Raw genomic sequence first — 72,089 nt, forward strand, 5'->3', positions numbered from 1 at the left:
CAAGACAACTGCAGCAAAAGAGTTTAAGAATTGATCCGAGAATTTAAAACCAGCCTGGGCTGCATGAGTTCTACCAAGAAGGAGGAAGAGGAGAAGGAAAAGGATGAGAAGGAAGAGGTAAAGAGAGGAGGAGGGAAAAGGGGAAAGATAAGAGCACCAGGCCAACCAAAGTGACACAGTCACTTCAAGAAAAGAGAGAGGGAGGGTAGAGGGGATGGGGTGGCTATGTGCTGGGGTATTGTTTTGTTTCCATATTAAAATCTAATCCAAGAAGAAGGAACCTAGCCATGAATAGATCCATCTAACTCATTCCCAGTGCCTCAGTCTAGAGATACAGTCCATGGATATACCGCTTTGCTTGCCTAACATGTACAAAAGGTACACAGTGTCCCACCAGGAAAAAAAAAAGCCTGTTATGTGTGATTCCAGCACTTGGGAGACTGAAGTGGCAGCAGTCGTGAGTTCAACACTAACGTGGGCTACAGAGTGAGACAGAGACTCTTATACAAACAATCAAAGCAGTTGTTTTATATCTATGATCAGATGGCAGAGGCACGGTCTGACCCCTTGGGATTTCTTTCAACTCTGCCGAACTTGGCATTTCCCCCTGTGCATTGATTGAACAAATATTTGCAAAGTGCTGCCAGCCCGAAGAGCTGTGTGCTAAGATGTTCGTGGACACCGAGTCGCCAGAGGCACGCCTGTGTCCTTCAATAAAGGGGCCTTACCATTGCACTTGCATGCTGGTTAGTTTGTGTAAATTCTTTCCCACATAAATAGTACCAAAACAATTCCATTCTGTTTCTTTAGGCTATGTATTTCGAGGAATCCTTGAATCTGCTTAATTTCTCTCTCTCTCTCTCTCTCTCTCTCTCTCTCTCTCTCTCTCTCTCTCTCTCTCTCTTTCTCTGTATGTGTGTGTGTGTGTGTGTGTCTGTGTGTGTGTGTGTGTGTGTGTTTAAAGAAATAATCCTTACAGAGTTACTTTGGATAATTCTAATTGATGAATCCTGTGTACAAAATTGAGTCCCCACTGTTCTTCCTGGGGATGCTAGGGAAGGAACCTACAGGCAACTTTCTGAAGAGCAAGCTTAATCTGCATGGATAATACAATGTGGTTTGTTGATAGCAGGCAATAACTTATTCAAGTCATGGATGAAGGGTTAAGTGCATCTATTAAGGATCCCACAGCCACTGACTATGGGTTTCTTATCTATATTAGATGTCCCTTAACCAGCAGAACATTTTTGTTCCTTCTGTTTCTCCACTCAGTGACCCCTCTTCACGATATTACCACTCCTCTGTTCAGGCTCCCTTAGCATTAGTTGTTCCCTGGTGTTGCTGGTAACAGTCTAATTTCCTTCTAAGACCAGCAGAGGCTATTAACTTTCTGTTCCAGAAACTCCTCCAGTGTGCAATGCTTCAAGGCAAAGAGAAGTATATTTGCAGAGGATGAGAGGAAGAGCAGCTTGGCCAGCCTCCCCCAAACCCAGCCAGGAGAATTATCATGGCCTCCAGAAAATATAAACCAGCTCCCATAATCTCAGTCCAGATGTCTTTACATCCATTTTTTGATTGGATACTTTAAGTAGACTCGGCCTTATCATCATGACAGATTTTCAGAGTCTCAGAAGAGCAAGGTCTATGCCTGGAAGACAGAGAAATCCCATGGTGGAGGATGCAAAAACTAGAAGCTGATTCCATAAAAGGGACTGTACAAAATGTTCACATTCTCTCTTCCCTGAAAACAGAGAACTCCTTTTAAACATAAGAATTACCATGAGTGTCAAAAAACACACCACAGACACAGATTGACCATTGAAACTAGGAGTAAAGCATGGCCATGGAGAAGTGTGAGTAGAAAACCAGGTTTTAAACAATCATGTCCAAAGAGCAGCAGCTCAGTGTAGTGCAACAGAAGCCAGGAACGGCTAGCTTCCTGATGTAAGGACTTTGAAGGTGGGAACCGGGGAAAACCGAAAGGGAAGGAGGGCATGGTTATTGTTGTCTAAAGTAATTCTTAACCTCCTCCCCCAGATCATAAACTAAAGGTAAATATCGTTTGGCAGCTGGATAACTGGGTGTGACAGCACAATGCCTATAATCTCAGCACGTGGGAGTAGAGGCAAGGAGATGAGGGATAGAAAGCCAACCTTTTCTACAAAGGGACTTTAAGAGTAGCTTGGACTGCAGGAGAGCCTATCTTAAAACAAACACACACACATATACATATACACACACACACACATACACACATACACATACACACATAACACGTACACATACATACATACACACATACACACATGCATACACATACACACACAACACACATACACACATATACACACACATACACATACATATACACACACATACACACACATACACACATGCATACACATACACACACATATACACAAATACACATACACACATACACACATAATACCCACACACACACACTCCCACATATACACACACATATACACATACATACACACACATACACATACACACACATATACACATACACACACATATACACACATACCCATATAAAACCCACAGTACACACAAACACATATAACACACACATACACACACATATACACAGACACACAGACACACACATACATACACACACACACATACACACACAGCTTACCCACAATAAACAAACAAAAACCTTTGACATATAGTAATAACCGCACAGGTTATTTTTCAGATTCAGAGAGTTCCAACCCCTCAGTATTGAGGTACTCAGTGAGCTACTTTATTTTTTGTCTTAAGTGGAAAAGTACTCCTTGCAAACCAATCTTTAACATGGGATTCTATGGACCGTCTACTGTTTCAACCAATGCTGCTTCAGGAAGAGCTAGAGGCTCATCACAACTGCCTAGAAGGAGACAAGATTAAGGCCTTTCCAGGCTAAGCACAGGTCAGCCCTGCCACTGACTTTGCTACTTCGTCATGTAGCAGTGACCACTCTGTGACACCTGCTGGCCCAGACAAATTGGTGTCACTAGAGTTGAGGATAGTGGATGTTTCTTGGATACAAATGTTTGTCTCTGAAGTCTGAAGTCAAACTCTGGAAGAAGCTGAAGCTGTGTGGTTTAGGTTAAGATGTTAGCAGACTGCAGGTGCCAGTGGTTGGTATTTGTGGAGATGGGCTGGAGTTGGGCAATTTGGGCAATAGATATAATCCATCTCCAACACGAACATCCAGAAATCCAGTTTCAAAGCTGTTTGCCAGAGGGACTAAAGTCTGGAATGGAGTTTTGAGTCCCACTCTCATGTGTAACCTCCAGGCAGAGGTTACCATTTGGGAGAACATAAGAAACCAGGGTTCCCTCCGGCATTCCTGGCAAGAGAACCAAGGGCATTTCTGCAAGTATTGCTTTTGCAGCCCTGTCCTTCAACTGCCTAGTCAGTTGCTATTTCCTGGCATCACAGAATCACTGTGGAATCCTGTCAGATCTTACCATCTGTGGAAGCTGAAGTCTGAGTGTAAGGTACACAACCATGAAACGTTGTTTTGTTTTGTAGAGATAGGGTCTTAGGTACCCCCAAGATGACCGTAAACTCCCTATGTAGTCTTGATCTTCCTGCCACCACCTCAGAAGCGCTAGGATTATAGGCATACAATGAATAGCATGTGTCTTAGTTAGGGTTTCTATGTCTGATAAAATCCCATGACCAAAAGCAACCTGAGAAAAAAGGGGTTTATTTGGCTTACACGTCCAGGTAACCGTCCATCACTGAAGGAAGTCAGGGCAGGAACTCAAACAGGGCAGGAACCTGGAGGCCAGAACTGATGCAGAGGCCATGGAGGAGTGCTGCTTAGTCGCTTGCTTCCCAGGACTTTCTCAGCTTGCTTTTTATACACCACAGGGGCACCTGCCACCCACAATGCACTAGCCAGGCCCACAAAGACCTAGCCCAATCACTAATTAGAAAATGCATAACTGTCTTGCCTACAGGCAAATCCTGTGGATGATGCATTTTCTCAATTAAGAGTCCCTCTTCCCAAATGACTGTATCTTGTCTCAAATTGACACAAAACTATCTGGAACAGCATGCTACCTCCATGTTGGCTCATGAAAACAAGAGATAGTCAAAATGTAGATAGAGCTCTGGACCATTTTTCCGTTCAAGCACTAAGCTCATGCAAATCCAGAAGACTCTGGCCAGCAGTAAGAGCTTAATTAAGTTTGGTTGGGGAAATGAATGAATGAGTGAATGATTGAATAATTTCCCTAACTTGTCCCAATACATTAGGGGGCTATAGTCACCTTCTGCAGCTCCTGACGTGTCCAAATCAATTAGGGTAAAGTTAGTGCAGATCATGTCCCAAAGATGGTAATATCTTCACCTAAGTACCCTCAGATTCATATTTTTTTTTAATTTTTACCATCTGAGAAAATCCTTCAATAAGAAGTATCATGAACGTGTTCCCCATTTTGTATCTTTTTATAAATCAACTTAATTTTTGCTCACTTATTTTTTGAGACAGGCTCTTACTCTATAGCCCCGTTTAGCCTGGACCTGTCTTCTTTGCCCACACTGGCCTCTAACATTGGCAATTCTGTCTTAGCCTTCCAAGTGCTGTGATCATAGGCATGTACCATCATGCCTGGGACAAGTGAATTTTCTGAAGTCAGTTTCAGTTTGTATCAAGACTTAGCAAAACACACGACTTCCGCACATCCCCTATCCTTGTGCACAGCTGGCCCACTGTCAAAGCCCTGCACTAGAGCGGTCTGCTTGTCAGCAGTCAATGATCTTTCTTATTGCTGAGCATCAAGTGTTATTTCTAGACTTTGGATGACTTCCTTAATCTTCCCAAGGCACGTCTTCTGTAAATACTTTCTCCTAGTCTGTGGCTTGTCTTCTCCTTCCCTGGTCTCTGACAGGATCATCACATGTGAGCCAAAGACAGAAAGTGTTCAGTCTAAGAAGGGATCCCAACCCTCCACATCACTGAGTCACTGAGCTGGAAAATCCCTCTTTTTAGAAAAATAGGCCTCTGCATTATGAAGAATGCATGGTCCTATTGCATTTGAAAGAATCCTAATCCTAAACCCATCAAATGCCAACCATAGCAGAGAAAAATATTGTCATATGGTAGCAACCATCCTCTAGCCACAAATTATGCCTGACTGAGAATTTTTAATTCAGAGGAATTAATCAGTGATGATGAGATTTAAGCAGCAGTGAGGAAAAAGAGGTGTCAAAAATATGTTTACTTCAAAGACCTCCCCAGAGGCCCAGAAGTCACAACAGTGTTTTTTATTTAGTTCATTCTGCTATGTGTACTGATCCTGCATGCAAATGTATCCAGGATCTATTTTTACCACTTATCACAATTAAATGTACTCTTTCCTTCTTAACCATATCCCTGTCCTGGGCTTGGGCGTATGTCATGGCAGAAGGGTACTTGCCTAGCATGCCTAAGATTGTGCAAAAACAAAAGCAAAACGTAACATGTTCACACGATAAATGAAAAGTCCATGGCGCTGTGGAATCCCAGTCTGGCCTTTACTTGGTGGCCCTCTGGCCTGGGAAGCCTGTAGTAGTAACTTCTGGGTACCTGGCCATTCCTCTATTTCACACTCAAGTGCGTGTGCAAAAGGAAACATGGACTCAGGAACTCCCGAGGCAGCTTCAGCCATAATGATGTATGTTGTAGCATGAGACAGGAATAAAAGGTCGATGGCAGTCTATGTGCATGCCTGACATGGGGAATGCTCAGCAGTGCCAGTGTGTGCCCCGACTGCACACTCCCACAGTGTGTTTCTACGCAGTGTGAATGGCCCGCTGCAGTGTGATTTTAACAGCTGCTTCTGTAGCAGGACTCTGCGTTATCCTCTGACTTGTTATCAGATAGACCCGAAACAGGTCAGAGTCAAGCAGAAAAACAAGAGTCTCAAAAGGACCCCAGCCCCGCCCCACAACACACATTTTTCTTCTTTTTTTTAGGTTTTTCAAGACAGGGTTTCTCTGTGTAGCCCTGGCTGTCATGGAACTCCCTTTGTAGACCAGGCTGACCTCAAACTCACAGAGTTCTGCCTAACTCTATCTCCTAAGTGCTGGGATTAAAGGTGTGTGCCGTCAGGCCAAAAGGACACTATCAGTCCTAGCACCTTCTCGCTAGCCCCATTTTGGAACTAGTTATCACAGAATAACACATCTTAAAAACACTTAAAGTTAACTTTCTGAATCTGTAAATGAGAGTTGTTCCTTAGATGCTGCTACTCAACTGAACATACGAATTGACAAAGCAGTAAAGCAAATGATAAAATAAATATTAAAATCCAGTGGTCAAACATGGCGACTGTGTCTATCACTCAGGAGGCTGAGGTAGAAAAACAGTAAGTCTGTGGCTAGCCTGAGCCACATAGCAAGTTCCTGTCTCACAAAACCTGAAAACCAAACAGATAGCTAGCAATTCATCTGCTATTCCACATTTCAAGTTAAAGCAAAAGCAGAGGTCTGGTTTTCTCAGACTTTTAAGCAATCTACAAACTTAACAAAAGCAGGTTTTTTTCCTATTTTTTTCTCTTTTTTGTTTTTTTTTAATTTAATTTAACACTGTTTTTCATTTGAGGCAATCTGGACTGGCCAACTAATTTGTGTATGTCAGATTGGTCTCCAACTTACAGCAATCCTCCAGCCTCTGCTTCTGGAGAGCTGAGATTCCAGGCATGAGCTACTGTTGCCCAACTTAAAAGTATATTTCCTATTAGGGACATTGAAAGACAAAGATCATATCACGAAAGCTTGTTTTACAATTATCACATAATGTGCTGCTCTGGGTAAGCGCCCCAGGCTAACTGACTGCAGCACAGAGGCTTTAATAGTTTCTTCTTACGTGGCCATTTAACATTGCCCAGAACACACTCGATGGCCTGATCCTCACAGCTTAAGGCACTGAGCAGTGGCTGTGTTTGAGCGGCGCCACGTGTTCTCCCTGTTTCAAATCAGTATTTATGGCTAGCTTAGCAGATAGAGACATTTACACACAAGGAGACGGCCCCAGAGCCCACATCTCAGCACTGTTTGACCAAGGTCAGCCACTGAAGCGACCTATGGAATCTGGAGTCCCAAGGTGAGACTTTCAGGTGAGGGTCAAAGCAAAAGGAATTGTTAGCATACATCTTTGATTTAGGACTGGGGCGCAGTGGGGGGGGGCAGTTCTAACACATAAAGCTCTTCTGCAAGACTGGGCATTAGTTGGCAATTCAGGCCTAACCTGTGATTCACCCATCTTTCATGTGTAATTGGATTTTCTATCTAGAATCAGAAAACATCAGTTCTGACTTAGGAAACTGAAATCTAGAGGCTTGTGAAAAGACGTACGTGTATCAAGATTTGAGCTGGAATGCAAATGGATGCAAGTCCAGATCTTGTCAAATGGTCTCAAACTCACCCAGCTGACCACCTTTATTTTAGTTTTCCCTTAGCTAGCCCCAGACTGGGTCTGATCTGCCTGTTTCAAAAGGGAAGGTCCACAAGGAGGTCCCAAATTTGATGGAGAGGCATCCTCCAGCCTCAGCCTCCCAAGTATTGAAATTACAGGTTTGAGCCACTACAGTTGTAAAATTGCACCAGGTTTTAAAAAAAAGAAAGAAAAAGGAAAAAAAAAAAAGTCTTGTTAGACTTGAAAGATAGAGAATCCCCAAAAGGGCAGGACGATCTTGTACCTGATATTTTCAGTGTTAAAATATTACATTCTTTTCTCTATGCCCACTTTGATTAAATGACATTCTGCAGATTACTTTCATGTTTGCAAAATTGAATTCAACATGTTGTTTGGCCAAGGTCTTCATTAACCTTCTTCTGAGATCAGCTCCGTTTCTGAGGTAATTTCTGCAGGGGAGTTTCCTGAGTTTAATATCCAGTTTGATTGAAAAAAAGACTCTAGCCTGGAAATTGGAGGGCTACAGAAACCTTATTACCCCAAATGCTTGAATGGCGATAAACTTTTCAAGGCCAACCTTCTCCTTCTGGTAACTAGCACAATCCCTGAGGCTTTGGGCAGTTTTAAAGGTGGTATGAATGGGTTGCAAATGCTCATTTGTCATTATTATGTCCAAATAATTAAGGACAAGATCATCCCAGGGGCTGGGGACACAAAAATCAAATTCCTAATCATGATGAGCCAAGAAAGCAATGGATGAGATCATTGATGACTGAGTCTCGCCTGTTTTCAAAGGAAGGTTTTTTGTCTCGAAGTTATTTCCCCAAAAAGTGTGGACTTTTAGCTCACACACAATATATTATTCTTCTTTTCCTGGGTGTTTATTACAACTACCCCATGCTTGGGACTTTTTATAAACTTTGTAAAAGATATGGGTTAAATGCTCATTTGTCACAATCCCAGAAAATCAAACTTGATGAGAGAACAATTCTCTTATTTTTTCCCACTTGATTTCAAAAGTGTTTTCTCTCACACAATATATTATCTTTTCTGGGTGTCCCAACTCTCCCTCTTGTCTCAATCAGAACCAATTCTCCCTCCCTCTCCTCTCTTCTCTCCCTCTCTCCTCTCCCTCTCCCTCTCCCTCTCCCTCTCTCCCTCCCTCCCTCTCTCCCTCTCTCCCTCCTTCCTCCTTCCTCCTTCCCTTTCCTCCTCTGTTTCCATTCATTATTATGGAGCTAGGGTATGTATGCGTGTATTTGTGTGTGTGTGTGTGTGTGTGTGTGTGTGTGTGTGTGTACATGTGTCAAACTGCACATGTAGAAGTGAGGACAACTCTGTGGTGTCTGCTCTCTCCTATGTGTACATGGGCTCAGAGATTGAATCCGGGTCACAAGACTGTGTTGTAAGTTTCTTTACCAGCTGAACACCATCTTTGATGCTCTACACTCTGGAGCCAAAACCTTCACCCTCACCCTCACCCCTGTCTTGCCGGCTCACAAGTCCATAGCACAGTTTCTTTTTCCCCCAAGCTTTGTTTTGCTTGTGTTCTGCGAGACTGAGTCTCACACAGCACAGAGACTGACTTCCACCTCCGTGTACTGTTGACAATGACCTTGGACTTCTCTTCTGCTTCGTAGCCCCAAGGGCTAGGATTACAGGTGTATGCCACCAGCTTTTGAGTTATGCTTCTCTCGCTTAGCGTTAAGTATGAAAGTCACAATGTTGGGTATCCAATAATGCTTTCTTATCTACTGATGAATAAAATTCCATTGTGTGACTAGACCGTGGTTTCTTTCATCTGTCCACCCTCAAAAGGAGATTTTTGGAAGATTCTAGTCTGTTGACATAGAGCAGACGCAAATATTTAGAAGCAGGTATAGCTAAGAGGCCGGTGAGCCCTACAAAATTGTTCCTGTTTTTCCACAGTGACTCTAGCTACGTTCTTACCAGGAATAAGTGGAAGTCCACTTGCTCTGGATACTTGTCTGCACTTGCAAACATCTGTTTGTTTTCTTTAGTCATTCCAACAAATGTAATTTCCTGTAGCTTTACTGGGTTGTTTATGTTAAATTACTTTACTTGTTGTTTCAGGCAGGGTCTCACTATGAGCCCAGGCTGGCTTAGAACTTGATATGTAGTCCACACTGACTTCAACCCTAAACAGACCTCTTACTTAACCCAGCCACCTAAGTGCTGGGATTATAGGCCTGAGCCATCACACCCCACAAGGATTGCCTTTTTATTCTCTCCAGAGTGCTTTCTACCTGTGGGAGAAAGCCAATATATCTACTTTTCTGTGACTCCTGCTTTTGACATTTTATGTAAGAAGTCCTTGCCTAGCTCAAGGTCATGAAGAAAACCTTCATATTCTTAATATTCTTCTAAAAGTTACATAGTTTTATTTCACTTTTGTTTAAAAAAAGATATTAATCTGTGACTCATTTTCTATTATAACATTCTTAGGACTTTAAAGAGAGGTTACTCATTAATTAAATCAACGTGTCCATTTAGTCCCTGGTATATAAGCTTAGCACTATTAGATATTTTTTATCAGAGGTATATCCAGTATTTCATATTCCTTAATCAGTCAACAAATATTGATTAATGTGGTATTTCACTTTCATTAGAGCTTTGTGAGCATTTTAGAGAGTCTGCATTGAATATCCTGCATCCCAGGTCACATTCATCGTCATACCAGTTTGCCCATGAACAGTTTTCATTAGCAGCCTACTGACAGACAGACAAACCATCAAGGAGTCTAGAGTCCAAAAGAATAACTATTTTGTATTTGCTTTCATAAGAATTCCAGTTTTTCCCCTTCCCAAAAAATATTTTTACGCTAGTACGATGGCCCATGCCTGCCTCCCCAGCACACAGGAGGCTGAGGCAGAAGGATTTCTGGGAGGTAGAGACCAGCCTGGACTACATCATAAGTTCCAGACCAGCCTAAGCTACATGGTGAAACCCTATCTCAAAAAACATTTTTTCCCACTGACAAGCAAAGTAAGGAATGAGGTGGAAATGAAGTATCAGATCTTCAAAGCTTACAGAGCTCTGTTCAGCATCCCAGCGTGGTCTTCAGAGATGTTAGATCCTGTAGAGGACTACAAAGACTTTAGAGGTCACCTTGCTTTTATCCAATCACTTAATCAAGTCAACATGTACTAGTACTCAACACTTCCTATGAGCCAAGGACTTAGTGCATGTCAATGAGAAAAATGAACATACAGCCAAGGGAAGGCTCCCGGTCTTAGGCTATTCCTGGGCAGGGGCTGAAACCAGGGTCTCAGGTTTCCATCTCCTTTAGGTTTCCCCACGTCCTGCAAGATCCTAAAATCTTGGTCTTCCCTCCAAGCAGTGCTGGCTCTCATGAACATCAGAACTGTCTTTGATTTCGAGAAATAGACTGAAGCTCAAGGGAGTGGACACAGGAGAGACACTGTTAGGAAGTGTTGCAGTAAACATTAAAAACTATGGTGGGACCTTTTTATCCCACATTGCGCCACATGGCACTGAGGGGTACTTTTATCTCAATGACAACACGCTGCCCCCAAGTAGTCTCAGACACAGGCAGTCCACAAGCCGTTCCAGTGTGGCGCCTTGCCACGCTTGTCCCTAGAGTTAGTTCCAGCACCGATGGGGCCACATGGAACTAACTATAATTTGTCTCTGGTTAGTATCTCTCCCGATCGCTCTCAACTAGCCTCGAACTCTCTGGTTCCAGCTAACCAGTACAATCAAGACTCAACAAACTGCAACCCAGCAATCAGATTTATATGTTAAATTCTCAATCCACAATACATCCACACAATAAACTCAGTATATAAACCGCCCACCTAAATAAGATACACTGACCTATAGGAATCCATCCCTTAAGAAATATTCATAACAACCCGTATCTATGTAAAGATGCATGGCAAGAATTGTTTATGTCTGCCTCCATGTTGCTTCTCTCTCTCTCTCCTGCTTCTCCCTCTCTTTCTAAAACCTCTGTTCCCACCTCCCTTCCTTCTCATCCAATGACAGGCCTCGTGCTATCTTGCCTGCCTTCACCTACATAATGACCTCAACCTACAGGGAAGTGAGTTTAGAGAATAGCTTTGAATAGCAGGTTTGGGGAAGAGAATTTTAAGAAGATAGACTATTCAGGTATGGTGGTTCACACTTGGATCTCTATACTCGGGAGATAGATGCAAGGGTTGCCATGAGTTCAAGGGCAAACTAAGCCACATTGCAGTGGCTTCCAGGCTAGTCTAGACTCAAGTTTAAGACTTTGAAACACAGCAGAGAGGCTATTACCAGTGGAGTTTTGAGAGAAGAGCCTACAGTATTGAGAAGAGTATAGAGTGAAGAAGATACATTTAAAAAAACCAAACATAAAAGAAAAAAATTACAGTTTCAACTATTATATATTAAACAACCACTTTTAAACAACCACTCTGGATGCTTCCTTGTTTTAAAAAACAGCTTACGCAACTTTCCAGTTGACTGATGATGATTGAAATTTTCCCCAGAGGTTGAGACCACCTCCTCGATTGTGGCAGGATGGAAATCCATCCTCCACCCCTTCCTTTCAAAACAGTCGAGGACAGCATAGCAGTACGCCCACGGTATTGACATAGTCCTGTAAAGCAACCAGCAGCTCTCATGACATGCGCTGTGTAAGCCTTATTTCAGAGACTCCGAAGAGGTAACACCTGTTCCTGGAGTAAGAGGGTATGAGGTTGGGACTCGGAAATGGATCTACTCCAGATCCTGTAGATGGAGCAAGATGGTCTTTAAAAGCTTCTCTGGATTCCCGAGGATGGAACTGAAGAGGTGGCACAGCGAGACATCTGAGTTCTTTGGTAGAGATGGAAATATTTGGAACTTCAAGCATTTATCGGGTACTCCTATATATTAATTTAATATGAGCAGCTGGAAGCAGACAAGATAACAGATTCCAGCATACAGGAAGTAGGATTGTCACAAATTCTAGGCTAGTCTCCAATAGTAGGACCAGGTCTCAAGTAACAAAATTAAAAAAGACAAGTGGTTGTTTAAAAATAATTTAATGTTCATAACACTATGGCAAAAAAAACCCTGAAATGTCCATCAAATGATAAATACATCAACAGAATATGCTGTGTATATACACATGATTCTGATCCCAAGAAGCTGCAATATATACTTCAACATGAATGAACCTCGGAAACATGCTAAACTATGTAGACACAAAAGGCTGTATATTGTGCAATTCCATTCACACAAAGTCTAAAATATCCTGGTGAGCACTTTTGCTCACAAATACACTCCCCAGTCATCACGCCCTACTTCCTCACAGGCACAGAAACCACAGACCCCAGTGAACATTTGACTCTTCTGAAACCAGGAGCCAAGATAAGCCCTTTCTCCTTCAAGTGGATCTTTTCGGGCATTTTGTCACAATGACGACAAAGATGCATTTCTCAGATGCACTCCTGTATTCTGTATACACTGTGCATCTACACCTATAAATGGCTACCCTCGCTTTACCACCAAAGCCACTTGAAAGCTACAGGACACTCTCCCACGTTCACCAGTCTTGGTTTATAAGAATATTTTATCTCCCAACTCTTACTCTTTCTATCCTCACAGAGGACAGTGTTGGTTCTCAGCAACAGTACTCCTCTCCCTACATCCAATGCCACCTGCCTAGTGGACCACACGAAACTCCTATTGATGCCCAACTTCCTCAGTTCATCCTGGGAGTAGTACAGTCTATTTCATTCCATTCTTTGAGCACCAGCATCAGCATGATGTCAATCAGGTTACTATGGCCCCATGCACACACCTCACATTGCATTCCCCACTACTGCAACCAGCATGCCTACAGATGAGAAAGGGATCAGGGCTTGTAGGAGGAACGGCAGGTCTGAGTCTGGAGACAGACAGAGGCTACAACCACATCGGTATTCTGTGAACAAGAACATTTTGCCAGCACAATTTACTTACTCTCATTTGCCAGCTCCAACTTGGATTTAAAAGCTAAACAAAGGGTATATAAATTATTTAATCCCAATTACAAAGTTTGAATTTGCATTTCTCTCATTAAGACAAATTATCAAAAATTCAATCAGATGTTGAGACTATTCTATGTTGCACTGCTGTAGTCGATATGTCTATACATTGATCATACCATGACATATTTAAATTAGAACTTTTGTGTATATTAAATTTTCTTCTGAGGAGGGAAATCTCTAAGACGTATAAGGTAGTCTGAAAAATAGATAATTTTTATTATAAAAAACAAGATGATCATATCATTCAAGGTGTATTTACTTATTTATGCTTTGTGTATTTGGAGACAGGGTCTCGCTCCTGACTGCCCTGGAACTCACTAAGTAAGCTTGGCTGGTCTCGAACTTCCAAGCACTGGGATTGCAAGTGTGTGCCAACCATGATCAGCACTGTATGTGCTTTAAAAGGTAAAATACTTATCTAGAGCTTATTATACCTCAGTAGTAGTAGCCACTCAACAGGTTCAGTTTAAATAAACAATAAAATGAAGAAGGAATGTCCTATATCCCCGCCATTTCAAAATAGATGTGGTGGATTTCATGATATTTAACTTGTAGAATTTTTCCCGTGTATATTTGAAGCACACTGATGTTTTATAAGCTGCTATGTTCACTTCCCAGGGTGTCATCAAGAACACTTTCCAGGTCACTAGCTAGCTGCAGGATCCCCTCTCCTCAGCTGGCTCAGATTTAACTGTATCTCAAATGCTGACCCCTGGGATCTTAGAGTCGGGAGGAGGAGGAGGAAGCATTTCAAATGGAACTGTTATTACACTATATTAACATTTTTTGTTCCTCGCCAGAATGGTAAGCTGAAGGAGGTGAATCCTAGTCTCAGCCTAGGGATGACTGCTATCAGGCTGCAGGCACAGGGCAGAGCAGAAGTCCACCTGTTCAGGGACTTGATCCCCTTCCCTAGACGTTTCTTTAAAGCTCTGGCTATGAGTTGAGCTGGTGGCCACTTGATTGGACTTCTGCCAACTACCAGGAACGAAAAGCTCAACTCACACTGTTTATCTCTGAGGCTCAGCCAGAGATTCTGATTTCCTTCCTTAGGAGGCAGCAAGGGCTACATACTTACAATTTTGACTGAACTCTAAGAGAAAGCAGCTCTTTCTTGGGAACACTAAAGCTTTTTTGGTTTTGGTTTCGGTTTGTTTTGTTTTATTTTATACAGTTGAGGATACAAGCAAAAATAAAGTAAAATAAAAATCAAGGGATGGGCACACAATAATGAAACAGTAGAAGAAAAGTTTTAAGATACCCTTAGGAATTACTATAATACATTCTTAAACCCAGGGAAATCCTCCGAACCTTATTATACTAAATGTTTCTATTGTAACTACAGGCTGGCTATTTTATCTATGAAGATAAGCTATTTCTAGTTGTTAAAAGGTATCTTTGAGTTACAACTCCACCATTCATACTGTGTCTCATTCAACTATAAACTTAAGAAAGACTGAACCAGAAGGCTCCTTAGTGTAATGTAGTGGTGAAGCCTTTCAGAAAAGGCTAAATATGAACTAGTCCCTTTTGCTAATCTATTACTCACAATTGGTTTGTTCCAATAAGTTAAATTAGATTAAAGAATAGCATTAATAGGTAGCTGCTACAGTTTGTCAAGTGGCATGACTGGATGCTTTACACCTATACCACACCACAGAATATGTTACCATTGTCACCATTTTATGAATGAAGAAAACAAAGCTAACATGCTATGGTTTTAATATGAAATATTCCTCAGACAAGATGTGTCTCAGGATTGGTCCCAGTTTGAAGTGCTACCGGAAGGATCATGAGGCAATAAATTCTTCTGTGGAGGACTGATGCTGCTGAGTCATATTGAATGTGTTATTAGGAGATGGGTGAAGCAGTTCGTGGAGGGGTGTGTTTGTCGAGGGTTTATCTTGTTTCTGACCCCTTCCTATTGCTGCCTTGGCTCCCTGGCTACCGTAAAGTGAACAGTTTTCCTCTGCTTCATATAGGCCTTGAAATCATAGCACTAACAGCCCATGGGCTAAATCCTCTGCAAGCAAGTACTAAATAAGTCTTTCCACCTTTAAGCTGTTGTCTTGGGTATTTTGCTGCTGTAATGAGAAACTGAGTAGCACACTGTGTATGTCCACAAGAAGTCTGACGTAGGGGCGGGGGTCTGACTCTCTCCATAGTATGTGATCTCCAATGACTGCTATGTAGTTGGGAGACCATCCCTTTATCGGTTACACTTTTTAAAAATATTCCCCCAATGAATTATAGTGTGGGGTGTGTGTGTTATTGCATTTTTATGGGCAGAATACATTAATATCCTAATTGGTTTGGTTTTGTGATTTCTTGTATTGCTTCGGAGTTTCAGCTGGTGTTTCAGCTCCAGAGAGCTGAGAAATATCCAAATGTATTTTCCCCTGTGTGTACATGCATGGGTAAGTTGTATGAATAGATATATGTGAATATACACATGCATTTATACAAAAACATGCATGTGTAGAATACTCTTTAATCCATGTGACCAATCTCTTGGTGTACAGTTCAATGTATCTAGGGCAACTTCTGTGAGTCACCGAGATACTGAGACACCAGAATTCAAATCTTTGACTTACATTTGTGCCAAGTGATATGATTAAGCCAAGACGATTTAACCCAAGCCCCAGTGAGTCATTCCAAACCCTTGAATCATACTGGCTGACCTGACAAAAGTTTCTGCTGAATTATTGCCTTGAGGATTCTTTGCATGACTGGTTGAATACTAGATGTCTTCAAGCCTTGTGATTTATAGCCCTTCATCACCTAAGTGCATGTCTGACCCAATGGGCACACCCAGTGCATTTCCACTGAGAAGAAATATGCTTGGCATTATCTATTGCTAGGTCCAAATTGGTTCTAAAGTTTAGGTAATTAGAGGAGAGTATATAGTATACTACAATCATTGTGTGTAGGAGGCCATGAGAGTGTGTGTGTGTGTGTGTGTGTGTGTGTGTGTGTGTGTGTGTGCGCGCGCGCGTGCGCGCGCACGCGCATGTATATACATTTTAGGTTTCCTCTATGGAGATATAGAAAAGCATAGGAACATAATATAGCATACTTGCATAGGAAGGTAAGATATAGCTAAGAATTTTCCCTTCATATCTTCTAGCATCTGAATTTTGTTTAATGGTCCTGAATTATCTTTTCATAATTATCTTTTTGGTAACATTGCATATTGTACAAAATGTATTTATTTGTTCTCTCATATGGAGGCTAGTTGCCATTTGTAAGTTTTATAATAAAACTTACAAATTCCTACTTTTATTTGTGTACTTTTGGATTAGTTTGTTAATGTTTTGTTAGCATGTACCAGTTATCTGTAGTAATAGGTTTCATTGTGGCACTTTCATACATGTATACAATGTATTCATGCATGTGCACATACCTTTGCCTTTTCTTGACCCTCTCCTACTAATCCCATTTCTCTTCCCAACTTGCCTCAGTTCCGTTTCGATGTCTTCTTAAGTGTGTGACCCAATGAGTTTCTTTAGAGTTGTTTATAGAAACATGGGCAGCTACCAGTGACTATACCAATGAAAAGGACTTTTTCCCCATACCCCTGGTCCACCAATCAATCATTATCTGTATGTAAATCCTAAGAGAGGGAGGGAGCCCATGAGCCCGTCCTTACTGAATGGCCCTGTTGATGGAATCACTTTTGTCTAGGCAGTCACAGCTGCTCCGAGTCATGTCACGCCTGGAAATGCGCATTCCACACGCTACCCCACCACCCTTCTGCTCCTACGTTCTCCCTGCATCGTCTGCCGGGTCCCCTGAGTCTCATTTATGTCTGACTGCTCGGCAGCCATTGACTCTAATTCTCTGGCCAGCTATGAGTCTGTGCAGCCATTGCCTACCATTCCAGTGTAAAGCTTCTCTGACCGAAGCAGACAGCAGCACTAATCTGTGCTCAGAGCTAACTGCAGGTAGTTAGAAGGCAATTTGACAGCCACCTCATTCCCATCCAGCAAAACAAGAACAACAGCTTCCACACTGAGACCTAAGACCGCACGGTCACTAAAATAATGAAACTCACATCCACAGATCTCACTGATGGTACAGCAGGATTTTCTTGCTATTTATTTATTTATTTACTTATTTATTTACAGACAGCACTATGCAGCCCTTGATTAACCTGGAACCCAGTATGTAGATCTGACTGGCCTCAAACTCATAGAGATCTGTCTGCCTCTGACTCCCTGGTGCTGGGAGTAAAGGCATGTGCCACTGTGCCCCATTTGATGACATAGCAATATTTTCTAGTTACCTTATGAAAATAATCCAATGTCTATTATAGAAAAAGTGGTTAGTTCTAAGGTGATTTGGTAACATTGCATATTGTACAAAATGTATTTATTTGTTCTCTCATATGGAGGCTAGTTGCCATGTATTTACTCAAGTCAGGACCCTACTTATTTGCCGAGAACTACATTTCCCAGGTGGCTTTGACTTCTGGAAACCAGCTAGATGCAGCCGAAGGAATGCACTCACAGTAGAATAAAAAGTAGAGGGCAGGAAGAAGTAGAAGGCATGTTTTCCACCCCTGTGGATCTGCTCTGATTGGAAAGGCTCCTGTGTGGTGTTAACTCCTACTGGGGGAGCCTGGTCCCAGGCTCTCTACTGGGGGAACCTGGTCCCGGACTCTGATAGTGCAACTTGTCTGCTGAGAAGGCTCCTGTAGTTGCTCATCTCTCGGGAATGTGGTTGGCCTCTCAGTCCTTCCATTTTAACAGAACCAAGTCTTTCTAACAAATTTTCTGTCAGAAAACTTGGAGTGGCTTCTGTTTTTCTGGACTGAGAGAATGACTGAGAAACATTTTCTGTTTCTTCTTCCAAATCCTCTTCCTTATCCATGAGTAAGAAAGATGTTTCTGGACCTTCAAGCAGCATGTGACCTTAGACTCAGATTACAGGATTCCTGACACAATAGCATTTGGTTAGCTTTTTGTATTCTAAACCCCTATTACTACTTCTTCTTCTTCTTCTTCTTCTTCTTCTTCTTCTTCTTCTTCTTCTTCTTCTTCTTCTTCTTCTTCTTCTTCTTCTTCTTCTTCTTCTTCTTCTTCTTCTTCTTCTTCTTCTTTTTGAGATAAAGCCTCATCTGTAGCCTATACTAGCCTTCAATTCCCTCCATATTCCAGGCTGGCCTTGAACTTGTGACAACATTGCTGCTTCAGCATCTCAAGTGCTGCTATTACGAGTGTGTTCTAGCATGAACATACTTTTTTAACATTATCCAGTGCTTTAGATGGCTGTGTGTGTGTGTGTGTGTGTGTGTGTGTGTGTGTGTGTGTGTGTGTGGAGATAGAGAGACAGACAGACAGAGACAGACAGACAGAAAGATAGAGACGGACAGAGAGACAGAGAAAAACTTTCTAAGAACCCCAGCTGGCCTCAAACTCAGAGAGATCTGCCTGTATTTGTCTTTCAAGTATTGAGATTAAAAGTTTAAACCATCATACCTAAGTGTAAACGTCTTTTTAATTGATGCTCTTTTTAACTAAAAACACTTAATGAGAACATTCAGAATGTCGATAGGACAGCTGCAGGTTTTTTTGTACAACTACAGAGTAATATTCAGATGGCAGAATGCCAGGGATGGTATACAAGCTGCACTGGACACAACTAACAAGAACTCACACTTTAGCAGGCAAGATTGATGGCTACTGATAAGACAGAGCTGTCTAAAGCCATAGTGGATGGTGGTAAAGACGCCTTTGTTGGTGGGCTCAGGTTTCTATGGGGATTAGCTAAACCTGCCTCCTTGTTTATATGTATAGCCCCCACCTCCTTGTTCAGCTATATGAAAAATACCCCCTCTCTGTTCAACTGTATATAATCAAACAGGCTGAGCTTTCAGGGTGCTGTAGCTTCTCCACCCCATCCCATCTTTTCTGTGTGTTTCCGACCTCTCTTCATTCCCTCGATGTCAGTTCAAATTCATGGGAGCTGTGCAAGGATCTCGCACCTGACGACCCCCTTTTTGCTGCACAAGCTTTGTCTTTAGCTCTGTAGACTGAAATTCCTGTTTGTCATCTGCAGCAGTGAGGTTCCACATCTCTCCCAGCTTCTTTGCAACATCACCAACAGATAAACCAGGATGTTCTCCTTGAATTTGGGGTGATACTCAGAAAAGAGACAAAGCAAGGTTGATGGGAACTCTGGATCATTCTTTTTTGACCCCTTTGAGAGGGATCTAGGTTCTCATTTCTTTTTCATAACAAGCCTTGTCTGTCCCCTTTTCTTTAGCAGACGTGCTCTTTCACCTCTCTGAGCACAACTTAGGAAAACCCTGAAGTTGGCTGAAGCAGCCGACTATTTCTTCTTATCCCCCTCACCAAGTTTCCACAAAGAATGCGTACTCTGACATGTTGCCTGTCAGCTTTGGAGGTTTTCCAGGGCTGGGGAATAGGGTTTTGTCAGCAAGTCACAGAGTCACCCAGTGTGCATTCAGCACTCACTCGCCCTGGTGCTATCCCTTTGGAATGCACTATGATGCCCATGAGAGCAGAGCCAGATGCCAAGGACATTACATTTTTGCAACTTTGGCATCCCTTTCAGAACCAGAACAGTTAGACTATTGCCTAGGAAACTCTCTGGTCAGACCTCTCAAAGACTGGGCACACATGTGCGAGGCTGGTATTCAGAGCCTCTCCTGGCCGACTGCAAGGGGTAGAATCCACACGTTAATGGATTCGTTTGGCATCCCAATACAGATTCAATACCTCCCAGCTAGCATTGTTTCAAGTTACTCTAGTGTGAGAAGTCCAAGTCCCATTTACTGATGTGTCAGGAAAGATAATTATTTCCCACCAAGCTACTGGGTGTACACTGATGTTTAGACTAAGCCTAAGGCCTGCCTATTATGTGTTCCCCTGGGGTTTGTTAGCCTTCTGTTTTAATTCATCACGCTCTGGCCTGGCTGTGCTATTATTCTCCATAAGTATAGGTTGCATCTCATGAGTGGCTTCTGACATAGCCATGACCCTCACTCTACTCACGCTCTCTGCTCGTGCTGTCCTTCTGGACTAACTGGAACACCACTGTTTCTTACACGCCTACATCTGCTTCAGGTGAGGATGTATCCCTTTCTTCCTTCGCAGTCCTCTATCCTATTGCTGACTACATTTTTTCTCTCTCTCCCTAATGACAGTAAATGTGTAGCTAACATGAACTCCACCCTACTTCAGCTCTAAATTTAATCCCCATTCTCATCCCCCTGTGTCAGCCTTTGAACAAACCCCACACATTCTTTCACAGATTCTAATCATATACATGGTCCCAACTGCCACTCCAGAAGCTAGCTCTGTGATCCAAACCACCTGCCATTAACCCTGACCAGATGATGCTATCCTCGGTACAGGAACAACCAACCCAGCTGGAAACTGTCCCATTCCCCTACCTTGGCTATATTAGGATCACAGTGTTTACCCTCCATGCTCCCTAATTGCTCCCAGCTATTTTTCATTTCCTGGTTCAAATCTCCTATCCATCAGTCATGACCTTTGGCAGGACACTGCTGTAGAGGCAGGCTTAGTAGCCTGCTAGTAAACCTTGGCTGTCAGGCATCCTGACACCACAGCTCCTTTTCAATGTCTCATGCCTTATTTTGTATTTATGATTGTGAATTCATCTTACAGAGGGTTCCTCACACAACACAGTCATAGGCCTCCACCAGACCTGGACCTAGTCTTATTTAGGTGACGGGTCTTCCAATTATCTTTAGTTTATGGGCATGTTCTCATTGCTAGGGAAAACATTCGCTGCAATTCCAGAGTGAACTCTGGCTGTCCTCAGCCTCACAGACATTGTTTTACCTACTTTATAAATTAAATGGATTTTTGCTATTTGGCCTTAAAAACCAAACACTTAACAAGTAATTTGTAGACAAATGTTTGGACTGTAAGCCATTTCTTTTTTTTTTTTTTTTTTCCTCCATCTTTATTAAATTGGGTATTTCTTATTTACATTTCAAATGTTATTCCCTTTCCCGGTTTCCAGGCCAACATCCCCCTAGCCCCTCCCCCTCCCCTTCTATATGGGTGTTCCCCTCCCCATCCTCCCCCCATTACCATCCTCCCCACAACAATCATGTTCACCGGAGGTCCAGCCTTGGCAGGACCAAGGGCTTCCCCTTCCACTGGTGCTCTTACTAGGCTATTCATTGCTACCTATGAGGTTGGAGCCCAGGGTCAGTCCATGTATAGTCTTTGGGTAGCGTCTAAGCCATTTCTAAACTGTAGTCTTCAGGGACTTAGCTTGGAGAAAAACCATAAACCACAGCCATGAACACTATTTTATACCTGCGTAGAAACCTTTCTTATGTATAAGTACTGACATTTTGCAACAAGGAAGTCTTCAATTAAATCCAATCTCAAAAGCCATAGGTACAGTAAGATTCAAGTAGCCTTGCTTTATAATTACCACGATCAGATAATCTAGATTTTTCTGAGTCAGTTTCCATTTTAAGTATGGATTATCTATGATCTCCATGTGTGATTCTGTTACCTCATTGTCCTAAGTCAGGGACAGTTGAGTGCCTAATGCATAGTAGCCATTCAAGCAATGCATGTAAAATAAATGTCCGACTGGTAGACTATGTATTTTGCTTTTAGTTTTAATACTGTGGTCAGTGACTATATTTATAATGGCCACCTATAAAGAGTATACATTGTATTTATTTATTTTTGAGGTGGGGTATTTTATAGCTTAGGGTAATCCTCCCACCTCCACTCCTTACCCCCACTTCTGTGGCCCTACCCCATTTCCGGAATTATGGGCATGTTTCTACACACTCTGTTTATGTGGTGCAGGACATCAAGCCTAGGGCTTGATACATATCAGGCAAGTACTCTGCCATGTGGGATTCCTCCCTAGCCTCTTCTATTTTTTTTCCCAGTGAGATTGGCAATTATGAAAATTTGTATAGATTTCCAATCTTGGTTGCAAAATAAAATGTCTTGGACTTCAGTGGAAGGTACGGTATGGTCATTGATGTCTCTATCCTTGGCAAAACAATTATTTACCAAGTAAGATTGTAGAATCTTTTCCAGAATTGTATTTGTTTAATTGCTTACTAAGCAAAGAAGTGCTTCTGTATCCACTTTGACATCTAAATTGTTTTCCTTTTAAATAACCAATATAGTTATAGCTCTCTATGTCCCACTGACTTCTGCACTATGCTACAAATATGCACGTTCCTATTTCCTATAAACTCATTAACTTGCTCTCCCTACGGCCTGGGGTCTACGGCCTCCCTCCAGCAAGTAGATTAACGATGTGGTTTTGATGATGAAAAAAGCCTATATAATAGAAATGGTCTTAATACTTCTGAAGCTCCAAAGGGATTACATATCGCAGGGAAGTCTGATCCCTGGGTTCTGGACTGCCCCAGAACTCCTCACTGGTTGTAACTTCTTTAACTAACCCTTTTCCCTCCCCTCAGCCATCATCCTCCACTAGAATAGTCAGCTCCTCATAGCAATAGATAGCAGTCAGCATTTAGGGACAAAAAGAAAAGTTTTTCTAATGTTAGATTGGCAATTAGTTCTTGATTAATGTGAGCTTTGGCATCAGTTTCTGTGTCAGGACCAAGATGTGCTCTCACTACGTTTCTTCCAACTCAACTCAGACACGCCAGAAAACCTTTTCCCCGCTTCTGCTTCCTCACCACCACACACCAGAACATCTCTTGATAGTGAGCTGCTAGATACACCCATTTCTCTCCCCAACTTTTATACATCATCCTTAACCAACACCTAACAACTATGGCCAGCTCCTTTCTCCCCAGAGCATGCACAACAGGCACACTGCTACAGACTGTGATTTTGTAAATGTGTGAGCTGTTTACATAGCATAGGAAAGTGGTTAGAAACCTAGAGGCCTTTCCTGAATACCTGAAAGCCAGATTTCACTTTCTTTCTTTCTCTCTCCCTTTCTTTCTTTCTTTCTTTCTTTCTTTCTTTCTTCTTTCTTCCTTCCTTCCTTCCTTCCTTCCTTTATTTATTTATTTATTTTTCAAATTTTTTATTCATTTCTACACTCCAGATTTTATTCCCTTTCGGGTCCATTCTCCAGTTGTTCTACATCCCATATCTCCTTCCTGTCCTCCCCCACACCCTGTCTCCATGAGGATGTCCCCACCCCACCCATCCCACCAAACCTCTAAACTCCCTGGGGCCTCCAGTCTCTTGAGGCTTAGGTGCATCTTCTCTGACTGAACCCAGATCCAGGAGTCCTCTGCTGTATATGTGATGGAGGCCTCATCTCAGCTGGTGTATGCTGCCTGGTTCGTGATCCAGTGTCTGAGAGATCTCAGGGTTCCAGGTTAATAGAGACTGCTGATCCTCCTACAGGGTCACCCTCCTCTTCAGCTTCCTCCAGTTTTTCCCTAATTCAACCAGAGGGGTCAGCAGCTTCTGTTCATTGGTTGGGTGGACATATCTGTATGTGACTCTTTCAACTGCTTGTTGGGTCTTTCGGAGGGCAGACATGATCAGTCCCTTTTTGTGAGCACTCCATAGCCTCAGTAATGGTGTCAGGTCTTGGGGCCTCCCATTGAGAGCTGGATCCCACTTTGGGCCTGTCACTGGACCTTCTTTTCCTCAGGTTCCTCTCCATTTCCATCCCTGCAGTTCTTTTCAGACAGGAAGAATTATGAGTCAGAGCTTTGACTGTGGGATAGCAATCCCATTCCTCACTTGATGCCCTGTTTTTCTGCTGGAGGTGGGTTCAACAAGTTCCCTCTCCCCACTGTAGGGCACTTCATCTAGGGTGTCCCTCTTTGAGTCGTGAGAGTCTCTCCTCACTTCCCAGGTCTCTGATACATCTTATAGGGTCCCCCCAACCTCCTTCCTCCCGAGGTCACCTGTTTCTGTTCTTTCTGCTGACCCTCAGGACTTCCAGTCCTTTTCCCCCACCCCATACCAGATGGTGTTCCCCTCTCCCCCTACCCCATCCTCTTTATCTCCTCTGTTCCTCCCTTCCTCCCCCCTTGTGATTGCTTTCTTCTTCTCCCAAGTTGGACTTCAGCTTGTTGACCTTTTGAGTTCTATGAACTGTATCTTGAGTATTCTGTACTTTTTTGTGACTAATATCTACTTATTAGTGAGTACATACCTCTCATGTCCTTTTAGGTCTGAGTTACTTCACTCAGGATGATATTTTCTAGTTCCATCCATTTGCCTGCAAAACTCAGGATATCCTCATTCTTAATAGCTGAGTAGTATTCCTTGTGTAAATAAACCACATTTTCTGTATCCATTCTTCTGTCATGGGACATCTGGGTTGTTTCCAGCTTCTGGCTATCACAAATAAGCCTGCTATGAATGTAGTGGAACACGTGTCCCTGTGGCATAGTGGGGCAGCTTTTGGGTATATTCCCAAGAGTGGTATTTCTGGGTTTCCAATTTTCTGAGGAACCTCCAAATTCATTTCCAGAGTGGTTGTATTAGTTTGTAATCCCACCAGCAATGGTGAAGTGTTCCTCTTCTCCACATCCTAGCCAACATGTGTTGTCACCTGAGGTTTTGCTCTTATCCATTCTGACTGGTGTGAGGTGGAATCTCAGGGTTGTTTTGATTTGCATTTTTCTGATCACTAAGGACTTTGTTTAGTTCTATACCCCATTTTTTTGATTGGGTTGTTTGGGTTTTCGGGTGGTTAACTTCTGTGTTCTTTATATATTTTGGATATTAGCCCTCTATCAGATGTAGGATTAGTGAAGATTTTTTCCTAATCTGTAGGATACCGGTTTGTCTTATTGACTATGTCCTTTGCCTTGCAGAAGCTTTCCAGTTTCATGAGGTCCCATTTATCTTGGAAGACAATTCCATCAACTAAGTAGAATCAGATTGTCAGACAGTTGGTATTCCTTAAAAATTCATCTCCATCCTTCTTATGGGCTCCTAAGTTGGAAAGGTAGCTTTTCAGAGAACACCAGTTTCTCCCACTTCAAAGAGCAGCTGCAGTGTCACAACATTTCTCCTAGGAAGTCCTTCCACACTGGAAATCCACGGTTGGGGTATTACATTGTCTCCACATTTAGTACTCACACAAAAGGGGATTTTTTTTCTTTTCTTTTTATTTCTCTAAATTGACCGAAATATACATGCCAAGGGAACTTGAAGCAAAATTTCATAAGGCCCTGGATATGCCACCTTATTTTATGGCTATGAGGAAAGCTAGTGGGGACTGTTAAGGAGGAGATAGAGGTGACTGTGGTACTTAAAAGTAGAGAACACAGCCTGGAGCAGTGGCTCAGCAGTTAAGAGCACTGACTGCTCTTCCAGAGGTCCTGAGTTCAATTCCTAGCAACCACATGGTGGCTCACAACCATTTGTAATGGGATCCAATGCCCTCTTCTGGTGTGTCTGAGGACAGCAACAGTGTACTTATACATAAAACAAAAATAGAGCACACAAATGAATCAAGTAACTAATTTCTTCACTGTCCCCATGGCTTTGGGCAGCCTCTTTATGACTTTAAGGTCTACATATGTTAAGACATAGAGATGCAGTCCAAGTAAGGACTGGTGACAGGTGCAAGGAGGGGCTGGAATGCCACCCTTGAGAAGAAAATGTTTTCTCACTTGGTCTTAAACTATGTTCTGCTATGTCCTGTTTCTGTGCAAGCGGATCTAACGCTCTCTTGGTAATGGTGAGTATATTTTGACTATAATAAGAGAAGTGATTTGTTATGTGAATATTTTGAGAAGAAGCCTTTTTTTATTCGTATTTCTTTGTTTAGTCTTGCCTCAGTTGTTCCTGGTATCATGGGAATAATGATCTTATGGTATCTTGCCAAAATGGAAATTGTAGTAATGCATATTCATATCTATATAAGGGTTAATAAAGCTTGCAACTGTGTGCAGTTGCTTCTGCCTTTGCTCTGCACCCCCTTTGTCCTGGTGGTTTGTGACCATACCCAGGGCCCCCAGCACACTAGATGTTGACATACATATAAGAGGAGAGAGCAGTTCCATCTAGTTCCCAGAAGATGGCCATAAAATGTCTCGCTCACTCACCTTCAACAGTTTAGGGTTTTTAATTACTAGTCCATGCCCATAGGAAAGGGGACCTCAGCAAGTGGCTAGAAACCAGAGCAACCCATGCTAGGTCATTTTCTGCCTAAGGCATGTGAGGCCAGTTGATGAATTTTTTACCTTGTTCACAAACTCTGTTTTCAATGGTCAAATAGAGTAACTTAATAGGCTGGATGCTTGCCTGTTCTAACACAGCACCTTTTTGAGCAACTTTCCACTTCCAGCCAGAGCTTCTATCCTTCCAGTATTTGGGAGAGCTGATGAAAATTGCTTTAAAGCAAGAAAGGAGTCCATAGTTGTTAGTGACCTCAGAACAGATCTTCCCAGTGCTCCTTAGTCCTATAAATAACTAAGCACAAACTCCATTTTTTCTCCACTTAATGTGCTGAGGCCTCCTTCTCCCCAAGTTCATGATAATCACAATGTTTCCTACAGAAGGAACCATTCAACTTCCTCAGGAAGAAAAGATGGGGGATGCTTAACTTCATTGTCATCAGGGAAATGCAAATCCACACTTAACACAAAGGTTGCAAACAGAGCCCTAGGAAGTAGAGGTGGGGGTGGGAGAAATTAGAACTCCCATTCATTGTGATGAGAACATGAAATGGTGCGATCACTGTGCAAAAGAGTTTTTCTGATTGTTAAAAGGCTAAACCGAGTTAATATATAACTTACAATATAATCAAGAAACAAAAACATATCCCCACAAATGTGTGAATATTCAATAAGTTATTCATAATAGTCAAAAATGAGAGGGAAAAGCCCAACTATTTATCTATTAACAAACTGACAAATACAGTGTAGTATAACCAAAAAGAAATCATCCAATGATAAAAATTAATGGAGTGCTGGCATGTGCTACAATGTAGATGAATTCTGAAAACATGCCTAGTGGAAGAAGCCACCATAAAATATTATATGATTCCATTTATATAAAATCTCAAGGATAGGCAAACCTAGAAAGTCAGAAAATACATGGATGGATGCCCAGGATGGTAGGAGGCAATGACTGGTAACAGGTACAGGCTTTATTTGGAGGGAAGGGTGGTGAAATATTCCAAAATTAAATATTGGTAATAGTTGTACATTTTGTGAAGATACTAAAATTCACTGCATTGTATATTTAGAGTGAGCCCGGGCTTGCCCAGGGTAGTTTTGCTTTTGAATGGATATTTCACTGTGTAAATTTCATACTATATAGATCAAGGTGGATATGGTGTCATATGCCTGTCATGCCAATACTTGGGAGTCTAAGGCATGAAAACTGTGAGTTTTAGGCTAGCTTAGGCTACATAATGAAACCTTGTTTTATATTTTTTTCAAAACTGGTCAGCTTGATATAATACATAAATCCTATCTTAATAAAGCTATTATAAAGTACAGAATTTATTGGAAGAAGAAAGAAGCAAAGAAAGAAGGAAGAAAAGAGGAATGAGGAGAAGGCAGAGTACAGAGTAGACTTGTTGGAATAAACACTGAACAATTCAAACATACTTCAGTCTCATTTTTTTCAGTACTCATGGGGAAGAATGGTCTTCTTCCTCTACTTGGCCATATTTGCTCATAGAAAACAAATATTTTACAGATAATCATTACCTCCAGCCTCCTTGTAATTCATGACACTCTCTACCATATCTAAGTGACTCACCTTCCTCTGTCATTACAGCTGCTTGGCTAGGTACTGAAAGAGCTATCCTGTTGCCACAGAACTCATTGTTGGGATAGTCACTCAGTCAGTCAGCTATAACCTCGGTTCATGGCTAATAAGAACTGCCCTCCTTCATGCAGGCATGTTTAAACTCTCCCAGCCAACTGTCTAGGGCAGAGAAAAGCCAGCTGGTCCTTATACTTAAGCTTCCTTTACTGGTTTCCTTGTGCTTGGCTTTCCCATACTGGGTACATATCTGCTATACTTGGCATGGTAGATCCCCATCCCTATGGAGTGTGCTAGAAGTTATCTCCGCAGTCTACACTCACTGCACTTCTCCCTTCCTCCTTCCTCCCTCCATTGCAATTCAAGATGGATATTAGATTAAACATTGAAAGAGTTTCTCCTTAGAAGGGTGCTTCATTTCACTTGATCTTCACAGTAACCCTGTCAAGAAAGCATTATTAACCTTGTCTTTCAAGATGAGGAAATACATTCAGAGAGGAAAGTAATTCATTAAAATCCCATGGATTTGAACCAGGATTCAAACACAGAACTCTCCAAAGCATTCTTCCTTAAATAATAATCCCTGCAGCTTTTTCTGTGTAACTGCTATGTCAGATGCTATACCTTACTGACTAAATGCTCGATTCTTAAACATTCCAAAATATAGACAGTAACCTCACATATAAGAGATGAGAAAACTGAGGTCTATAATAGTTACATAACTCCATTTTTATTTGTTTGGGTTTGGGGTGTTGTTGTTGTTGTTGTTGTTGTTGTTGTTGTTGTTGTTGTTGTTGTTTGAGACATGTTCTTACTTATATCCCACAATGGCCTTCAACTCAAAACCCTCCTCTTTCAGCCTATTATTGCAGGGTTACCTGGATGGTTACATAATTCCTGAGATTATATAAGTTTATATCTGAAAGACTGCAAGCTTTGAAGATTTTCTTTTTCTCCTAATAATGGTAAAAAGATGACTGAATTTAGATTAAGGCCAAAGGATTGCCCAAACCAGTTCACAAAATATTTACCCAAATGTGATCAACTTCATAAACAGCAATCTGGCTTCAGAGCTTTGGTTATAGAAGAAAGCTGAAATCCTGTTTACCTAGCCCATTGCAGGTAGGGGCTCTATTATTTGCAGCCAAACCCTTTCCTGACAAATAAGTTAACATACTATTACATGTTGCTCATAAAACAAGATCACAGAGACATTAGGTATTTTTCTAAAGCCACACATACTAAGTGGCTTTAACCTACCACTAATTGTCCCTCCTATTCTCTTAGTAATTGACTTTTCCAGGTTATGGCTAGTCACATAGCTGCCCTCAAACCTCACCTTTTCCAGGACTCCTGGAGCTTTAGGGGCCATGTAATTACATCTGAACTATTGGAATATAAATAGGAAGAAAGGGTGTGGTTGACTGCCAGATCCTGCTGCCTTCTATTTCCTCTTTCTTCATTCTACTGTTGATAATGGTGAATCACCTCCAATCATGTGGACCAGGGTAAGTACTGAAGGGCAGCATGCCAGCAGATAGGAGCTTGGGCTCCCGGATGATCTCATAGCTTGGAACTTCCCTGAATCCTATGAGCTTAGATGTTTGAGGGAGGGAAAACAAACTTTTATCGAACTCACTATATTTTAGTGTGTCTTGAAGTTCTAGTATCTTTTACATTTGTGTGTGTGTGTGTGTGTGTGTGTGTGTGTGTGTGTGTGTGCGCGCGTGTGTATGTACACATGTGTGTAGAGGTCTTAGTTCAATGTCAGGTGCCTTGTTTGATTACTTCCTATCTTTTTGTGACAATATCTCTCAATAGAATGGAGGTTACAATTACCTGCACTGGCTGACCAACAAACCTGCAGGTTCCTCCTGTCTCTGCCTCTTTGGTACTGAGATTGGGTGCACCTGGCTCTTTTATGGATGCTAGGGATGACACACAGATTCTCATATTTGCCTATCAAGCACTTTAATGACGCAACCATCTCTCTAACTCTTAGAAGATTCAAGTAGAGGCCCAGAATATTAATATGGGTCACCTTATGAAAACTGGATGCTTGAATTACAACAAATTTTTTCTTCATTGATTCATTGCATTCTTGGGTCTACTTTAAACAAAGGATAACTCACCTAGACAAATACACAAAAGAATCTCCTAAAGCAATACAGACCCATCATTACCAGACTGTTTGACATCTTTTTAAATAAAAGCAAAGTTCTTGATGCTATGCTTCTGAAAGCTATTGCTTTGGAATGTTGGTTGATGCTATTAAGTTCAAACAAAACAGATGTGGGGAATCTCTAGAAAGTCCCAGAATCCTGAGATGAAGGAGGCTTTCAGAACTCAATGTGTGTGACCTTTGCAGGAATGTCTAACAGTGGGGAGATGGAACTTGAAGAGTTCACCTCCAGTAGTCCCCTACAGGGCCCCCAGTGGAGGGATGGGAATACCAACTCACCTTCAAATTTTTGGCCCCAAAATTGTTCCTGTCTAAAAGAAATGGAGGGACAAAGATGGAGCAGAAACTGAATGAATGGCTGACCCGCCCAACTTGGGATGCATCCTATGGGCAGGCACCAGACCCTGACACTATTACTGACACTGTGTTGTGGTTGCAGACAGGAGCCTAGGGTGGCTGTCCTCTGAGAAGCTCTACCAGCAGCTGAATGAGACAGAGAGATGCAGATACTAACAGCTAAGCATTGGACTGAGGTCAGGGACCTCTATGGAAAAGATAGGGGAAGGACAGAAGGAACTGAAGAAGATGGCAATCCCATAGGTATCAACTAATCTGGACCCCCAGGAGCTCCCAGAGACTAAGCCACCAACTAAAGACCATACATAGGCTGATCAGGCACATCTGTCTGGCCTCAGTGAGAGAGGATGTGCCTAATCCTGAAGAGACTTGATGCCCCAGAGAAGAGGTATGCTGGGAGCAGGGGGCACCTTCTCAGGGGCAAAAGAGTGGGGGTACAGGGAATAACTCTGGGAGGGGGGCTGGGATGGGGACAACATTTGGTCTGTAAATAATTTATTAATTTTTTAAAAGATAAAGAAAAGTTCAAACAGAACATAACCATGATCTACACCCAAGAACTATAATTTTACTCCTACATCTGCCCCAATGTTACCTCAATGCTTAGATTTTAATCAGCCTCCTCACTGCACCCAGATTCAACCAGTACAGAAGCAATTAACCCTGAATCCAATTAAAGTTTCCAAGACTTTCTCGTGGCAGGTCAAGCATGCCTACTAGACTTTAAGCCAATGGCTTTTGAAGAGTAACTGCGAAAAGCAGAAACACATATTGTTTACGGCCGTTCTCTCATTTGATGAAGTCGGTTGCCAAGCACTTACCTGGTTTCAGTGTTTGTCTTTCATTTGTGGATTCCTAAAAACTAGGGTTGTTCATAGATAGCTATAAAACAAAACTGCTCCTAAAGCTTTCCTACTGAGCTCCTAACAAATTCTTCCCAAGCATTTACACCCAACTCAAAAGTTATGGGGACATACAGTCTTTGCCTCTTCCAGGAAAGCTGGATTCATCTGCCCTCTATACCTATGAACAGTGCCCTGTGCCATGCTAAAGGGGCACGTCCCTTTCCTAAAGAGTGAATTCTTAGAGATGAGAGAACACTTTCTTCTCAGTAGTATCATTTATGGTATAAGACCTGGCTCATGAGAAGTGCCCTATATAAGGGTCAATATATGTATTTGGTGGCTATTGTTTCTTTCTTTCTTTCTTTCTTTCTTTTTTCTTTTCTTTTTTTTCCAGAGCTGGTGACAGAACCCAGGGCCTTGCGCTCGCTAGGCAAGCGCTCTACCGCTGAGCTAAATCCCCAACCCCGTGGTTATTGTTTCTAAAATACTTTGTTGTTGTGTTTCATTGTGTGTGCCTCAATCAGTGGTTTATCATAATCAGGCCTGCACTGTGTGGAAAAAAAGATTGACACGGAGGGTTGGAGCTCAGTATATTGCCTGCATTAGCTGAGTTCAGACAGGTCAAATATCTTACTCATTTAGAGAGACTCTGGAGCCAAACACCAGTGTTTCTGCTCCACTTATTGGCTACCTAACTTTCCTGACTTTGTTTCCTTCAACTTAACAGCACAACTCTTTTGTCTTGCACATATTGCTGAAGTACATTGCACAAACTGGATGACTTCTCTGAAATATCAGCTCAAAGTTCTGGAGACTAGACATCTGGATGAGGTGGGGTGTCAGCAGACTGGGGGGCTGTAAGGGAAGAATCTGATCCATGCCTTTTATCCACAGATGTCATCTCCCTTTAGACACATTTTTTTAAGTCAAACTCTCACACATGATTTTGATTTGCTTGTTTTGTTTGGGGATACCCTTGATTTTGGTTAGGGTCAGCTCAATGACCTTATTTTAAATTGATTACTTCAAATAAGAACATTCTGAGCTACTGGGGGATCAGACCACCCACATATCTCTTTTGCTTATGGTTTAGGGGCACAATTGAAGTAATAACAATGTTACTGGTTCACAGATGGAATTATTATGCTTCCTAAAAGTCTACTAATGCTAAGCATGATGGCACATGTCTGAAATCCCAGCACTTGGTGGCTGAAACACAAGAATTGCTATGAATTCAAGGTTGGCTTGGACCATAGAGTGAGTTTAATATCAACATAACTTATATTGTTGGACAGAGAGAGGATGCACATTCTTCTCGATGGCTCATGGAGCCTCTCTAAAACTTGTGCTAAAAAACACCACACAGCAACTCTCTTGTTAATATGAAAATGTTTTAAATGGTTTCCTGTATCATATCAGAACACAGTGGAATAAAACTAGAAATCAACAGTGAGGATGGCCCCGCACACTGCACAATTACCTGGAGACTAATCAATACACCTCTGAATCACTAAAATCAGGGAGGAAACTAACAACTCCCTAGAATCGATGGCAACACTAGCCCACAACCAGAACCCTGCACACAGCAAGGCGGTCTGAAGAAGAAAGGCTATAGCTGTAAGCAATCACGTCCAAAAATCAGAAAAGTCCCAAATAAATCATGTGTGATGCACTCAAGGTTATAGAAAAGAATGGGCAATTCTAAGAAATAGCAAGTATTAGGGCAAACATAAATACATAAATAGTGACTAAAAGAATAATGTATACAATCAAGGACATGGTTCTTTGAAAAGATTGATGATGTTGAAAAAAATCTCTAGTTAAGCTAACAGAAACAAAAGACCTGTGTAATAATTTCATCTCCAATATTAGAGATGAAAAGACTCCCATGGAGTACAAATCATTTGGGGATACTTTGGAAAGATATATCCCAAAAGAAATCTAGAAATGTAGAAAGAAATGGTAAAACTTCTAAACTAATATAATAAACTTAGAAGAGAAAAACCATTTAAGCTGAAGAGGATGGGGAGGGAAAAGGGGGGCAGTATCAGGTATGGGACAGAAGAGAAGGAAATTGAACAGAAATATGTGGCAGTGGGGAATAGGGAACTGGTAATAGCCACTAGAAAGTCCCAGATGCCAAAGAAGCAAGAGGCACCCAGGACCCAACAGGGATGACATTAGCTGAAATACCCAACAAAGGGGAGGGAGAACCTGTAGAAACCATCTCTAGTAGATAAGCATGGCCCCCAGTTGAGGGATGGGACCACCCACACATCTCAAAATTTCTAACCTAGAATTGTTCCTATCTAGAGGAAATGCACAAACAAATGACGGACCAGAGACTGAAGGATAGACCATCCAAAGACCGTGTCACCCAGGGATCCATCCCACCTGCCGACATCAAACCCAGACACTATTGCTGGTGCCAAGAAGTGTTTGCTCATAGGAGCGTGGTATAGCTGGTCCCTGAGAGGCTCTGTCAGCACCTGACCAATACAGATGCAGATACTCACAGCCAACCATTGGACTGAGCCTGGGGACCCCAGTGGAAGAATTAGGGGAAGGACAGAAGGAGGTGAAGGGGATTGCAACCCCATAGGAACAGTAATATCAATCAACCAGACCCAGGGACTAAATTACCAACCAAAGAGTACACATGGAGGTACCCATGGCTCCAGCTGCTTATGCAGCAGAGGATGGATGGCTTTATCTGGCATCAATGGAAAGGGAGGCTCTTGGTCCCGTGGAGGCTTGATATCCTAGCATAAGGGGATGCTGGGGCACTGAGGTGGGAATTCGGGGAGAGGGTGTTGGAGAGATGGCTCAGTGGTTAAGAGCACTTGTTCTTGAAGAAGAGCCAGTTCCCAGGACCCCCATGGGGACTCACACCGTCTTGAACCCCAATTCCAGGAATCTGACGCCCTCTTCTGAGTTCCTTCCAAGGGCACCAGGCACATACATGGTGCACAAGTATATACGCAAACAAAATGCTCATAAAATAAAATAATAAGTATAATTAACTGTCCAAAAACAAACAAAAGTTTGAAGCAATCATCTTCCCAGGAAGCGACTTCCATGACTATGTGGGTTTACCACTGAATTCAACCAAAGTTTTAAGAAAGAGCTGATGGCAATACTTTTCATACTGTCCCAGTTAAGAGATTGTGTTTGGTTTGGTTTGATTTTAATTTTGGTTTTGGTTTGTTTGTTTGTTTGTTTGTTTGTTTGTTTAAAAAAAGAATGGCTCCTGGGAACACCAAGGTTGACCTCTGGCCTCTACATACATGTGTGCACACATGCAAACATTCATTTATGCATGCAGCAACAGGATTGACAAACTTGCCAGAGAAAGTAAAGGCAAGCAGGCAAAACGCAGTTTACTTCTTCATGTCCTTTTAGCTAGGTTGCCACCAAGAAGTTCAGCTTACATTAAGGAAAGTCTTCCTTCTTCAAACAATCTGATCAAGAAAATCGGAGTGTCCCAGCAGCTTGTGTGTTAGTTGATTCTAGATGAAGTCAACTTGAACCCAAGATCAGCCATAGCAAAAGTTGTTTGAAAAAGCTGCCTCTCACTACTCTATAAGCCAGTTAAAATAAATGTTAGAGGTGGTGAGATAGCTTAGCACCCAAAGGCACTGCCAACCCTGATGACCACTTTTCAACCCCACGGCCTGTATGGTGGAAGGAGAGAACTGACTCCAGCAAGTTTAATTTTGACCTCCACCTGTGTGCTGTGACTTGCTCAACACACACACACACACACACACACACACACACACACACGCACGCACGCACGCACGCACGCACGCACGCACGCACGCACGCACGCACGCACCCCACATGCACACCACACACACACTATACACTATTGTTATATTTTTTTATTATGAACCTACCCTTTAATGGTTGGATCATCTCTCCGCCCCATACATTATTCTTAATTATGAATGGTCTCTAAATTTACCTTTATACTATTCTTGGAGTCATTTAAGGATGGGCTCCAGAAAATTAAGACAGTAAACAAAGAACCTACTTGGTTTTCCAACCTACTTGGAAAATGCTGGAAGCATGGCCTACAGGGATAGCTTTTCAACAAACGTACAGAGTATAGGTCTCATTTGAAGTCTGCAGAACAGCAGCTTAAAAATGAATAAACAGAAAAATCCCACGAATTTCATGCTGCCTTTAAAAACTAGAATATCATGCTGTAAACTGAAAAAAATGGCAGTATGAGATGAGAAGGGAGAGGAGGAGCCAGTCAGAAATAACAAGAAAAGCCTAAAGCTATAAGATGTAGTCATGTTGCTGTATATAATAAATCAATAGTGTACATTTACACGGGTCACAATTTTGTAAGCTCTGTTGATCAGTTTCAGTTCTTGGTGCCAAACCACAGATCAAGCAAAATGCTTAGGTCCAGGTGTAGAAAAAGATTCACATTTTGTTCTCAATGGCATAGATTGAAGTTAAATATTTGTTTGGGATAGGGATGAGCAGAGAAATGGAGAAAAGTGGAGGCACGCTCATACATGTGAATCACAAAGCGAGAACAGAGACCGTGTCAACAGCTGGTGGAAAAGGTAAGTCCAATGGGGCAAGCCTTCAGTTCCTACTCTTAGGAGGCTGAGGCAGCAGGATTGCAACAAGTTCAAGACCAACCTGGGCTATGTAGCAACACTGTTTTTAAAAGGCTTGATGAAATTAAAATAAGGATTCAAATGTATCTTATCTGTTGATAAAATAAAAGAAAGCTTAGAAAACAAAAGGTGAGATAAATCCACAGCCAATGTCAGAGATCAGCAGCAGGGCTGTTATGTTGGTTAGCATGGTAGTTTTGTAATGTACATGTACACGTTTTCAAAACTTAGCAAGCTGTTGGCTTTCAACATAAGCAGTTTATTGCAGATCACATATGTCCTAATGAACGATACAACATAAGCATTACGGCAACATAATAAATAACAAATATTATAAAATATTTAACCAAAAATGCAAATGACAAGCAGAATATGTAACAAATAGATGACGTAGCAGTTTTATTACTCTGGAAATGCAAACATTCTAAGCGAAATAAAGAGAAATTGTCAAAAATAGTTTCCCATAGAGAAAAATGGTAGGGATGGCAAAGGCAGGGAATGATGTCATCATGTAAACCTTTCTGGGTTGTGATGGCTTATATATGCTTGGCCAAGGAAGTAGCACTATTAGGTCCAGAAAGTAGCACTATTAGGAGGTGTAGCCTTCTTAGAGTGGATGTGGCCTTCTTGGGGTAGGTGTGTCCCTGTTGGTGTGGGCTTTTAGACCCTTGTCCTAGCTGCCTGGAAGCTAGACTTCTCCTAGCATCGTTCCATGAAGATGTAAAACTCTCTCAGCTCCTCCTACACCATGCCTGCCTGGACTTTGCCATGCTCCCGTCTTGATGATAATGGACTGAACCTCTGAACCTATAAGCCAGCTCCCCCCTTAAATGCTGTCTGTATAGAGTTGCCTTGGTCATGGTGTCTGTTCCCAGCAGTAAAACCCTAACTAAGACACTGGATAAATTCAGGTTTTGACAGTGGGCATTCAGATGCTTAGGTGCTCAGCAGCTGCTAAGAAGGAAATGCATTGGCACGACGCCTTCTAAGAGAAACCTGGGAAGCATAGGAGAAGGGGGCAGCGGTAGAGAGGGAGAGAAGCCAAACTCATCTCTCTGAAGGAGAAAAGGTTGGTTCTGAGAAGTGCCTCAGAAACCAGAGTAGCTCGGAGGACTTGCCAGACTCACAGGGAGTGCCCAAGCAAAAGTCGCCCATGAGCTTACTGATCCAAAGGTTAGGCCAGCTCTGGAATCTCAGTGCCACTGTGGTACTGGTTGGGAACAGCCCAGAGGGATGTGGTTTAGAGGAAATGCCACAGTGGATCCAAGGGCAGCAGCTGGGGTTGTCCTCTGCTGTGTGCACATAACAGAGCCTCTTAAAGGGACATCTCCATAGCTGCCACAGAAGGTGTTAGTTCAATTTTAAAATGAATAGATCCCCTTGTTCAGCAGGAGAAGTGAACAAATATGTCAGGAACATAGTTTTATAGTTATTTTTGTTTTAAAAGAAAAGAGTTCGGTAGTTTTAATATATTTGGCTCTTTCTTGGGAATTATAAAGAAGTAGAGGCAGTCACTTCCTTTAAAAAAAAGTCTCCGTAGAAAGAGTGTGGGTTTCTCTGTGACTATGAAGAGGGTGACCTCTAGAAAGTGGATTGGTTCTAGTCCAGCAGTCCCGATGTCATTTGCAACACAAAGAATTCTCTAGAAATCCTCTCACTCTATACCTCTCAAGGTTTTGAAATCCCCATTAGCCCTATAAGAGAAGCAAGTGATAGTTAATGTTCACTTTATACAGTACTGAGAGAAAGGGAAAAGAAACTGAAAATTGGTTTTCTTTACAGTTTGGAGCCAAAGAGGTATTTCCAGGTTTCTGGACCCTGAAACTTACTAAGTTTTTGTGGGGTTTTTTTTCCCCCATTGGCTTGTGCTTAGTATGGGCAAGGTTCTAGATCCATTCCTTAGTTCCAAAAACAAACAAAAGCAGAATATAAAATTCTGCAAACAAAATGGCATTATAGGACCTCTCATGTACAAAGGCCGTGTACAGAGAGCAATGTGTGTCCTAGGGATGGCATAGAGCAAACTGGTGAGCAAAGTAGACAGCCCAAACCAAGCCATTATGTCTCTTCCGACAAAGTACGTGTGAAGCACAGCACAGCACTTGCACCTTGCAGCCTCCTCCTCATCTCAGCCACCTCAAACTGATTAGAGGACGAGCAGAAGACGTTTCACAAATATACCTTCCCTCGTGAAGTTTTTAGGTATAATAAGAGTTTGGAGACCTCATGGGGTAGTCTATCGCAAATATTATAGTAAAAACGGAATATGCACAGGATACAACGTCTCTTCTGAACAATCATCTTCCATGTATATAGCATACTAGGCATTGATCAGTCCTTGTCAGAATCTGACTCCAACTTCAGACACTTTTATGGGCCCTCTACATATTCAAGGATGTGAACTGGCAGGGCTGGAGAGCTGGCTCTGAACTCAAGAACGTTTACTGCTCTTGTAGAGGACCTGGGTTGTTTCCAGCACCTACATAGTGGTTCACAACAATCTCCAGTTCAGAATATCTGATGCCCTCTTCTGACCTCTGTGGACACTACACAGGCATGTGGTAAATGCAGACAAAACAGTCATACACTAAAATAAATAAATGAATAAATAAATAAATAAATAAATAAGAAAGGAGGAGGAGAACAGGAAGAGGAAGAGGAAGAGGAAGAAGGTAAACTGGTGCAGCCATTATGGAAATCAGTATGGAGGGTCTTCAAAAAATTGAAAGCAGAACTGCCATACCCAGCTGTGACAATTTTGGAGGTCACACCATACAAGTATTTGCACCTCCATGTTTATGACTGTGCTAGTCACAATAGCTAGGAAGTCAAACTAGCTCAGGTGCTTATCATCAGATGAATGAGTAAAGAATAAAGAAAATGTTGTATATAAATACAAAGAAATTTCATCCAGCCATTTTTAAAACATAAAATAATGATCTGTGCAGGAAAACAGATGGAACTGGAAATCACTGTTAAGCAAAATAAGTCAGGCTCAGAAAGACAAGTGCTTCATGGAATATGGTGAATCTGATTTCAGAGTGTGTATTTGTGTGTATGTGTGTTTGTGTGTGTGTGTGTGAATGTGTATGTGTGAGTGTGTATATGTGTAGTCTGTATGTATGAGTGTGTATGTGTGAGTGTGTGTGTGTGTGTGTGTGTGTGTGTGTGTATCTGTCTGTCAGGGCAGGGGGATATGGAAAGTAATTAGAGGACAGCAGAGTACACTTGACATGAAACTGGAAGGGGCCACTATTTGCGGGGAGAAAGGGGGATAAGGAGGGTAGAGCAGTGTGAAAAGGTATGGATTAAAAACAAAGTATATTGATATACATGTATAGAAATATTATTATGAAGCCAATACTTTTGTATTATAACTTAAAAACTTTTATTTAATGGTGTTGGAGAGATGGCTCAGGGGTTTAGAACATTTACTGCTCCTATAGAAGGCACAGGTTCAATTCCCAGCTCCCACATGTCAGCTCATAACTGTATATATATAACTTCAGTTCCAAGAGACCAATACTCTCTTCTGGCTTCTGTGGGCTCCTGCATGCACCTGGGGCATACACATATACTTAAGCACACACACATAAAAATTAAATAAATAGTTTTAATTTTTATTTTAAAAAATAGAAAAACCACATTAACTCTCTATGGCTGCATATACATAAGATATGTATGCACTCGTGTTACATACAATGATCCTTAAGAAGTTCATTGCTTTCCAAAAAGCAAGACATGTGCGATTGTTAGTCAAACGTTTGAGACTTTGAAGGAAGTTAAGTATTCAAATCCTATTTCTATTATTCTGACTGATCAGAAACTGCTCTTTTGGAAGCTTACTATATCAGAAGTCATAAGCATAATGTTTGCCTTCCTTGTTGTTACGATTATTTCTATTTGATTTATTTTATTTGGGTTCTGGGAACTCAATGTCACCAGGTTTTCATGGCAATCGAAATAATAGTAACGACAGAGAAGCCACATATTACCCTTATAACTTGTGATATGGTAATCTTCCAAAACTATCTCATTGGCCCTCTTTATGTTTAAGGTCCCAGACTGCCCAGGAACTTGCCCTGTAGCAAAGAATGACCTTGAACTAAAGAACCAGCCTACCTCCATTTTAGGCTTAAAAACAATCTTTTAGAATAAAAACAAACTAGGTTCATTCCTGTTTATGATTAAACCTGCTCCTCAAGGATTGGCCTATGCCCCACCCTTATCCTTTACTTTGTTCCAAACAGGTTGCTATGGCTACCTGTTATGACCGCCTGTTGTTAAGACCACCTTGCAGTTCTTCCTTTCAGGAGGTCATTAAGACTGCCTTGTTATACTTAGTTATGTTCCGCTCCTGCCTAATTTGCCTTCCAAATCCCTGGTTTGGGAACCCCCTACCCTGAGCTGTAAAACCCTTGTCTTTCTCACATCCAAGGCTGAGGCTTCGTGTATCCAGGAATAAAAAGTTTGCTTTAGCCAGAGGCAGTGCACACCTTTAATCCCAGCAGAGGCAGAGGTAGGCAGATCCCTGGGAGTTGGAGGCCAGCCTGGACTATAAAGTGAGTTTCTCTAAAAACCAAAACCAAACCAAACAAACAAAAGGCTTGCCTTAATTAACTCGGCCATGATTTGGGTTGGTGGTCTTTCTCCTTCTATCTTTGGGATTAACGGAATTTCTGAGCCTCCCGCCTCTACCTCCAGAGTGCTGAGATCACAAGCTGCTGCTACCACCAGTTTGCATAAAATGGGGGTGAAGCCAGGCTTTGTGAATGATGGGCTCGCACTCTACCTGCTGGGCTGTACAGGTCTCTGGTGTGTGGCTTTGTAAAATGTTTTCATTACTGGCAAAACCACAAACGGTTTTGGTTTTGGGTTCTGTTGTTTGTTTTCTCTTCAGGAAGTATTATGAAAATAAAATAAAGGGTTTATTTGGGGGGTCACCAATTGGTGTTTTTATGGCCAAAAAAATTCCCTTTGTGATTTTCTCCCGTATTAGCTAGATCCCCAATTGATTTTTTTAAATATCATCCTTCTCACCAAGACGTCAACAGAATGCCCCCGTTTTGTCGACTTGGAGTTTCCTTTTAGTGACTAAATTGATGAGCTGAAAAGAAATCCAGACAAAACAGGAGAGCTAAGTATGGCTTTGTACATTTATTGGATTGACTTTCTTTTTAAAAAGAGTAAAGTAAGAAACATTGAGGAATCAGTGGTGTGGGGGGCAGTATATCATTTCCCAGGGAGCCGCTCTTCCTGAGACAGGGACGGGAAGTCAGCCAGGCCCCACTTTCAGAATTCCCGGGATCAGGATTTATCCTCTTCATCCATCCTTCTGGAATCCCCAGGACCACTCAGTCAGTGTCAGGCACAGAGGGAAGATCGTGAATGAAGCCAAAGGAATGAGAATGGGGCGTGGGGAGGGCTGGGGGAGAGGGAGAAAGGGAGAGAGAAAGGCGTTGGGGAAAGAAAGAGACAGAGACAGAAAGACAGGGTGAAGGAAAAGGAAAGAGGTGTGATGGAGGGAGGGAGAGAGACAGAGAGAGAGGGGAAGGAGAGAGAAAGAGAGAGACAGAGAGACAGAGACAGAAAGACAGGGGGAAGGAAAAGGAAAGAGGTGTGATGGAGGGAGGGAGAGAGACAGAGAGAGACAGAGAAGGAAGGGGAGAGAGAGGGAGAGGGAGGGAAGGAGGGAGAGATGGGGAGGGAGGGAGAGGGAGAGAAGAGAGGAGAAAGGAGAAAGGGAGGTCGAGGCAGAGAGAGAGACAGACACAAAGACCGAGACAATTGGATACACAGAGAGCAGTTAAGTGTTTGAGGGAAATGGGCAGGTTAGGAAGCTGTTTCTCCCTCAGATTCCTGTTCTAGCCTAAACATCCCAACCCTGACGTATTTAACGTCAAAGAGTCTTCAGGAAAAGAAATGATCTTGTTCTCTCCAAGTCCCCAGGTTCTCTAATAGCTTGCCCCTTGTCATCTTATTAGTTAATTTACTGTGTGAACTGAGATGTTGTTTGTTGTTTGTTTGTTTGTTTGTTTTTGAGGCACTCTTACTTTGAAGTTCAAGCTGACCTCAAATAAGTAACAATCCTCCTGTCTCAGCTTCTTAAATGCTGCAATTACAGGCATGTACCACCTTTGTTGACCAAACTGATACTTTAAATTATCATCCACAATACTAAAGAAAAAGGATTTCCACAACTTCTCATCTGGACCATCTATGTTCAATACAATCCCGTAAACGTCTCTGCATTTGCTCCCTCCCTTGGTACAAAAGTCAAACCTGTTCAGTCAGATGGCTGCTCACGAGCCCTTTAATTTCTTTATTAGCACTTTTGCCAAAAGTTACTGTGCACTGGCAGTTAGATTTCTGCACAAGTTCAAAGGGGCTCTTCCTATCCTGAGATCTGACACTTGATTTACTGCTGCTACAAGGCACTGTGTTTCATACCTCAGCTGCCCCCTGTGCCAGGCGCTTCTCCAACTCAGGATAAAGTAAGGTGTCAAAGCTGGACTTTGGCTATGTCCCCAAAGGTGTTAAAATACACTGGAAGGATGAATCTTCTTGGCTGAAGAATGCTGGAGAGGAAAAGAGCACAAGCTGGTCTGACAGGATCCTGGGCTTGGCCCTGATTCATCCTACCTTGCCTTACCTGGACTAAATGCTGCTTCTGGTGAGGTTAGCAGAGATGAAGTGTGTTCTGAGGATCTGAGATTTCACCATATGCTATTAGGTCACATTTCCCCAAAGTCAGGCTTGCTCATATCTGAATTACTGGACTCATTATTCATCAGGTTTTAAAAATGTGTATCTCCAGTGTTGCTCCAATATATATATATTTCTAGAAGTCAGAGGTCCACTAGAAGTAGAGAGTACTCCAAGATAAATCAGACCAACTAAAAATAAACAAAACTGTGGTTGGCTCTTCTGTTTGTTATCAGTGCTAGGAAAGTAATTTCCCCAAATTACAGAAAGAATGAGAACAGGAAAAAGAAAAACTATGACAGTTCCAGGCTAGTTTCCCCCTGGTTTGGGTATGTTTTCCTTTAGTGTTTTTAAAAAACGATAAAAATTTATCTTATTTCCCACCTCACATCCTTGGCTTGGCACCACAAATCCTGTTCTCCCATTTTGCTGTATGGTCTCTTCTGTCTCTACTAGAGATGATTTCTGACACAGGTTTTAGTGAGCAAATGAGGCTGGCAATTTAAGGAGAAGGGGGAAGGTAGAGGAGAAGGACTAGATGGGGGAAGAAATCCAGATCATACGGCATTTCCTTAAGTCATATCTTATCATAGAATTGTTTTCCATAAGTATCTCAGAGAATCACTCTTCTAGACAATGTCCTAATAAACCCAGAATGAATTTGAGAGGGGGTATTCTAAAATCTGTATTTGTTTTTGTTGTTTTTATTGTTGTGTTTTGAGCTGCTGGGGATGCAGCCTTTTTTTTTTTTTTTTTGCCTTTTGCATATGCTGGCCCCTTTACCAGCAAGCTCCACCCCCAGGCTCTAGGATTGTTTTAAAGTCTATTTTTTCAACAAGGCAGCAGCAAGACTCCTTATCTTTTGTTCTTAAAAATTAAAGTATTTGCATCGAGGAGCATGACCTTGTAGAATTCTGAGTTTTATTGGAAAACAAGTATTTTTAATATATTCCCCAAGGACAAAAATGTTCTGCCAGTCTCGGTGCCAATGAGAGCAAGCTTCTCACTTATTATTCTGAGAATTAATAAGTGATACAATGCAAAGAGTCCTCGCCAGAGTCCTCTCGCCAGCTCAGTTGCTGAGCTTTAAAGGGTAAAAAAGAAGAATAAGATGGGGGCGGGCAGGTTGGAGCATTGAGCGAGGATGAAAGGGACAATATTGTATTTCTTTTACACTTGAGATTCTCCCATATTAGAGGGAAGGGAAATATGCGCAAATGTGAGGGGCCGTGTTTTTAATAAAAGTCTTGGCTGCCATTCTGTAGGAACTGATGCAAGTAATTTTATCTCTTCGGGGTTCAAAGTAAAAGAAAGAAATTAATTGAGGTATTTGGAAAATGCACGGCCTTGTGCTTTGTACAATTCAGCTAAGGGGGGAAAGCAAGATTTCCCTCAGACCTAGTTCTGTTTTGTATTATATTTAAGGATAACAAAAAGAAAAGGAGGGAGAGAGACAGAGAGGGACAGAGGGACATCCTCAAACCCGACACTGCCACCCCACTTACAGTTGCAAGATGATACAGTTGCGTCTTGTAATTTTTTTTTTCTAGTAGAATTTGAAAGTACAAACTTTGGTTGCAGGTTTTCTAATGAAACCATTGTACATATTTTTCTGACATGCTATAAAAAGAAGTCGGCCGGAAGCCCCTGCTGTCAGAGGGCTGCCACTCTGGCTCCCAGGGAAGGGATTCCTTGAGAGAGACGAAGTTTCATACCTCTGCCCTCAGCGATTCAGCTGTGCTTCCTTCCAACATGCATTTTTGCACTGCGTGTCATAATAACCTTGAACCTGGCCCCTTAGAGGGTACATTAGGGAGATCCACAGTGACTGTGCCTGAGCAACATTCTCGGCAAGGCGCTGCCATGGCAACTGAAGCGGTTTGTGCCTAACCTGTTCAGGTTTGCTCCCCAGGGCAGGATGTAGAACAAGCATTCTGCAAGGGTCACTGGAACGTGCAAGATTTCTCTGCCCCTGGCTAGTGGGAGGAGCCTGAGCTTGTAACTTGGATTGAAGATCATATGAAACCTATTTATGCCTTTTTTTTAAAAAAAAAAAAATGTTCTCTCTTTTATTCCCAGTCAGACATGGAACAGAGACTGAACCTGAGTCAAAAGTAGGTTTACAATCGTGACTGGAACTAGCACTCAATACGGATGAGACTCCAAGTGACCCAAAATAAACACAAATTCTTTATGAACCAAGTCGTTGTGATATACCTGTCTTCAAAGCCCACGGGCTCCTGATGCTCCTATAAATCCACACTGTGTTGAAAGGGTAGCTCCTGGCTTCCACCAGTAGCTTGCATCCACGTGTATCACATCCAGCTGCTCTCAAACCTGCAAGTCATTATCTGTCTGACCATACACGAACTACTGTCCAGAACGGTCTTCAGTCCAGACGACTGCTCTATCACTTTCTGACTGCTGTCCTAGGACAAGTATAGATATTTTTGCAACAAGGCAGAGAGAAAATAAGTATCTCAACTGAATTGGAAAGATCTACTGTCTTAGAAAGTAAATGAAAGTATATATATATATATATATATATATATATATATATATATATATATATATATATATACAGACTGTAATCCTAAGAGTATCATCACCACAGGCCTGCCCAGGGCATGCCCAATTTTTAGTAATCTCACTTTCATCTTTCACAAAAAAGCAAATTAGGATGCAAATGAACACGACTGTTACGAGAATAAGTGCTATTGTGTTTTAGAAAACTATGATGAGAGCCAGTGAGATGGTTTGGTGGGTAAAAGGGTTTGTGTAGCAAGTCTGGAAACCTGAGTTGGATCACCAAAACCCATGGTGGAAGGAGAGCCTGAGTCCTCCAAGTTGCCCTTTGACCTCCACATATACATCATGGCACAAGTGCGCCTACACACACACACACACACACACACACACACACACACCATCATCGATTACTTACTTGGCACAGCCAATCAAGCCTGTTGGTATGTTGATGCTGCTGCTCCAAGCAGACCACCACTGGGTGAATGCAGTTGTTTTTCACACGTTGGAAATTAGTTTGTTCATATTATTTTATAAACCAGTGCTCAGATTTCTGAAAGGATTTAAATTTTCCTCAGAAAACCCATGAAAAGGTCATTTTATTCCCAGAGTAGAAGGAACGCCAATAAATTTCTACTAGAATGTCTTTATGTAGAGAAAATGGCAATTTGCTTTTTACAAAGTGTTTTGTTTTGTTTTGCTTTGCTTTGCTTTGTTTTTAACATGTGAACTTTTCCCTATCAGTTTTATTTACACCAGTAGGTTAGGATGGATTTTAGTTGAATGAATAAATACACAAATGACCGGGCCACTTCCAGGGAAAAAGAATTGATTCTAGAGTACTGTTAGATGTACTAAGTAAGACCAGCGGCTTTCAGAGACGCTGCACTTCAGATCCCCCTCATAACTCATGTCAAGTTGTGAGCCAGGACAAGGCAGCGTCATCGTTCTGACTAACTCAGTAACTTCAATTATTCTCGGCCCAGGGAGAGACACAGAAAGGAGTGTGCTCACTGCTTTTCTCAGTGTTACATATTCTGCTCTGTTTTTTGTAAATAGAGTAACCGCAGTTATTTCCTTAAGATCAAACTACATGAGAGCAAGGAAAACGGCAACTCTTTAGGGAAAAATCCATTGATTTCATGTCCTTAGTTTTGTACCCTCCAGCCTGGGAAAGGCAGTTTAGCAGTGACTTGAGGCACTGGTGACACCAGGTAGATGTCTGTGTTGCCTTGAGTCTCAGAGAGAACAGGTGTACATAACCTGCAGACAGCGCTTCTCACCTGATAAGGCTGCCCCTGGGCAGTTAACACACATACTTTAAATGCCTGGGAGAGGGACTGGTGAGATGGCTCAGCAGTTAAGAACACTTCCCTCTGTTCCAGAGATTCCACAGTAGCTCCTGGGCAACCATACCAAGTGCCTAAAACCACAACTGGGGATCTGACAGTTTCTTCCGTCTATCACAGGCATCCACATGCACACTGCACATATACACATACAGAAATAGACATAAATAGAAACAAAAATGCACCTTTAAAGAGGAAAACAAAATTTTACATTCCTAAACATGAGACGGTTGTGGAAATGACATCCTAAGTTGCAGTTAGAAAGGCGTAAGGTTCTGACGTGCTATTACATAGTAAGGGCTTTAATTTCAGGCCAATACCCGGAAATCTACAGAAAATGATTTTAAATCCTTTTACCATGAAGAAATGGCAAGTAGACCTGGAGGGAGAGTCCTTAAGACCACTTGCTGTTTCCAGAGGACCAAGGATGGAGTCCCAGCACCCATTGGTGGGTTACAACCAGGGACTCTAACGTCCTCCTATGACCTTATTGGACACCAGGCCTGCACATGGTGTCCAGATGCATGAATAGAAAATTTTTAAAAATCTTTTAAAAAAAAATCTTTTAAAAACAAGAAATGCCAAATATAGTGAGACAGACACATTTTAACCTGATTTAAACTCTGCTCAATGTATACATACAACAAAAATATCCTATCACTTTAAGTACGTATACATTCCATCAGTTAAGAACAAATTGAAGTTTGAAAATTGTCTAGTGTAGATTATAAGAAAGAAATATTAAATCCGGTCTTTGCTTCGAGCATATTTTGCGAATTATCTACAGTGTACAGCTGCACCATAGCTCCAGGAATGTTTTGCTCACACAGGTATATTAACTCCACCCAGAAGTCTAGGCTGCTAACTACAAGGCTCAGTGCCTCGCCTTGTTGGTTAGGAGAATTCTGGAGACTCTTAGAACAGTACAGGCCGCTGCCATTGCTCTTGGTTGCACACCAAAACGTAATAGTAACACTCCATTCCTGAAGACACAACACACCTTGGTCATACGGTATGGAGAAAGCAAGTTGGAACTGATCAGGAAGATTCCTCCTGGCTGGCTAAGTTTCCTAGTTCCAAAAGGAGCTATGTGGGTTGTGAGTTGGTGGAGGAGAGTCATCAGCAGTCACGTCCAGCTGTCAACCCTGTGAGTTACAATGACCTAGTATGGTAATGCATGCCCATGGGTGCAGCAATGTAAGAGACAGTGCAGGGATAGCTAGCTGTGTTCCGATTAAAGGTCCACTCCATGGGCAGACACCCGTGCTACTGGTACTACAAATCTAGTCTAGAACCCACGGTTGGGAAGCTCACTGCACATAGTAACACATTGACCTCTAAACGTATGTCTCTCTACCTGTAGGTTAGTGGTGCTCTCAGACTTCCTCAAAGAAGTCTCCTTGTACAGAGGATGGTGCTTAACACAGAAACTCACACTGGTCAAAGTGCACAACTGGCCGAGAATAAGTGTTAGTGACGTGCTCAGGCACATCTATATAATCCCAGGACTTAGGAATCACTTTAGAAAGATTGTAAGAGCCAGAGTGAAGCGCTGGTCTCTGGACTGGACAGTACTTAGGAACTCAGCTATGACTGCCTGAATAACGCCTGTGCAAGATCAAGTCAGTCAACATTCCAGCATGAAAGAGGAAGGTCATGACCACCACCCTTAGCTGAGGACTGATTGACAGTCCATGGCTTCTAGGGAAAAGAAGGTCAGTGTTTTTAAGGGTGTGACCTCAAAAGGTCTCCTGCGTGCCAGTGGATGGCTCCAAGCTCATAGGTAGGCCCAATGCGTTTTTTAAAGGACGCACAAAATTAGAAGGGGCTTGGAGTAGGTGGATCAGGGAAGTGAGAGGGTAGGGGTGAATGTACACAGAATACATTATGTATATTTGAAAATCTCAGAGAATTAACAAAAATATTACATAGTTTTAAGGAATAATTTGTTTCCTGAGAGAACAAATATATTCTAAAAATTATGCTTCCGACATGTTACTTCTTTTTCTTACATGTAAAGATTATCAATAAACCTTCACCCTTGAGTATTTTCCGTGTCATCTGTATACGCAACACAATCTTCAACCAACCTGTCACGTATTAGTCTTCGTTCAACCAGGTCAGGTTTCATGTCCGCCTCAAAGCTGCCAAAGGATTTGCTGGGTCCGACTCTTAGGTCTGTCAACATAACGGTCCAATCAGCCTTGCCATACTCAAAGAAGTTGTAATGAAGTGGACTTTCATTTGGGATTTTTAAGAGATGAAGAAGGCAGAAATCAGATTCTTCAAACCGCAATCCTCAAATTCTTGAATATTCAGAATTTTTTCCAAGAGAGCTGCCCACTGGTTCCTATGGTTGTTGCTATTTCCAAAACCATTTGATGCCCTGTTGGACAGCCAAGAGCACAGCTTTTGTGCACATGAAAGGGTTTAATTCTCCCTACACTCTCCAGTGCAACAGTGTCAAGAGGCAGAAACAAGGGGAGGGAGCGTTCCCAGGCCCAGCATGAAGGGCAGCTTGGAGGGCATGTGCTGTGATTGGGGCACCGTGAGCAGATTACTATTCAATAACTTTGAATTGAATCCTAGGCAGAAAGTGCCCCCCTACTACCCTTGCGATGACCTGATGCTGCTGGGGAAAGGAGGGAGTTGTTTTTGAACAGAACTGTGAGTCATATTCCAATGATTATCCCCAGAAAGTCCATCAGACGGAGAAAATGTCTGTTTTCTAAATCTATAACACCCTAAAATTCTGCAAGAGCACCTTGTTACTCTCTACCTAATCTATTGTGAAGTGACATCGAGTAATTAATGTTCACTAAGTCTACTCAAGCATAATCACATTCTCATTACTTCAATCTATCATCATTAAAAATTTTATATTTCACCCTCAATTCAAGATGGCGGCAGTCACCAGCACCTGCAGGACCTCGGAACCGCTCCTAGGATCCTGAGAGCTCCACTGATTCTTTGAGGGAGACACAGCAGTTGGAGGATACGTCTGCAGAATCTCTGGAACAACTAAAAGAAGACAAGTTTTATGGGAAGATGCTTTTTAAAAAGTGGTCTCATGAAATTGGGGTTGGGGAGAAGGCAGTGGGGCAGAATCATGTGCGTGGCAAAGAGAAGTGAAACTTGCAAAACAGCAGAGACAGGTATAGGAGTGCAGCTCTGGCAGACAAAGAAATATGTCCTTGCGAAGTAGGGCCAGCCCTCAGTCTGGGAAGCGTGATGGTCCTGTTGGGTGAGTTGGCTGACCGGCACTGAGGGCAGGAGCAGCAGCCTGAAGCAATCACAGATCACCCTGACTCTGGGCCACAACAGTATTTATGGTGCTTCAGAAACCAGAAACCTTGAACCAGGTCAATGACTACTTGGAAAAGGGATTTATTTGCATGTAAAGCTATTTGGGGAAAAAAATAAACTGTGTAACGCAAGGCAGTTTGCAATTCCACTTCGAAGGGCGAGTGTGCACTGGAGAAGTAGGAAAGCAGTTAGGACAGAGTCGGAACTGGAGATGCAGTGAGTAGGGCTGGCAGGTGGTGTGCGGCCGCCGGGGCCTCACACAGGCTCTGCCCCCAAACCCACTGTGAAGCCCCACAATCACCCTGGTTCTGGGCAACAAGATACATGAGATGAAGAAAGGTTCGTTTTCCAGATTAAGACTTCTCAAAAGACCTCCGTGGTCTGTGTAATTGGAAACCATGTGGAAGTCCATGGATGTTTGTTAACCAAAGAAGCTGCTTAAGCAGTGGTGTGGATGACCGGAGACTCATAATTGACAATGAGAGACATTGACAACCTTGCCCCTCAACCCCTAAAAGAAGCCATTCAGACAGGAAGCCATTGAAGACAGTCCTTAAAAGTTGTGATAAAGATGTTGGTGGCTCCTGGTGGGGATCGGAGCAGGAATGGGGCTGGAGAAAGTTTTCTTTAAGGAGCTGGCCATTGGAAATTTGACCATGGTCCAATGAGTATATGGGCAACACAAATTGGACTTGATGTATTTTTTTTTTTTATTTTGGGGGAAGGGCACAAAGGTAGGTGGACCTAGGAGGAATGAGAAGCCAGTGTGATTGGGGTACATTGTATGGAATCCTAATAATCAATAAAAATATTATATTGGAAAAATGTATAGTTTGCATGTCATTGCCAAGTAAAGGTGTAAGTTGGAATGGTTGTTCCCACTGTCTGTTCATTTGCATGTCAAACTTCAACCTCTCTGGAGGTTTAGCCACGGTAGCGATAGCAAAGAGGCTGACAGGATGAAAATGGTCTGCCTTTGTAGACCTTTCCTTGGTCTGGACAGGCATCAATCCATTGCATGACTGCCTTGTTGTTCCTCCAAGTATGGAAAGAAACCTAGCTCTCCGTGTGTTCTTACTGAAACCATTCAGACAGGAATTCAGAACAACCAGATTCACTTGTGGAAAAGATCTCAACTTCAGAGACCAACAAAACCACCTATTATATTGTAAAGTTAAATGATTGGGGTTTTTTTTTTTTTTCAAGGTAATTCTGGTTTTTCTGTCAGTAGGGGCAGCACACAATTCTAGTGGTAAGATGTCAAATCACTGCCAATATCAAAAGTGGACTCGTGGGGCAAACTGGGTGGCGGGAAGTGGCAACTAATGCCACTGAATGGGGTGCTGTTGCTGTTGCTGTTGCTGTTGTTGTTGCTGTTTACTGTACAAATCACCTCCCTAGCTCACCCGTGTCCTTCCTCCAGTATTCCTCGTAAAGTAGAATCCACCAGTCTCAGGAAACTGGGAACCATGGCACACAGAGGATCAGAGGATTTTCTAGAAAGTACCAGCCACATCATGCTGAGTCAGAGACTTATTCCTGCTTGTCCCTGTGTTCCTGCTAACCACCCACTTCCCCTCCACGCTGAGTCTGGAGTACCAAAGACGCTCCTACAAGTCCAGCCGTACATTCTGAATGGGCATAGCAAGGAAGTGTGCATGAATTTCTCTAAGCCACTCGTCCAGTTCAAGCAAAAACCAAAATGAATGAAGAAATGTATCCAATGTCAAAGCACAGGTGAGAAGAGAAGAGTGTTCCCGGTAGGCTATCTTTTCCTGAGGCAACTAGAAATAGGAGCATTTCAACACTCTGGCCATAGGTCCTCCCACAAGAACTTGTTGAGAATGGTTCTGGACTAACTGGAAATAAAAGTGAACACATTCTCCTATACACATGCGTTAAGTGTACTGACAAAAAAGAACTTCCTTCAGACATTCTCAGAGAATATTCCATTTTATTCAAATCTCTTTTGTAAAAGGCAAAATTAGAGAGCTATAGAAACTTTGACTCCTGGATTGACAATAAGTAATTTTGAGAATGCAATACAAGGTGATGCACATCATGGGTAAATTAATCTGTAATTTCTATACCTTCCCTGCTTCTACTCTTGAACTCAAGTATGTAACTAGGCCAGCATTTCAGAGTAACGCTGATCGTCTCAGTGGAAGAGAGTGTAACTGAAAGGGGATAGCAGAATATACAGCAAATGCTTCTCTTCATTCGAGAAAAGATAATACGAAAAGCAGGAGTGGGGGACGAAGAAAAACTGATTCTTGGAGATTTTGCCCAGAAAGCCTTTCTGCTGGCTTCCTGCCCTATTTAAGTTGGAGAAAGATGTATTTTTCTGACACAGCTTGCTCACCAGGGATCTGATATTTGTACTTTAGGAAGGAGACTTCTATCATAGAAGAAAATGACACAAGAATGTTGGTAAGGCCACCACAGAGTTCCAAAGCTGCACTGTTGAGTTTTGGTCTGTTGCTATGTATTGTAATGCTGAACACTGACCCCCCCAAGATCTAGTTGCCCCAGGGACAAGGAGATCCTCTTGTACACCAAGCAATGCTATTTAACAAAACCCCAAGTTATCCCTGATTGGTCAATAGAAATGCCTACCACCTGTAGCTTGGCAGAGGAGGGGTGGGAAGAGTTTCAGTTCCTGGGCTTGGAGTTTAAAGCAGAAACCATGAGGCGAGGAGAGAAGAAGGCAGAAAATGCCATGGAGTTGGTGGGTCATAAGTGCATGCCCATGAGGGCACCCAGCCAGTTGGAGTAGGAGAAGTCCAGGCAGAACATGGCAAGTTATATCTCTGGGTTTTTGACAGGGAAGTAGACAAAATAGCACAGAGGGCTGATATCTGCCCTGTTCTGGTGCTTTTAAGACTTATTAAAATATAAAGGTTTTGTGTCTCTTATTTGGGAACTAAATGATCTAAAGTGGGCTAGAAACCCCCAGTTAAATCATTTTTACGACCATGCTGTGCCCCTCCTCTGCTAGGCCAGAACTAAAATCCAGACCCAGATGTTCTTGCTCACAATGTCCTCTATTCAAAACCAGAAGCCAAGATTCAAAAGCAAGCGAAGTCCTCAAAAAGTGTTCTGTGTTTATCTATTCCATATTAAACTATGATTCCCTTTTCGTAGGGTATGTGAACACATACTCTATGTGTTGTACACAATTAAAGTTTGTCACCTTGTGCAGTGAGGGAGAGCCTAGAGGTTTAGTACACTTGTTGCTCCTGCAGGGAACCTGATTTCAATACTGTGGCACTCAGGAGATCCAATGTCCTCTTCTAATCTCTTTAGGATCCAGGCATGCACATAGTGTGCACACATACACACAGGCCAAACATTCATGTGCATAAAATAAAATAACTCTTTTTCAAAATTCGAATAATGAAATAAACAAAATTTATTATCTTTGTAATTTACATAAGAATTCGAGCCCTTGGTCCTGCCAAGGTTGGACCCCTAGTGTAAGGGAATGTTTCGGGGAGGATGTGAAGGGGACCACCCTTGTAGAAGAAGGGGAGGGGAGGGAATAGGGGGCTTATGGACAGGAAACCGGGAAAGGGAATAACATTTGAAATGTAAGTAAAAAAAATCCAATAAAAAATAAATAAACTGAAGAGAGAAGAACAAAAAAAGAATTCATGCCTAAAGTTATGAGAATAGCAATGAAAGTATTCTTTTGTAAAACTCTTTAAAACATTACTTATTAATACATATTTAAGCCGGGCATGGTGGCATGCACCTTAAATCCCAGCACTCAGGAGGCAGAGGCAGGTGGATCCCTATGAATTGAAGGCCTGCTCTACAGAATGAGGTCTAGGACAGCCAGACCTACAGACTGAGACCTTGTCTCAAAAAACAAACAAAAAAACATATTTATTATTTAGTATTGCAATATTTGGAAAATGCACGACTTTTGCCTTGAAGGAGACACACACAACATGTATTTGCTGGCTAGATGTGTGATTAGTTACAGTGACTCACAGTTTTTATCCTGAGCTGTGCCACCCTGCCCTGGTACACTCCACACAGACAGTTGTAATCTCCCCACGCCTTAACTTTCTCATCTGTATAATTGAGCTAAGAACTGATTCTTCCTCCACCATTCAGTGAGAATTAGTTAATTTTGATGTCTGGTAATGAAAGACTCTTCAGATCTGCAGAGGGTTATTGTACAAACAAAATGCATTTACACACACCTGGGCGTAATTCACGGGTTATTCATAATTCATGGGTTCCCCTAAACTGTAACTCCTCTCAGGACCAGGAAGTGCATCTCCTTGTCTTTAACTGTGTCTAATAAGAGTACACTATAATATATATTTATATTGTAATGTTACAATATAATATTGTATATAATTCTACATTTTTAAGTTGACAAATATTCATAGGAACGGGTAAGTTTCATAACATACTTAATTTAGTACAATATATTTAAATACCAAGTCAACAGGTTTATGAGCAAGTACTGAGCTCTTTTGTATTTTTAAGCCTTCTTTGAAATCCATGAACATTTTATTACAACATATCTTAATTTGGACGAGTCAGGATTAAGTGCTCATTAACCTCCATAGCTAGTGGTTCCCATACTGGAAAGAGCTGAGTGTCGTCCACTGAGCCATGATCTACAGTTGCTCTTGGGTGAACAGTTTTGTAGAGTTATCTTCATTCTTGTCGCTTTCTGCACTGCTGGGCTTCAGAGATACTGACTTAGAAAGCCCTTGTTTCTACCAATTCTCAGGAATCCAGCAGATAAAATATAGAAACACTCCGGGGTCAGGGAAACTTCTCCTACTGCTCTCGCTCCCTCAGAGGGACGTCTTCAGGGATTAATGGTGCTCTTCTTCTCTCTTTGTTACTGTGATCCTAATAACACACTCGATGTCTCGAAGAAAATATGTAGAGATGCTAAGGAGTTACTCAGTCACACGTCATCATTCCAAATTTCCACTTCTGAACCTTTGGTCAACTTGAATGAAATAATTTCATTTCATTTGGGGAAGAAGGGCTGGAGTAACTGCCATTGCTAAATTTGGTTGTTGGGTGTTTCTTGATTGGTTAGGCTTGTATGTGTACAGGTTTCAATTTTTTCTTCCTTTTGGGGAGAAATTAGAAGTAAAGCATGTGTGCGTGCGTGTGTGTGTGTGTGTGTGTGTGTGTGTGTGTGTGTGCGCACGCGTTTGTTTACTAATACCTTCAAACTATTATGGACATGTGTCATTGCTGATTTCAACCTCTACTTCACTTGCTCTAGACAAATCCCAACTCAGAACTTGAGTAACACTGTAACCTTACACAATGGTTTCATAGTACAAAATACTGTACAAAGGGTATGTTTTATATAGGGCAATGTTTTCCATTTCACTATTCCCACTAATCTTTGAGAGTCTCTATCTTCCTTGTTCATTTCAAAATTTCATGCTAAAGCCAGCCTGTGTGTTGCCATTCAACTTCAATCAGGAATGTGTCCCAGGATTGCCTAGTGTCCTGTTCTGAGTTCGTGGTGTGTAGCCTTCTTTATATGACTTGTTACATTACCTTTAGTCTTTCTGCACTGGCTTCAAGGCATCAAATGTTTATGGAATTGTAATGGTTGTCAGCTTGACTATATCTGGAATGAACTACAATCCAGAATTGGAGGGTTCACCTGTGACCCAGATCTTGAGGCTGGAAAACACAAGTTTCTGACCTGGATCTTGGCATGGAGATCTTGAGGCATACTGCCCATGAAAAGCTTAGGCCCAGGCAAGGTAGTGCACGCCTTTAATCCCAGGAGACTGAGGCAAGGAGATCTCTGAGTTTAAGATCATCTGGGACAAAGCAAGTCCCAGATACAGGCTTGGTGGTACACACCCTTAATCTGGCCCACACCTTCTGCTGGAGGCCTACACAAGGACATTGGAAGAAGGAAGACTCACTCTTCTTCACCTGCTTGCACTTACTTGTCAGCATTATCTGTTAGAACTTACTTCTAATGATGACAGCTGAAACAACCAGCCTCTTGGGACTGAGCAACTACTAGATTCTTGGACTTCCCATTCATAGCTGACCACTGTTGGATTACTTGGACTACAGACTGTAAGTCATCACAATAAATTCCTTCAAAATAGACATGAGTTCTGTGACTCTAGAGAATCCTGACTAATACAGGAATATCTAATATGAAGACATTTATGGACTGGAACAGGCCTGGCCTCAAGATGCCTGTGTCATAGAGAACAGGACAAGAAGAAATACAAAGAAGCCTTTCTACAGGCATATTGGCTGGTTGGGGCTATCATTGTAAGATTTCCACAACTTGGAAAGAGATAAATCTATTTTCTCTTAGTCCTGACTCTTAGAAGTTCAAGGTCAAGATTCTACAGGACGGGCTAATGGTGAAAGTTCTCTTGGTCTCTTGAGGGCCACCTTCACACTAGATATAACTCACCCATTCTTCCCTTGGCTTATATGCTTATAAGAGTGTGGTGTTTCTTCTTGTAATGCATTCATCCCACCAGATGAGGGCCCTACCTCAAGTCCTCTTTTAAAGCTAACTTGCCTTCCAAGGGTTTCCTCTCAGGAGACTGGTCTTCAGCATTTGAACTTCGAGGAGAGACGGGTAGATCAGGAAGCCTCCATGAGAGACTCCATCTAGGGTAACAAAGATGTCCTCCCTTCTGGGTCCTAAGAGAAGTCATTCATCAGGGGCCAAATAGATGAAATAACTTTCATATATCAAGGAAGCTATTTCTGGTCAGGCTCTCACCCTGGCATTTGGCTCATGTGGCCTTCACCTCTCTTTGTTGAGCTTCAGCCCTGCATATTGATATGCCTTCTGAACATCTCTACCTTTGTGACTCACAGTGTCTAAAGTTCATCATGTCTGAAACGTGATGCATTATCTTCTATTGGTTCACTCATTCTACCTCATGTTTTTCCAAACCCTTTTGAAACCAACACCATCCACTCAACTATTTTAGCTGAAACCCTCTCCCTCATTCCTAAATTTAATCACCTAAAAGTGATATCATATCCATGTCTCCTGTCCCCCAATTTATTCTACATTTGCCCTAATCCAAACTCTCTTAAGCTGTGACAATATAATTATTATATTTTTATGATATGCAATTTATAAGTATTGTTTAGTCTCATTTCAGTTATTGTTATTTACATCCTACAGATGAGGAAACAAGATCATCAGATAAAGTAAGGAGTTTGTGTAAACACACAGCTTTAAATGCTAGCCCTGAATCTAGAACTTGCCTTTCATCGTGAGCCTTTTCAGCAGCAGCTCACTCTCCTCTAGACTTCTCTCCTTCACACTGTCCTCCACCTCTTTCTCAAGTTATCTGTATAAAATGCAATTCTAGTGTTCTCACGTCCTAGCTTCATCAATCCACCATAGTCCTTCCATCAATGATCCTGTTAGATGCTTCCTGGTTGGTTAGATGTACATGGGTAGAGTTTTGTTTTCTTCTTTTGGAGGGTTGGGGAACTGAATGTGGTCTGTGCCAGTTTCTGTGGGAGTTTCCGAAGACAAGCAACTTAGGACAACAAGCCACTAAGAGGAAATTCATTAAGAAAAACCTACAAATGTTAAACTGCTTAGAAAGCTTAAACAATTTATCTAGAATGTGATGGTTTATAGAGTTCTTTGAAGACTATCAACAACTATGTTGCTGATAACTACGTAAATGGATTAACCCAGAAACCCTGACCAACAGTGTCCACTCCTTGCTTTCTGTCCCTGGTGATGCATTTATACCTGCTTCGTGTACTCCTTATGTGGGTGAATCTCTTCACATCTCTGAGGCTATATACAGAGTAGGTTCCATAAAGGACTAAGCATGTTTCTCTCTCCTATAACCAATGCCCAGTAGAGTGTGGTATGTAGTAAAGCTTCAACAAGCAACATATGAATCCTAACCAGCCAATAAATTACTCCTTTCATCCATACAGAAAAGCTTATTATTATACTAAACAAAATATACATTCCAGGAGCTTAAAGGACATATACTAAGTATATCTGAGTTATTTCTTAGTATTTTGGGGAATCCACCAGCATGTACGTGAAAAACCACACATCATGTACTAAATTTAAGAATAATAATTTAAAAATCTGGGCATAGTAGCATGTTGTCTATAGTCTCAGTACATGGGAGATAAAGTATCAAGAATTCAAGGGAGATCTCAGCTATGTATCAGACTGGAGACTAGCCTGGGCTACATGAAAGCCTAACTCAAAAGAACAAAAATAGATTAAAAAAAAAGAAAGCTCTTACCACAGATAAAGTATTTGTTCATGTTTTAAAAATATAGCTTCAAAGTCACCTGTAGTGTGGTGAACAGAGTTAGTATCTCCTATGCTGACATGTCATGCTTATCCTAGTCTGTAGTTAACCCTTCTCCTACCACTTAGTTCTACACTGTGAAGTAATGAGTGCGTGTGTGTGTGTGTGTGTGTGTGTGTGTGTGTGTGTGCGCGCACACTTATATGGATAACCAGTCATCTCAGATGTCCTTTGTTTAGCTTTTAGTGACACAATGATGTAGTCCACCCTCATGAACCCAGTCCCTGAATTAGTTTAGATTCAATTTAATATGGGGTTTCAGTCCTGTGTGATTATACTTCTCTGCCTTGTAGCAATTAAATAATATTCTGGAAATGGGGTGTTAGCTATGGTACATCAACTTTTATTTGTTTGTTTGTTTATTCATTCATTCATTCACTTTACATCCTGATCTCAGGTCCTCCCCAACTCCCAGTCCCCCCTCATACAGCCCCTCCCCTCACTGCCCCTTTCCCTTCACCTCTGAGAAGGGGGAGGCCTCCCATGGGTATTACCCCACCCTAGCACATTAAGTCACTGCAGAACTAGGCATGCCCTGTCCCACTGAAGCCAGACAAGGCAGTCCAGTAAGGGGAATGGACCCACAGGCAGAAAACAGATTTAGGAACAGTGCCCGCTCCAGTTGTTGGGAGACCCACGTGAAGACAACTGCATATTTGTATGTGAGGGAAGGGTTGGGGGTAGGCCCAGACCATGTATGCACTTTGGTTGGTGATTCAGTCTCTGGGAGCCTCCAAGGGTCCAGGTTAATTGACTCTGTTGGTTTTCCTGAGGAGTTCCTATCACCCAAGTCTTCCACAAGACTCTCGAACTCCCTCCAATGTTGGTTGTGGGTCTCTCCATTTGTTTCAGTCAGCTGCTGGGTGGAGCCTCTCAGAGGACATTTATGTTAGGCTCCTGTGTGCAAGCATAACAAGGTATCTTTAATAGTGTCAAGGACTGGTTTTTGCCTGTGGAATGGATCTCATGTTGAGGCAATCATTGGTTGGCCATTCACTCATCTCTGCGCCATCTTTGTTTCTGTACTTCTTGTCGGCAGGACAAATTTTGGGTGGAAGGTTTTATGGGTAGGTTGGTGCCCTGATCCCTCCATTGAAGGTCCTAATAAGCTACAGGGAACCATTTCAGGTTCCCTCACTGCTAGAAGCCTCAGCTAGAGCCACCCCCAGAGACTCCCGGGAGCCTTCCCAGGAGTCTGGCACACCTTAGAGATGCCACCCACACCCCTCTGCCAGCCACGGATCCACTCAACTCTCATCTCTCCCCGCACTTGATCCTGATCACTCACTCACCCTGTTCCCCTCTCCATCCTCGTTCCCTCCCTCCGTCTACCTCCCAGAATTATATCCCCTCCTGAGCGTGAGATTCAAGCATCCTCACTTGAGCATGTGGGTACATCAACTTTTAAAAATGCAGATTTTGAAAAGTTTTTTCAAGACATCTGTATGATAATCTATTTTATGAAAAGTTACATAGGTTAGTACAAAGCCTAAACAAGTATATATCAGATTAACTACAGTTACTATTACCTCGAAGTGGTAATATCTGGCATGACATTTTTTCTTATTTGTATTTAATTTATTTCCTGCATGAATATACATTTTTATACTTAAAGAAGACAGAAATAAATTCCTACCTGAAAACTAAGAAAAAACAAATGGCTAAGAAGAATAAACACGCCTCAGAGTACAAACATTGAACCCAATGAAGACACAGAAACACTAAAGAAAACCAAAACTGAAATGAAACTGCAAGTAAAAAGATGCCTAATAAAGCGCTTAGTGGGAGCCTTGCACTGGAAAGGACCGCTCAGAAAACACAGTATCCAGGTTTCAGACTCCCACTACCAAATCCACTCATCCCAACACCTACATGAGAACCAGGCCCTCGCAGCCTCCACGCCTTCTCTCCAGGTAGAAACCCCAGTCTCACTGTGCCATTCTGCTGACCACCACACTCCCCCATCTATACACACACACCCATTGACTAAGAACAAGCTCTACAACGTCCTGCCTTCTGCTGGCTTGGCCGTGAGGATTCTCTATCTACAGGAGGCCTCGCCTGTGCTCAGAGGCTTCACCTAGCCCTTGCTGACCTGAGAATATTTCTGAGCTCAAACATTAGCATTGAGCTGTACCGAGACTGAACCCTAAACCAAGTTCAACTGCTCTACAACCTGGCAAGTTGGGGATAGCAGCAGAAGGAAATCCAAACAAAACAAAGGGGATACCAATATCCACAACAAGAAATCTCACCAACTACCTAATTTCAGATGCTTATGTCCCATCACAAAAGCACGAACAACAGGGATGTAATAAAGACAGTATATCTCCTCCAAAATTTAATACTTCCATAGCAATGTTCCCTGAGAAAAGCGACTTAGATGACACATAAAACAATGATTTCAAAATAACAGCTGTAAATATATTCAAGGAACCCAAAATATGAATAAATATCAGAAAAAGTACCTCAAAAATACAAGAGTTAAATATAATATAATAATGAAAATAATTCAAGATATTAAAAGAGAATTTAATAAAGAAATAAAAAGCATTGAAGAAAAGCCAAAATGAATGAAACATTCAGAAAATCGAATCAGAAGCTCAGAGGAAAACCACTCACTGATAGGTCAAGTGAGGAACAGCTGTAAGGTCTTAAAGAGAAGGTGCAGGAACTGAGCACTGAGTCAAAGGGAACATCGGATATTTAAAATCCATGAAAAGAACATTCTGAAATGCTATGATGTTTTAAAAAGACCAAACCTATATAAATCATAGATAAAGGAGAAAAAATCCAGGTCAAAAGGACAGAAAATGTTTTCAATGAAGTTGTAGATAAGAAACAAGATGTATATCAAGGTGCAGGAAGCCCACAGAACAGCAAATAGAATCATTAGAGAGAAAAAAAACAAACTCCTCACATCATATAATATTCAAAACACTAAATGTACAGATCAAAGAGCAGATATTGAAAGCTTCAAGAAAAGCCAAGTCTCACATAAAGCCAAGTCCAGCTAACACCAGACTTTTCCTTTTTTAACATTTATTTTATTTGTATGTGTATGTACTCAGTACCACATGCATTCAGGAGCCTGCAGAGGTCAGAGACCTGGAACATCAGTCACAGATGATTGTGAGGTCCCAAGTAATGCTAGAAACTGAACTCTAATCCTTTGCAAGAGCAGCAAGTTCTCTTCATAGAAGAACCAGCTCTCCTGTCCCCAGCAATGGACTTTTCAATAGAAACTTTGAAAGCCAAAGAGCTTCAATCAATGTTCTACAAGTTTTGAAAGGTCACAGGTGATAGCCCAGGGTTGAAGGAATTTATAATCACTAAGCTTGGGGAGGGGGGAGTGCAAGGTGTATTTCAGATCCTGAGTTCTATGCCCAGATATCTATTTGCAGTCCAGATGTTGGCATAGTCAAGTATTCCCAGTCTCACTGTTATGTAAAAATTGTTTTCCATCACTTCTGATTGGTTAATAAAGAGCTGATTCAGCCACTAACTGGACAGAAGAGAATAGGGTTCGACTTCTGATCCCAGTCAGGAGGTCCCAAAGAGGAGAGGTGGGGAAGGAGGAAGAGGAAGAGGAAGAGAAGAAGGTGTGGAGAGAGAGGGTGGAGGAATCAGGAGGAGTCACCATAAGGACACGCATGGAGCAGAGCAAGCTTGAGCAAAACACAAATTACCAGTAAAGGACCACACGGTGGAAAGTAGTCAGGCCAGCATAGTAGAGTTAAAACAGATGAGTATCTGCCCAGTTACTTGCAGCTTGTTAATAAATTATTTATTAGGGTCATTTATTTAGGAGCTAAAAGGGTCTAGAGTGGGCATAGAAATGCCCTGTCATTATTTGGGAGCAAAGGAGGTAAAGCAAACCCAACAGAATTAACTTTTACAAGTAAACCAGCTCCATAGAAGGGAATGAATACTTAGATGGGAAAAAAAAGTCAAACACATCCAGGAAGGCACAGGGAATAAGTAAACAATTTCAGGGCCTTTAACCAAAAAGAGGTCTATAATAACACCAAGAAGAAGATAAAATCGCAGAAATGAGTATACATTATTCAATAATAACTCAAAATATCAATGCCCTCAATTCAATAGCAAGATACAGAACAAATGGTTGGGTTAGAAAATAGAATCCATCTTTTTACTGCTTCTAAGAAACACACCCTACTTTCAACAATATACGCTATTTTGGGGTAAAATGATGTAAAGACTTATTCCAACCAAGTGGAACTAAGAACAATAAGGCATAGCTATCCAATGGACTACATAACTGACCAAATAGACTTCAAACCAAAACTACTCAGAAGAGATAAAGAAGGACACTTTATGCTCATTAAGGGAAAAACCCAGCAATAAGACATTATAGCCCTGAACATGTATACACCAAACACAGGAGTACGTAACTACAAAAAAGAAATTCTACTAAATTTAAAGCCACATATTAACTATACTACAATGACAGTAGGTGATTTCAATACCAACTCTCATCAACATGCAGGTAATCTGGAAAGATGCTAAACGAAGAAACTCTGACATAAATTAAGTGGACCTAGTAAATAGCTGCAGAACACTCTACTCAAACACAAGAAAGAGTGCACATCCTTCTCAGCAGCCCACAGAATCTTTCCCTAAGTTCTAGTAAAACCAGGACTGTCACTGTCCCCACCCCTGTTCAATATATTGCTCAAAGCCTTAGTTAGAGGAGACAATATAAAAGGAATACAAAAAGGAAAATAAAATTCAAAGTGTCTCTACTTGTAGATGGTTTGGTTCTATACATAAGTGACTAAAGATTCCATGAAAATACTCCTGGCACTGACAAACAATTTCAGCAGGATACAAAATTAACATAAAAAGCGGTAGCCTCACTATATGCCAATGAAAAACACACTGATTAAAAAGTTTGAGGGAACAATCCCATTCACAATACCCTCAAAAGGGTATCATGGAGTACACCCACTAAAGGGGATTTTTTTTAAACAGCAATTAAAACTGTAAAATTCTGAAGAAAGAAATTGAGAAAGGAACTACAAAATGGAAAGACTTATACATTAGTGTAACTAATATTGTGAAAATGACCATTCTACCAATATCCAGAAACACAATACCACAGAAATCCTGAGGAAAAAGAAGCCTCCTCTAAGTACACTATACCTGATTTCAAACTGTACTACAGAACCAGCATAATAAAAACAGAAAACCAGACATATAGAACAATGGACTAAGACAGAGAACCCAGACGATGGGTCATATAACCCACGATCTGAGTTTTGACAAAAACGCTAAAAATGAACACCAGAGAAAGGACAGGATGTTCAAGAAGCAGTGCTGGGAACACCGGATGTGCACATGCAAAAGAATGAAACTAGGGCCTATCTCTTACACTACATGAAACTCAACTCCAAACAGATCAAGGACTTCCGTGTAAGACTGGAACTCAAACTGCTAAAGGAAAAGTAGGGAATGCACTTTAAAATATGGGAGTGGGTAAGACCTTTCTGAGTTGGATGGGGATATTTAAAAAACGAGACCAATGATCAGCAGGTGGAACCTCATGAGATTAAAGGGCTTCTGTGCAACAAAGAAAACTATCAATTGAATAGAGACAGACTACAGAATGTGAGAAAATCTTTGTCAGCGATACATCCAACAGAGGATCGATATCTTAAATACCCAAAGAATTTTTAAAATCAATAATAAAAGACAAAAGTGGGCCATGAGGCTGAGAAGAGAATTCTCAAAAGAGGAAATACAAATGGCTAATAAGCATTTAAGTGTTCAATGTCCTTAGCCATCAGGAAAGTAAAAATTTAAGCTGCTTTGAGATTTTGTCTCACCCCAGTCAGAATGGCCATTATCAAGGGGAAAAAAATTACATGACAGTAAATGCTGGTGAGGACAGAGGGGAAAAGGAATCCTCACTAGTATTGGTTTAAGACGGTGGGGTGGAGCAGCCATTACGGAAATGAGTGTGAAGACTCATCAAAAAGCTAGAATTCTAACTACCAATTCATCCAGCTAGTCCACTCCTGCACGTATCCCGTGAGGCACTCCATATCTTACTACAGAGAGACTTACTTATCCATGCTTCTTGATGCTCTATTCACAGTTGCTAGGAAATGGAAAGCCGTAGTTTAAATAAGACTGCCCCCCCAAAGGCTCATATATTTGAAGGCATAGTCAGCCAATTAAAAAATATACATCAAAAATATAATTACCAGGGCTATATATTATATGGCCAAACAGCTCTGCTCCTAACCATGGTTATTATCAAACAAAAATCCAGGAACCAGATATAGGATACTTCCTTAAGACTTGTCAATCAGGGAGTCTCCAGAGTCCCCAAAACGGTGTAATTTCTAGATATTCCTCTGTGTTGACCCTCAGAACTAGGTGATAAGATATGATTGCTCGGGTTGGGGATTTAGCTCAGTGGTAGAGCGCTTGCCTAGTAAGCGCAAGGCCCTGGGTTCGGTCCCCAGCTCCGGAAAAGAAAAAAAAAAAAAGATATGATTGCTCAATACATTATACACCTTTGTAGCAAGTTAAAGAGAAATCAAGATCAAACAAGCTAACTTTCATAGTACTGGAAGGTACTATGTAGGCTGGTAGAGGAGAAAAGCCATCAGTGCTACTACCTCATGGTGAACCCTGCATCCTACAATACCAACATGACAGACAAGATGTACTCATTGGTGTAACCGTGGTACAACCGTTAGAGGAGTAACCAGCCGCTCGCTGGTTGGATTTAAGACCTGCTCTACAAGAGGGGATTTGTTTCTGGTAAAGTAAACCAAGTCAAAAACCAACAATAACAACAACAAACAAACAAAAAACTGGTGGCTGAGGAATTCTTAGGCTGTAGGGGAAATATACTACTCTTGCTTAGCTAAATTGATTGGCACCAAACCGTCTTCTAAATATTTATGCTTGTTTCAACAAAAAAAGTCTACTGTCAGTCTTAGTCAAAGAGGTTTCTTTTTGCAGTAAGTAGTAATGAATGCAGAACATAAGTGCCTGTTAAGTGCCCACCCCTAAACAAGGCATTTGTATAATCCTGTCTAAGACTCAAGGTTGTAGAAGAGGTTAGAAGGAATGTACGAGCCGGGAGACGAGGAGAAGGGCTGAGAGAGCCTGTCTTCTGTCATAGCACAGCAAACATGATCTCACACGCAGCTAAGGCTGCCCGCCTGCACTGGGACTGCACGAGATCCCTCGGAAGTCACTCATGCACTGGAGGGGTTACAAATGTGGGGAAACGAAAGTCTTGAATGTGAGGGGAAGGGATAAGAAAAGCCGCGGGGAGAGTAAGCAAAATGTATTAAATACAGGCATGAAGTTGTCAAAGAAAAAGGGATTAAAAAGTAAAAGATAGAAGTTAAAATAAGGGCTGGAGAGATGGCTCAGCAGTTAAAAAGCACTGATTGTTCTTCCAGAGGTCCTGAGTTCAATTCCCAGCAACCGCATGGTGGCTCACAACCATCTGTAATGGGATCTGGTGCCCTCTTCTGGTGTGTCTGACGACAGCTACAGTGTACTCATATACATTAAATTAATTAATTAGTTAATTAATTAATTAATCAATCTTTAAAAAAAACAACACTCCCCCCAATACTTATACTGAAATAATCTCTACAATGTTTATGGAAAATGTGATATTTGGTAAAGCCTCAGAAAGTTAGTACTTCCTATTCAAGAATAGTAGAGGAATTATTAAATATGCTTAAGAACTATTGAAACCTCTTACTTACAGATATGTACTCATCAAGTTATGAATGTGTGCATTTATACTGAGTCATATAAAGTAGAGAGCATACAGAGCATCTGTGTTCATCCTGGTGCCCGGCATTCTGTGGACAAAGAAATTCTCTGTTCTGCAAAGAGCCCATTGCTAACTCACTGTCTGAATGTGCCCATACTTCTGTGATTCTCAAATGCTCATGTCAGGATGAAAACCCATCATTAGCAAGCTATTTGGAGAGTTTCATAGACTGACCATCTATCTACCCTTCTAATAATACTAACATGAATGTGAGGAATGTTATTTGTTAATATCTGAGTAAATTGAAGTTTGTTTCTGTGCAAGCACAAACACCACACTCACGTATGCGTGGAAATTGGGAACAGAGCCTGGATGTTCCCATTTACAACAGTTCAATAACATTAGATGTAGTTGAATTTATCCACTAAAATAACTCTGTACCCAGAGGTAGAATTAGAATAATCATATCAATTTTCAATAACTGCCACGAGTCAAGATGGATTTAAGCATTCCCTCAAAATGATTAAAACCTATTTTAAAATTTGCTTTTCATTGGGCTGAAGGCAGAAGGACTGAGAATTCAAGGTTGTTCTCAACTACATGACTGTGAGACCAGTCATAAAATCCAGTCTTTAAAAGAGCTACATCAACAGCAAAGTTGGTTTTGAATGAGAATTTCCTGACATTTCTAAAGGGTTACATACAAGCAAGAATGTGGGGTTTCTATTTATTCTAGACCATAGATATTGACTCCAAGGTAATATCCATCTGGAAAAAAACCCACTAAGTCCATAAGAAAGTGCTTATCTCCTCCATATCTTGAAAAAAAACCCCACCCATTCAAAGCCAAGAGAGTATTAATTAACCAGAAGAGCTAAGCATTCTGTTATCGTTCTGGCTCTCATAACATTAAGATGTATAGTTTCCTTCATTAACTACACAAATAGCAACCAACAAATCATAAAAAATATTATATGGTGAAAGAGAATTTTAAAAACCCTACATATTGCCATGATACCACACACATACTTAAAGCCAAGAACTCATTAAACTTCTTGCCTTAGCTGTTCCCTATTCACTGTAATGATTCATTCCAAAAGATACCTGGACAATAGAACCCATGTATCCTTAGGATCAATATTCAACTTGTTAGCTGTGCTTACAAGGGTCTTTAAGGTTTTAGTTTAAGTTATCACAGAATTAGGGTATCCTTGAGACATGAGGACTATTATAATGTAGTTTCTGAAGTGCTGTAGAACACAGATGAGGGAGTCCGGTCCCTTCATCCCTCTATACTTCACTGCCACTTTGGACAAGAGATAGAACAATAGAACGTCTGAGCAATTCTTCGGTGCTCTTGAGTTCTGAACTGGTATATCTCTCTTCAGATTTTTCTAAAAGCTGTGTTTTGGTTCTGCTAATTATTTTAGATGTGTAACTGTGTTGACAATTTAGGACATAGAATGTAAGGAGCAACTTTCTCTCTGATCTTAATTTGATCCTATCCTCGCTCCCAGGAGTCTAGTGCATACTCTCTTACAATTTTCAACAATGTTTATGAGTATTTGAAGCATTCTTCCTTTGACTTAAAGGGTGATCTCAGACCCCTTTTTTCTTTTCTTTCCTTCTGTCTTTGTTTACTTATGCATCCTAGAAGTAGAATTTGCAGATCAAAGAAAGTGTACGCATGCTTGGCATTTTACCAATATATAGACCATTTGCCCTCACACTGACACTTTCATGAGAAATAAATGACTGCTTACTCACAACTTCCCAAGTAATGGACAGTTGGTATCTCTTCACAAACTTTGAAGGGGAAGAAATTTCAACAGTTTTATTTTAATTCACTAGTTATTCGTTCACACGTGGATAGAATATTTATAAAATGTTTGATCAGTTATTAACATCATATGTCCCTTGTTCTCTTTTAGGCTATTGGCTTTCTTTTCCTCCTTTATTCTTTTTTTTAAGGCATGTGAAAGTTCAAAGTCTATTTTAACCTATATTTAATGAGTTAAATGTCATTCAAGATATTCTTCATGACCTTAACCACCTTCTACAAGTCTGTCCTTTATTTCAAGGTGTGTCCCTGGGTTGCGGTTTGTTTGTAGCCTGTCTCTCTGTCTGCACCTCTTCTCCCTGCCCCATGGTCTCTTCTCCCTCCCCATGGGTTCCCTTCCTCTTCCCAAACAAGCCTCCTTCCACCATCACATGTTAATTTTAAAAATTAATTTTTAAGTATCTCTTTCTAAGTCTTGCTTATGTCAGCTAGCATGATGATTTCCCATTCCTGAAAAATGATATATTGATTTTTTTTCTTTTTTTATTTATTTATTCAATATTGTTTTTTACAGTCCAGATTTTATCCCCCTCCCCGACCTCACTCTGACTGTTCCATAGCCCTCCCCTCCTTCCCCAGGAGGATGTCTCCACCTCCCACCCCCCACCCCAGCAGACCTCCCTACTCTCTGGGACTTCCAGTCTCTTGAGGGTTAGGTCATCTTCTCTGAATCCAAATCTGGCAGTCCCCTGATGTATATGTGTTGGAGGGGGCCTCATATCAACTGGTGTATGCTGCCTGGTTGGTGGCCCAGATCTCCGGGGTCTTCCTTTATTTGTAATAATTTTGTTCATTAGTTATAGTGGGACTTTGATATTTGGACTATGAATGCTTTCCTGGGTTTTTATTGTCTTTTGATGTATCATTCTTACGTTATATAAACATTTAAGTTATATGTGATTTATGATTTTTTAAGTTTTATATTATTTTAAAAAACAAAGACTTTTACAACCAAAAATTTCAAAAATAGCTGGGCGGTGGTAGTGCACACCTTTAATACACCTTTAATCTCAAAACCTGGAGGCAGAGGCAGGAGGATCTCTGTGAGTTTGAGGCTGGCCTGGTCCAGGACAGCCAGGGTTGTCTTAAAAAATGATAATAATAAATACTTACTTCTGTATTTTTTCTTAGTAGCTTAGAGCATAATATTTTACACTTAGAACGTTGATCTATATAGACTGCCCCTAAAGGACTTGTCAATTGTTTCAATGCCATTCATGGAATTTCCATTTATTAGATATTTGAAATTCTATCTTTTGTAACTTTTTTCTATTGAGAGCCAACAAATGCTGCACTGACATCACATTATTTTAACTATTATTTTTTAAACAAAGTTTAATATTTGGTAATATAACTTTCTTCTCTCTTGTCTTCTTTTCCAAAACGTTCGTTCTCAGACATTCTTTAATGATATTTTTTGCATTTCTTTTATATTACATTTCTACTGACCTTAAATTTTTTTCCAAAATATTGTTGTAATGGCTATGCCTGGTTGTCAACTTGACTGTATCTGGAATGAACTATAATCCAGAACTGGAGGGTTCACCTGTGATCCAGATCTTAAGGCTGGAAGACACAGGTTTCTGAACTGGATCATGCCATGGTGATCTTGAGGCATAGTGGCCATGAAAACCTTAGGCCCAGGTAAGGTAGTATACATCTTTAATCCCAGGAGACTGAGGCAAGGAGATTATGAGTTCAAGGTCAGCCTGTGACAAAGCAAGTCCCAAATCTGGGCTTGGTGATACACAACTTTAACCTGGGCCACACCTTCTGCTGGAGACCTACATAAGGACATTGAAGACGGAAGATTCACCCTTCTTCACTTGCTTGTATTTACTAGCTAGAACATCTGTTGGAATCTACTTCTACAGAAGACCAGCTGAAACAACCAGCCTTGTGGGACTGAGTAACCACTAGATTCTTGGACTTCCCACGCAGCTGACCATTGTTAGATTAGTTGGACTACAGGCTGTAAGCCATCACAATGAATTCCCTCAATATAGAGAGACATTCCATAAGTTCTGTGACTCTAGAGAACTCTGACTAATACAATTGTCTTCAGAATTGAACTGGGTAAACTAATTTGATTTTAAAAATAATTCAAGAAGTTAGAATCATATAATACTAAATCTCATTTTAAGATTTTATTGTATGGGGCTGGGAAGATTATTCAGTGGTCAGTAGTTAAAATTACTTGCTGCTCTCACAGCGACCAGAGTTTAGTTTCTAGCCTCCTCATGGTAACTCACAACTACCACTTGTAACTCCAAGCTTCAGGAGATACAATGCCCTCCTCTGGAGTTTGCACACACTGTTCTCACATGCACATACCAATACACAAGCACACAAATATACACACAATTTTAAAATACTAAAAAACAGGTGAAAAGAAAAGAGGATTCATACCACGGAAATAAGCAAAACATATACACCAGAGAACCCATGGCTACGTCCACTCCACCTTTAGCAACCCATCTTGCTGTTTATAATATACGAGAAAGAACATCTCTGGATTTATTATGTTTCAGATAAATACAAAAATAAAAGTGTTTTTAAAGAACCCAGTTGTAAGTACATTGCTTATAATTAGAATTTAATGAAATTAGTAAAATTCTTATCAAAAGCCCTTCCTTCCTCCTAAGAGTATGAGAGGGTGTTATTGCCCAACTCTTTGACTGTGGATCTGAGGTTAAGGCTAAATTTCATAAATCTTAAACTATATGAAAATACAAATCAAAGTAGCACAAAAACATCATGTCATATTCATTAGTATGTCTGAGCTCACGTTGACAAGAATGTGCAGAAATGAGACCTTTATATATTCCTAATGGGTTATAAAATCACGCACCCGCTTTAGAAAACAGTTTCTCAGTTCTTCAAAATATTAATCAGAAAGCTGCATATGATGTCATAATTCTCCTTAAATATAGTGGAGATTATTAAAAATAACTCATCTTTATAAAAGCCTAAGAATAAATGTTCTTAAGTATTAATGTTATTCATAAAGTTAGAATTGAGATAGCCCAAATATTGAACATGTGTTGAATAAAGAAAATTTGATATACAAGGAGATATTATCTACCAAGTCTACAAAAAATTATATTAGCTGGGTATAGTAACACATGCTTGTCATATAAGTACTTGGGATGTTGAGGCAGAAGGATTATAGTTTTAGGCTACTATGTACTACATAGCAAATCAAAGGCTCTTCTGTATAGAGTTCTGGGTTAACTTGGGCTATTATGGTGGTTGGTATATGCTCAGCCCAAGGAGTGGCACAACTAGAAGGTGTAGCCTTGTTGGAGTAGGTGTGTGGGCTATAAGACCCTCATCCTAGCTGCCAGAAAGTCAGTCTGTCACTAGCATCCTTCAGATGAAGATGTTGAACTCTCAGCTGGTTGAATGAGATAGAAGCCTTTCTGGTGAAGTGGGCCTTCCTGTCCCTGGAGGAGCATAGCCCAGAGAAGAAGACATTAGGTAACCTTTAAAATCACCCAGGTGACTCATTAATGACAACTTGCATTGTGTTTGACAATGTGCTTTCTTTCTTTCCACACCCACTGATAGCTGAGAGCCACCTTTTACAGGACAGCCTCTCACTGAGCTAATATATATCCATTCATTCCTTTACTCACTTAACAATTAATAACTGAGCTATAAAGTATGTGTCTGGCCCCATACTAGTATAGGTGACTCAGGACAGCGCAGAAACAAGCCTGGGTCTTATCCTTCACAAGGCACACATTAATCAAGTTAAACAGATGACTGTAAAATTATCACAAAGGGACTGGCCCACTTCACCAGAAAGACATCTATCTATCCCATTCAACCAGATACTGATGTGGGAAATTTTCTTTCCTCTCATTCATAGTCAGAGATCAAAGTTAAGGGTACAGATGTATTTCCTCAGCTAGATAGATAAAAATACACTGGTCCAAGAGTCAACAAAGCTGGACTTTAGTCTTGCCTTGGCTTTGGATGTGGGAATAGGACAGGAAGGGAAGTGGGGTAAGAGTGCAGCCTTCTCAGCGTTCAG

The sequence above is a fragment of the Rattus rattus genome, chromosome 3 (genome assembly GCF_011064425.1).
Source record: "Rattus rattus isolate New Zealand chromosome 3, Rrattus_CSIRO_v1, whole genome shotgun sequence".
Taxonomy (NCBI): Eukaryota; Metazoa; Chordata; class Mammalia; order Rodentia; family Muridae; genus Rattus; species Rattus rattus.